At 44.9% G+C, this 64,705-nt stretch overlaps 1 protein-coding gene and 2 long non-coding RNA genes across 3 annotated transcripts; 1 reads left to right on the forward strand and 2 right to left on the reverse strand.

The window, feature by feature from the left end:
* Positions 1-1,070: 1,070 nt before the first annotated feature.
* Positions 1,071-14,740, reverse strand: ANKRD34C (ankyrin repeat domain 34C). Its single transcript, XM_067698762.1, has 2 exons — positions 14,334-14,740; positions 1,071-6,109 (listed from the first exon to the last, which is right to left on the reverse strand). Exon 2 carries the CDS (start codon positions 6,063-6,065, stop codon positions 4,458-4,460), a length of 1,608 nt encoding a protein of 535 aa, XP_067554863.1. The 5' UTR covers positions 6,066-6,109; positions 14,334-14,740; the 3' UTR covers positions 1,071-4,457.
* Positions 14,741-22,364: 7,624 nt separating this feature from the next.
* Positions 22,365-54,555, forward strand: LOC137203141 (uncharacterized). Its single transcript, XR_010932953.1, has 3 exons — positions 22,365-28,352; positions 49,826-49,961; positions 50,437-54,555. It is a non-coding gene; the product is annotated as an uncharacterized lncRNA (long non-coding RNA).
* Positions 39,284-42,056, reverse strand: LOC137203162 (uncharacterized). The gene is made up of 3 exons (XR_010932958.1): positions 42,028-42,056; positions 41,866-41,940; positions 39,284-41,244 (listed from the first exon to the last, which is right to left on the reverse strand). It is a non-coding gene; the product is annotated as an uncharacterized lncRNA (long non-coding RNA).
* Positions 54,556-64,705: the final 10,150 nt, after the last annotated feature.

Below are 64,705 nucleotides of genomic sequence, written 5' to 3' on the forward strand. Positions count from 1 at the left end.
AAGTGCCTGACTTAATTTTGATGTCTGAGGCATCCACTTCAAAGGGGGCCTCCACCTCAGAGATGCCTATCTCGATAAATACACATTGCCAGCCACAAAGGACTAAATAAAGAGCCAGGTCATGCCCCCACCCACTCCCCAGCTTTGTTTTAGAGATCTTGGTTGATTTCAGTGACTGAGCATTTGGGCCCCTTGTTTTTTCTCTTCTCACACTTTAAATTCCTTCTCTTATGTTTTAAATTCACTCATAAAGAGTGAGCCCATGAAACCCTAGGTCCTCAGCTTGGACCCCAATAAAAGCAGAACCCCAGGCCTGGGCCCTCTGTCTACCCACAGCCTCACTGTGTGACCCCAGGTGTGCCACGTAATTTTCAGGACCTGTAAGCAACAAACCTTTTTTTTTCAAAGTTTCCTGATGATTATTGCTGAGGGCTTCTTGCAACCACAATAAGAAGCACAAGGGCTGGTCCAGCCATAACATTGGTTATCAACAGGCTGAGACGGGCACAAAACAATATAATTTATTTCAACCGTCTAGGAAGGAACCTAGGGGTAAGGTTTGGAACTTTCCAGGGAATCAGGAAGTCTGGATGAAGTCTGAATCACAGAATTCTAGAGTTTAAGAGAGAAGAGAGACCATCCACCTGGTTTATTTGATACTTACCAGCCTGCCCTGGAGTAAGAGCTAAGAGAAATCAGCTTATATTAACATTCATCGACATTAGAAATAGGGCCCAAGGAGGGATATCCAGGGACCTTACCAGTAGCAGATGGCAGGTGCAGCCCTGGGGGGAACTGAGCAGAAGGGCCAGAGGAAAAGAATTCACCCCCATTGCGGCAATGCACCTTCTCATTCTTAGCTTTTTTTTTTAAACCAGAAAAGAAACTGTAATACCTGTGTAGTTAAAAATTCATTTTCTAAATCACGTGTACATAAAACAGTAGGTGTTTGCTCAGGTCGATGTTACCAGGCAGGCATATGCCAAACCCATCTTAAGGAAAAGGTAATATGTATAATTGAGATTTCACTAAGAAAAATGGGAAATACTTACTATTGAAGGATTGTAATATATCTTTTATTGACATATTAGAAATATCTAAATAGTTCCATTACATGGATTTTGGTACATCCTTGAGCACATCGTCAGCTCGAGACTAGGATAGAACACGGTAGAGAACCAGTTCAAGCAACACACGATACATCTGAAGTACCAACACACACAAAGGAGGAAGGTCAGACAAAACCTGCGTTTACTTGATGAAATTCTAAGAGGCTCGACGATGGACTTAAGCAAGCAGACAAAGGCTTTAGAATGTCTAGAAATTGAACCCAAATTCCAGATTTGAAACTTTAGACTCACATTCTATAATATATTTTGATAAACATTCCAGAGAGTCTTAAGTAGATGGGTTATTGAAACTAGTTTGTGGCTATCTTCTGTAGTGACCCTAGGCTCCCCCAAATCTCTGATCTAGGAAGCGTGATTCAATCCAAATATGCTTTTAAAAAGCATTTCTCTGAGGTTTGTTAACACGAAGAAAATTGCCCATGTATGCATTAACCGTAATTAAGCATTGCAGTGGTTGTCCTAGTTTGGAACAGTCTAGTTCAACTAATGCATCGTCAGATAGTGATGAAACAAGGTACTATCCTGATGACCGTCTACAGAAAGGCCAATGGAAAGGTCACAACTGATGGATGCAGGCAGTAAGTGGCATGAGCGTACCTGCTGTTACGCATCTGTGTGACGGATGGACAGGCTATTCCAAACGGGCAACTCATCATGTTTAGTGTTTCACCTAAGCTAATTGCTATGAATATACCACATTCACTACTTAGGATAAATTAGGCTTTCAAATCTTAGCTAAAGGTTTAGAAAAATTCCCTTATGCAGTGTCTTGCTCTCGCCCCAGTTAGATACTATCAATACTGGCAGACATTAGTTTTAACTGACACTGACGACCATCGGAAAAGTACTTAAAATAGTGTGTGTGCGTTCCTTTAATGAGCTGCTGAGAACAGTGGTTGTCTGTCTGGTTCTCTCTTTAATACATCAGAGTTGTTGCTTTGCCTGTAATCATGGCCAGTTGGTGAGAACTATTACCATCTAAATGGTCCTGAAGAGCGTATGGGTTGGGACACTCAACCGAGGTCATGAGCCCTAGAGTTTCACTAGCTTATGTGCTATTCTTCTCATTTTCTTCCCTTCCTGCCAAGTACAAGAGGCCATTAGCACTGAGGTCGAGAATCCTGAAGACGCACGTTGTATATGAGTCATCTTACTAAGTTACAGTTTGAATTGCCCTGAAGTTAGTGGAACAGCCTAGCCAGCCAGCCAGACCTACACCTTCATGCAGTTTGGTTGCTCTTGGCATATTTCTACCGTGTACACAATCGTTCTCCTAGAGCAGTGGTGATCAGCTAAGGTGATATCACCTCCAGGAGATGTCTGGCCACGTCTGAAAGCGTTTTTGGTTGTCACAGTTTAGGATGAGGATGCTACTGATATCTAATGGGTAGAGACCAGGAATGCTGCTAAACAACTTACAACGTACAGGACAGTCTCCCACAGGAAAGAATTATCCAGCCCGAAAGACCCATAGTGCCGAGGCTGAGCACGTGCCTTCCCTAAAGGAATTACTAAAGAACAAACACTCGGTGTATTTATAACCATCATTAGCACTTTTGATTGGGATATACAGATACCTTTCTAGCAAATGTCATTATAGAAATGGTCTGATGTGCAGAGCTTCTGTGGCAGAATTTCTTTTACTCTACAAGTGAGTTTAAGGCTCAGTATTGACAGAACCCCTGAGAATCTCAAGGGGCCCTTTGAATATTGCAGCTAGACTTTGCTTCACTTTGTGTAGGGTATTAGGTATTATTTGAGATTTTGAGGCTCCGGCGGTCTAAAGGAGTATGAAAATCAGCTGCCTCGTTTCCAATTACTTCTACCTGTGCCAGGCACAGTTACAGGCACTTTCATACATTATCTCATTTAATTCTCACCACACACTTGTAAGGTGAAGCATTACTAACCCCATTTTACAGAGGAGGGAGTGGAGGCTTGGAGAAGTTAAGCCACTTCCTCAAGGTCACGCAGCTGGTAAATGATGAAATAGAGATACAAACCCAAATCTCAAAGTCTCTCCTCTTTCCTCTATGTGATGCTATCCCCAAGGACTACTGAATTTTTTTAACCATAGAGCAAACATATCTAAGCAGCATGAAAGAAAACAGTAAATGGGAAAATAACCAGAAATATCTTCATCTAGAACGTGGCTACATTACACCAAACGTGCTAAATATCTGCTTCCGTTCTTGGGTTCGTGCAAAGTGGCTCGAAAAGGTTGTACAGGTTATTTCTACAAATCTCTCATCACATAGATGATTCAGGCAAAGAAGAAACCAGATGTTCTTGAATTTCCCAGAAAAGTGAAGGGGAAGTGACAGTTTGCATCCCTTAAAATTTTCAGCCTACAAGTGGTCCCCACTGCCTCTGGCCTGAGAACCATCTACTCTACCTTGTAATATGTGCATCTCCCATCACCATGTATCATTCTAGTTTGGAGAGATCTTACCAAGTTTTTTTTTTTTTAAAGGATAATCAGGAAACGCTTCTTATGGGTCTATTCTATGAGTTGTATGTACAAAACTCCAAATTAGCCAATAGCCCCTGACTGTTTTTCACAAGATTTCAACACAGAACCTGTGTCAGGGCAGGAGGCCAAGGCCAGTTTCATTTCTGGGCAAGATTCGTCTCTGAGGCACCAGCTACTGTGACACAACAGAATTTGGGGGACACGTAGATCTAATATTTGGGGACTCAAAGCACACCCGAATTAGCACGTGGATAAAGCCTGTTACCGGAGTTCTGAAAGATCTCAACTGTGCTACCCCAGCCAGTGCCCCATGACATGGGAAGAGGCAGGACCCGAATACCAGAACCTCTCTGATGGGAGAATTCTACTTCTGTTCCTCCAGATGTGACACAGATACCCATATTTAACAGCCCAAAGATCGGTTTTGAACTTTTGCACATTCGAAAAAGCCTCGTTTTCTTTATAGGCACTTTATAGATTTATTACCCATGACGTCCTCCAGATACCATCTTGTGATTTAAGTTGTTTGTCTGGTAGAAAATAATGGGCGTCAGCCGCTTAGATCATTGTACCTGCGGTGTGACTTTCAAACTCCAAAGGTTTTCTTCCTTTGGAGATACTTTCATCTCCAAAACCCAATTATACTGGGCTCTTTTCGAGTAGGCCTATAAAAACCCAGATGTTCTTTCAGAAGGGAAGCGGCACCGTTTCCATCTCTCCTGAAGTAGCCGCACACCCACAGTAAGGAGTGATCAAGATGCAGAGACTCTGCATGACCGTGTTGGTCTAGATTATGGTACTTTTCATAAACTACGTAGATTTAAGAAAAAAAAAAAACCTCACTGAAAAAGCTTCTAGGTCATGATTTCTTCAAAGTCAGACAGCTGCTTCATCTGTTCAACTTGCATAGAATGCCTTCTGAGGAGCTTCCTTTTACTTCTCAAGTCAACTCTCTTTGGTGAACTTGGAGCAACAGGTACCATGGATTTTAAGCCACTAGCAAGTGGAGAGGAAGGTTTGCTGCTCGATCTAATATCCGGGATAGGTGGGTTCAGATTTACATTTAAAGGCGGAAGGAAGCCAGGCCTGGTCTGGGAAATTCGGTCTAGTAGCAGAGTTCCAGAACCCCGTCTTTCTAGAAGATGGGGTGGCCTGTGGCGCGCTGAGCTGGGAGATGTGCAGGACGCAGCATCCAGGGCCTCCCTGGAGCCCTGGAAGAGAGACAAGTGGGAGTTGTTGAGCTTCTTCCAATCTACGGGTCCTTTGCCTGATTCAAGGGAGATGGAGTTGGGCGGGTCGGCCCCTGGCTGTAAATCTAAATCATAGAGGTCATTTTCCAGCCGTTTGAGGGACACTGCGTCTTTGAGAGCAGAGGGGCCTGATGGGCCAATGCCACCCTTCTCTTGGTCAATAGGGAGAGTTCCTCTTCCGGCCAGACGTGGGTGGGGAGGCTGACTTTTCTCGTAGGCTGCCTTCCACGAGGCTGGTGCCAAAGAGGCTGGGATCTTCAGAACCTGCTCCGTGACCGTGAGGAAGAGGCTGGGGTCTTTGCCATCAGTACTGTTGGTTCTGGAAAGGGGGCCCCTTTTGGGGAAGGACATGTCACTGATGCTCTTGATGACCTCGCTGTCTGCACCTGCGCCATGGCTCCCATCCTGGCGCATAGAGGCGGCCAACACGGAGGGCGCGGTCAGGCCCCAGGGCTCAGATTGGAGCCTCTTCAGTTGAGGCAAACGGGCCCTTTTGAGGTTCCCGACCTTCCTAGGGAGTGACCCAGGATCATTAGGAGGCTTGGAGGTGTTGCAACCACCTGGATGCCCTGACTGGAGGCTAAAGAAGTCATCTTCCTTCTCACTGGGTGGAGAGCCCAGGCCTGGAGCCTTCAGTTCAATACCCGAGGGAGATGCACACCGTGGAGATGACTGTCTGTCTTCCTCTTTGGGTGAAGGAGGGACATTAAGATACTGTTTGGTGGTTTTGGTTCCTGAAGATGATTTATCCGTTGTTATAATAATCACCTCCTTGCCTTTGGCTTTGCAGGCATCCAGGAGATGTTTCAATGCATCCTGGTCATCTGCATTTATTGCGTAAACCAGAGCTGAAGCCCCTGTGCGATCCTCGAGGCTGGGGTCTGCTCCATTCTCCAGTAGCAAGGAGACCACTTCTCCCCCAGCTCTTCTGATGCAAGCATGGATGAGGGCGGTCTTGCCAGACTTATCCTGGATATTGGGGTCTGCCCTGTTGTCCAGCAGATACTTCACCATCTTGGACTTGCTGATGCTCTGCTGGTCCACATGTTTGGTGATACATGCCACCATGAGAGCCGTTTCGCCTTTGTCGTTGCTTTCGTTGATATAAGCACCCCCTTCCAGGAGGAGTCTGGTCAGCCTGAGCCTCCCCAGCCACACAGCCTTTAAAAGTGAGTTTCCATCAGTCCTTAATTCGGTGTTGTCATCCATCATACTGGCTACAGCTTAGAGTCTCTGAGCCACAGTGGCGATCAGACCTAGCAAGGGAAGAAGAGAGAAAAGGGTCATGTATTCTATAGAGCTGATCTGAGCAGCAAGGCTGTTAGAGACTCTGGATACAGCCGTGTCCCAGTTTGATCCCAAGTTATGCCACCTTGCTTGGTTATTTAACCTCTCTGGGTTTATTCCTTCATCTGTAACATGGCAGGGGTGACTGTGGTGATAGTGGCAAACTACCTGACTTTGTGAAGATTAAATGAGACAGTGTACCACACGTAAAGCGGTTGGCATGACGCCTAGGAGAGAGCAAGCAATAAAACGTGCAAAGCTCTTACTGGGTTGACTGCATGACACTTATCACAAATGCAGTTTTGTGATAACAGAAACTTTGTTTTCTGTCTGTTGGCATCACTAAAGTCTAAGTTTCCATAAGGAAAGGTCTGAGTCTATCTTGTTCACTGTTGTAGCCTCAGCATTTAGCAATGAGCCACACTTAATAGGTTACCTCGTAAATAATGGTTTAATGCAGTGTAGTTCTAGGTGTGCATCAAAAAGACCAGTAGGAAATACGCCAAAATGGTGTTAGGATTATGAAGAGTTTTCCTTTTTGCTGTACTTCCTAAACTAAACGTGTATCACCATTGTCGTAGGGGGGAAATGTAAAACAAAAGCAATCCAGCTGTCCATTTCCATGTTGTAGCCCCCACTATTCAAGCAGATGTCCGAGTTCTCATCCACCTCATTCAGGCTCTCAGAATAGCTCAAATAATGCAATGCTACATCGTCCTCTCTGGTTGAACAGATCTGAGGCAGAGGATGGACAAGGGGATTGCCGTTTTGCTCACGAATGTTAGGAAATAAAGCTCGTTCCAGAGCTCCCCCCGCTGAGGTCTGTCAAACCTGGGTTTTCTGCTTTGGTTCTCCTCATGTCAATTACCTAATTCCTGGACTCAGAGCTTCCAAAATGGGTGTTGGTCACGAGATCTCCCACGAATAAGGAGAAATGGTCTCCCAGAATTGATGCCCTACCAGCCCCGGGTCCCTCACTGGCCATGCTCTGCCAGCATGGCCCCTCCATGTGGACTTTTTGTCCCTCAGGCTCCACTGGGCAGGTGTCACAATGCCTGAGTTTTCCTTCTCTGATGCATGTCATCCTTCCTCTTACCCCACTACCCTGAGCAGTTATTGATCAATTTCTATTCCTCTATTAAACAGGAAGTCAGCAGCTTTTCTTGGCTAAAGTTGAGAGATGGGTGTATTGCCTTTTAAAACTTTTAATCCATGAATAGATACTTTGTTTAAAAAAAAAAAAGCCCAAATCACACTTAAGTATATAAAGAAGAAGAGTGCCCTTTACACGCCCCCAGCCCACCTTGAAGCCACTCATCTCTTCAGAATTAACTGCGGTTAACAGTCTAGGTTGTATCTTTCTGCTTCAGATCATTTTCTGCTTCTTCCAAATGCATCATTCTGATAATGCCATCTCAGTCTGATCTTGTTGCACTTGTGTTTGTGTGTTCCTATAAGATTTTCTGTAAAATCCCTACCATCCAAAGACACTGTATATTATTAAATGTATCCACAAGACGTTTGTTTCTGTCTCTTCAACTCTATGCTTCTTTCTTCAATCTCCTACTGAGTCCTTCTTCCTCTCTCCCTCTCTGTCTCTACCCGCCTGCGCCCCCCAAATGTGGCCATTCTCTCTCTTCTGTTTCTGTCATTTTAACTCTTCCGTGGTCATGTGATCATTTTATTACAGTTCTATGTGTCTATAAGCTTGTTAGTCCCCAAACTCTGGACATCTAAAGCGGAATTTTCAAGGGCTAAATAAAGAAAAGGCAATGTGCGGTGAAAACATGCTGTTTTCCATTCCATCCAAGGGGCCCTTCACCTCCTGGCCACACCTCTTCAGCATCTGCCCTGCTACTCCTGTTCTCTTTATACTCCATCTATCTTGAAATCTGGTCATTTCTCAAATGCCCCACTTTTTATTTCTCTTCCTTCTAACCCTGTTCATGTTTCTAACTCTAAGACCTCCCTGCTCTTCTTTAATTATTCATCATCCCTCAAATCTCAGCTCAAATGTTACTTCCTTTTTAATCAAGAGAAAAATCACTCAGGCTGGAAGGGAGAAAGAGGAATAAAATGACAACTGACTCATATCCAGACTATATAAAGAACTCCTACAAATCACTTCCTCCAAAAGAGGATACGCAAATGGCCAATAAGCCCAGAAAAAGGTGCTCAGCCTTGTTAGTAATCAAGGAAAATCAAATTACAGCACAATGAGATACCAGTACACCCTCCAGCGCAGCTAAAATTAGACCGACAGTACCAAGGATGGAGAAAGATGGGAAGATTCAGGAAACTAACACAACATTGTAAAGCAACTATACTCCAATAAAAAAAAAAAAAGAATCTACTGTATAGCACAGGGAACTCTACTCAATACTCTGTAATGACCTATATGGAAAAAGAATCTAAAAAAATAGTGGATATATGTATATGTATAACTGATTCACTTTGCTGTACACCTGAAACTAACACAACATTGTAAATCAACTATACTCCAATAAAAATTAAAAAATAAAAACCAAACAAACAAAACCCTTGGGAAGTAGGAATAAGGGGAAATGGAACACGAGGCCAGGCAAGAGGAAGAGCAAATACAAGCGCTACATTACTGAGCTACTCACGTGTTAAAGACAAGTGCACTGATTGCTCAGTCTTGCGGAAGTTGTATAATCCATTGCATCCCACCCAAATCTTTTAAACTCACCAAAACCAGGCTATTAGGAGACGAAAGGGAAAAGCGTTTTCCTGACATCTACTTCCCATCTCCCCTTGGTCAATATTGTGCTCTACAAAGGACTAATCCCCCCACACTTCTGAGCTGAGTAATTCTGTCTCTCCAGGCAGCTGTTGGAGAAACACTTTCTACAATAGTCAGTTTCTCCTGATCAGTTGGAACCAGGTGTGGGGCTCAGCCGTCTGTAGCAGTGACAGCAGCAGCAGTGTCCTGACTCTAAGACTGAGGTATAGAACCTGCTAAGGCCACTCAGGCAAGAGAGCAAGGTGAGCGGCCAACCCCCAGAGAGGGTAAGCAGACAGGGCTGTGTGAAACTGGGATGATACATAAAGCGAGTCTGGCGTCATTGGCAAGGCTCTTGTCAACTGGCTACGTGAACTGCAATCTTTTACTTTTATTTTTTTTAATTAACTTTTATTGGAGTATAGTTGCTTTACAATGTTGTGTTAGTTTCTTGTTATACAGCAAAGTGAATCAGTTATAAGTATACATATATCCCCTCTTTTTTGGACTTCCTTCCCATTAAGGTCACCGCAGAGCATTGAATAGAGTCCCCCGTGCTATGCAGCAGGTTCTCATTAGACTTCCCAAGGTTTTATAACCCAATGAAGTGTTACTGCGTATGTTTTTGCCCCAGGCTGATACCAGCTGCCTTCTTTGAAGCGTCAAATGGCCCTATCAGATGTCCTCTCTCCCCCACTTAACAAATGAAGAAACTGAAGCCAAGAGTGAAGGGTTGGCTTGCCCTGGGTCATTCAGAGATCAGTGAGTGGGTGACTCTTCTGAGATGTCCCACCAGCCCACACTGACCCTTCTCTCTGTCATCCATCTCCCCGCACAGTGTTCAGCTTTTGGTAGGTGACTTTGTACTCTCTGACCTGCCCCATGTGCTTGACTGACTTGACCTTGGGTAGAATTTGACATTGAGACTGAGAAACACCAGTTATCTTGGGCTGTTTGTAGGAACTGAAGTGTTAGGGACTCTGGAGATAAGGCTGCTTTGGTCAGGTAGCCACATGCACAGAGAAGCAGAAAGGCTGAAGTGCACAGTGAGAAGAATGAAGTTAACACACTGAGAAGCTGATATGAGAGGTGGAGAGAATCCCCTCTCTCTTCAGCAGTTCAGCTCCCTCTGGGGTCTGTGAACACTCGAGGAGCCATGTTTCTGTTTAGCAGAGCTTGAGTTAATTTTTATTATTTATAACATGGTAAACCTTCACTAAAACACTGGCATTACTTGCTGGCTCATTCATTCATATATTCATCATCAAACACTCAATGTGTCCACTCCACATTAGGTGTTAAAGAAATCTGTAGAATTCTAAAGAAATCTATAGAATTCAGGATTGGAAGGGTGAGACGGGAGGCTGCAGGAGCCTCTGAGAGATGACGAGGCTCAGAAGCACCAAAATGAGGAAGTTATGGAAGAATCAAGCTGCAGAGATGTTCGAAAGCTAGAATTGCATAGTGACCCATCGAATGTGGGAGTCAGCCAAGACCAAATTTACTTTTTAAAAATTTTTTTTGGCTGCATTAGGTCTTCGTTGTTGTGCACAGGCTTTCTCTAGTTGTGGCGAGCAGGGGCTACTCTTCGTTGCAGTGCGTAGGCTTCTCATTGCGGTGGCTTCGCTTGTTGCAGAGCACGGGCTCTAGGCGCGTAGGCTTCAGTAGTTGTGGCACGCGGGCTCAGTAGTTGTGGCACACAGGCTTAGTTGCTCCGTGACATGTGGGATCTTCCCAGACCAGGGCTCGAACCCGTGTCCCCTTCATTGGCAGGCAGATTCTTAACCACTGTGCCACCAGGGAAGTCCCCGAATTTACTTTAATTTGGGAATTTATCTCCTACTGTGCATCACACAGAATGAATGTTAAAAACACCTAATGCTGGAAACAGCAGATGCCTTTCAGGCTTTCTAAGCTTCTTGGAAGAAAAGGAAGCAGTCCTGAGTGAAAAGAGCTGGTACATGCCCAGAATTTTGAAATCCCATCCCCTTTGGCTGCTCTAGGCACCACGTTTTTATCTTTAAAAATTAGCAACCCCAAAGTGGTGAGGTGTTTCTTCAAGTGTTTCAGAAAGGGAGTAAACTGAGAAGTGAGCAAAGTTTGGCGGGTTCCTCCCTGTCGTGCTCCCTTCCCACCCCCACCTCCCACCCCCGCCATCCTTTTCACTTTTCAGGGCTGTTTTCTGTTTAATTCATCTCCACTATAATGGTGACTAACATAATTTCTGAAGGCACAGGGACTGGAAAAGAAATGCTGAAAACTAAAACATCACTAACACCCAAAAAAAAAAAATTGTTTTGATGGAGGGGATGAATGGGTGGAATTATTTGCCTTTTTTGTCCAGAAATCTTTGAATTATTTCATTATCCACAAAATTATGGAAGTCTTAGACTTTTGAAGCTGAGAGGAGCCATCTTGTTCAATCTTTCCCAGTTTATAAGTGGAAAGTTTAAAGACAGAGATTGAGTCTTTAATCTCACTGAATCTAGGCTCCTTCACTCCCATGTCTTCCCAGACCTTTAGCCTGATTAGTGTAGAACAAGGCTGCATAATACTGGGCTGAGGGCTAAATGTGGTGCCCAGTTATGTATTGCTCCACTGGAACAGTGCTTTAACTTTTTTTTTTTTTTTTTTCGGTACACGGGGCCCTCACTGTCGTGGCCTCCCCCGTTGCGGAGCACAGGCTCCGGACGCGCAGGCTCAGCGGCCATGGCTCACGGGCCCAGCCGCTCCGCGGCATGTGGCATCTTCCCGGACCAGGGCACGCACCCATGTCCCCTGCATCGGCAGGCGGACTCTCAACCGCTGCGCCACCAGGGAAGCCCTGCTTTAACTTTTTTTTTTTAATTTGAATGTTTTAAGATGGATTATTCATTGTCCAGTTTGACAAAGGCCCTGCCATTCTCTGTAGTCTTACATTTGGCCCAGTTCACACATTCAAGTTACTTACCTAGCCTCTGTAGGTATGTGGGTTTATGACATGAAGCATAAAGAGTAAAATACATGGGCTACAAGTCATGATGTTGTGTTTTTGTTCTTCCCCTCGCTTCCTAGTCTCTCACCTCTACAGGTTTGTTAGGAGGCTCCAACAAGCTGATGGATACAGAAGCCCTTTTTATAAACTTTAAAGTCTGATGTGCTCGTGTGAACCATTATAAATAGCTAACACTTCATTACTTCAGTGCAGATAAAATACCATTCGCTTTACCTCCCCTTTCTTGAGTCTCATTGGCATCAGATTTCCAGTTAAACTTCCCTTGTTTGGCACAGTGGTAAATCTTTCAGAGGGTTGAGGCATTGCATTGGTTTCAAGACTACTTATATTAGTGCTAGCAGAAAAATTATGCAAAAGTGGAGGAGCAACAGACTCCTACAAACGTCTGCAAAGTTTCTCATATCCCTATGCAAGGGACTGTATATACACTTTATTGTACTTTGTGACCCAAAGCAAGTGTCTAGGACTTTATAATATGCATAGTTTATATTCATCTTATTTCTGGCTACAGCCTTCATCTTGTTTCTCCTCTATTTTCTTGACTGCTTCTAATATATATAAACCTGGCATCTTGTGGACCTTTATAAGTTGTTTTAAATTCTGTGTGGAACAAAATAGAATATAATCAATGAACATTTATTAGATTGGTCCATATGACGTTACTGTGTCTGTAGGTAAAAAATGGTCAAACCATCATCAGTTTCACACGGTCCAACCTGATGTTTACAGTGCTTATCTCCGTATATTTTGGTGCTGTAATTGCTCCGTAATCCAAGCTCTGGAGGATGCACCAGTCATGGTGGAAGGATTACAGGATAGAGAAGCAGGAGATCTGGATTCTAACCTCAGCTGTGCTACTAGGTAGCTGAGTAATTAAGGGCAAGCGTCGTCTTTCCAAATGAATAGAACTCCGATGCTGCCTTACAAGATTGTTATAAGGATCAAAGGGTAGGCTATATGTGAACACTATCTACAAAGTCCTCTAAGAGCCACGGGGTTATTATGTTGAATTAAGCTCATCCAGAATCCTACCTCTAAGCCCTCCCAGCACCCTGTAGAGTGCCACTAATGCCATTACCAGTCCTCTTTCTCTTCCAATCACCTGCTGCCTCCTTTCTTGCCTCCACCACCCAACCACAATTCAAAGTTTGCTGAGTCTTTCCACATTCATGATCTCTTTGACCACCCTCCCCTCACACTTCTGCAAGGGAAGCTTTATTATCCTAATTTTACAGATACAGAGTCTGAAGTTCAGACGTGTTAAGTAATTTTGCCCAAGAGCACACGTTTGTAAGTGGTATAGCTTGGATTCAAACTCTGTTCCTCTGAGCCCAAGTTCAGAGCTCTTTCACAGTGAGAATTCTGCTCGGACACATCTCCTGACTACTGCAGCCAGGAGTGGAGTTTAAGAACACAGCTCTACCGTTCGGTGGTTGTAGAAACTGGGCCAAGTTACTCAGCCTCTCTTGCCTCAGTTTTCTCATCTGTAAAATGGGGATAATCACAGACACATTTGTGGTGTGCTATAACAATAAAATAACTCAGGTAGAGCTCCTAGCACAGGGCCTTGGCACATGGAAAACGCTCAATAAATGTTAAAATTTGAAGAAGTTTGGGTACACCTTTCCAAATCCAGGAGGCCACCCCGTTCAGCTGTAGTATTTGCAGAAGCTTGGGGGCTATCTTTATACTCCGCCTCTTCCTTCTACAGTCACGGGAAGCAGTTAGAAGCGGATCAGAAACTGAGTTCCACGTTTGCTCTTGCGATTCGAAAATCCTTTCTCCCAGCTCTAGGGGCGGGGTTAGGTAGTCGCCCTCAGAGGCGAGCCGCGGTGGCCTGGGGCGAAGGAGACAGGACGCCCTGGGCTCACAGGGCGCCGCGCGCAGCCCTTTAGGGCTCTGTCCGAGGTGCTGAACGCCGCGGACTCCGGGCGCGCGGGCAGTGCGTGAGGGCGTCCACTGTTGTCAGTGTCTGTGAGCATCTTCGTGGAGAAGGCAGAGCACGGGGGTCAGGTGAAACCAGGACGGTAAGTGCTTCTCCCATCATTTCTCTAAAATGCTTAGATTCATACTCTTTACCATTTCTTGCACATTTTCAGGCTCATAACCTCTCACCTCCCGTTCATCATAGGTTTCTGCAATAATGTGGACTTTGCTCCCCCTTCAGTCCCTGCAGAAATTCAGACGCCTGTCTCCAGCCCCGATCCACAACCATTTCCTACAAAACTTCATCCCCCTATGCATCTCATCCCCGCGCGTCAATGCAAAAATTTTAAAAAAAGGAATTTTTTTTTTAACCATCTTTCACTCCTATCTCCCACAATTTCCTGTGATAAAAGCAGACTCTCTCCTACCAACCTCCCACTCATGCATGTGGCTAAACTGTGCAGACTTACTTCTTAGGAGCTGAAGGTCCCACCCAGGTGACCAGTGGAGACCCCGGGAGTGCGCTTACCTGGTGGGGACGCTCACCAAGCGAGGCCACCTGGGTCCACGTCACGGGTCGTGTCATTACTCCAAAAGCAAAGTCAGAGGGCGCCCCGCACCCCTGCCTGAGGCTGTGGGTTGGCTTGCCAGGCTGAGCCAGCGCCGGGAGCTGGGGTTACCTGGGGCCTCGCGGGTTCTGTTGAGTGACTTGCCCAGAACTTCTTTAAGGTTTATAAATAAAACTTCTGCGTCAGTTCCTTCAAACCACTCCTTGTTCCTCCAAGTTACAGTGGGAACAAGGGAGGGGTTTTTTTAAGAGAAAGAAAGAAGCATGAAAGAAAGGTAAGAATTGTCCCCCGTTGTGGTTTGCAGATCTCCTGCGCAACCCCAGCCCTCCAGCTCTTTATTCGGCTCTACTGGCTGCCGAGGCTCTGCTGCCCGCTGGCGCCTGAGAGCATCTCTCCAGCCGCGACGCGAGCGGTTTGTGTGGGTGTGTGTGCTGGGGAGGAAGGAGGAAGGAGGGGGCAGCGGGGGTGGGGATGTGCCTACCTGCAGCTGCGGGCAGAGGCGCCGGCCACCCCGCCCCCTCATCTCCAGCTCTTGAGGGATTAGACTCGCTTAACAACTTAACTTGAGCCTCTAGGAGCCCCAGAGGGTGGGTGCAGTTGGGACACGGCGACCCTTGGATCAGGCGAAGTGAGGGGACGCTCCCAAAGTCTGACACTGCAGATCCCAGACTAGGGTAGGGATTTGAACTCCTGTCTCCTTTGCTCTTTCCGCGGCTCTGCCTTCCTTCATAAAACGCCCTCGGATCTCAGGATGTCTGTCCACAGTGTGGGAAGGAGAGGGAGAGAAGAGGGGGCGAGTGAGACTGTAAGACCTGAGAGGAATCTGATTATCACAGACAAACTATTGGATTCCATTCCAACTCCATCCTTTAGCCCACCTCCTGCTTGTTCCTAGGACTTCCCGGGGAGCCATTCACCAACAATATTTGCTCCCTTTCTAACAGAAGTAATTCGTGGCTTGTATAGAATTCAAAGCACGCGGCATTATATTTAGAAAGCAGCTGTCCCCCCTCAGCCTAGCTGGTCACCTTCCATTATTAGTCCCATTCCCCGAGGCAACCTGCATTTTCAAACCACAAACCCACTGATATATATTATCTATCTATATCTGTATCTGTCTATCTATACACACACACACAAAGTTCTATTTTTCCTTTACAAAAAAAGTCCTACTTCTTGAGTCAGTTTCATACATTTACATTTTCCTAGAAAATTGTCCATCTCACAATTTCAAGTTCACAGGCACAAAGTTACAACTAGTATTACCTTATAGTGTTTGCTTTTCTCTGAAATTATACCCCCTTTTCATTCTTAATATTGTTGATTTGTATTTTCTCCCTCCCCATGCCAATTTTTTTTTACCAAATTTGCCAGAGCGTTATCGATTTTATCAATCTTAAAAATATAAATATTGTTCTGTAGTTCGCCTTTGTCACTTAATGTTTCCATAGTGTTACCTATGGAAATGTTTTCATGTGGCATCCATTATTTGTTAAGTACCGAATAATATTGAGGGGGGTCTTTCTCTGTAAAGCAGTTACAAGGTTTTGTGTACTCAAATCTGTAAGTCTTATCTTTCATGGCTTCTAGATTTCCCACCTTGCTTAAGGAGACCCAGAATCGCAAGAATAATTGCTTAAATGTTCTAGTAACTTAGAACTTTTTTGTTATTGTTGTTGTTGATGATGATATTGTTGGTTAGGTTATCAATTCATCTGGAAATTAGATTTATGCATAAGGTAGGGCAAGGATTTGATGAAGGCGAGAAGCCAGCTGTCCCAGCACCAAATCTGAATAGTCCTTCCTCCTCTTACTGATTCAAGATGCCACCCTTAATTATACCACATATATATTCCCCCAACAAGCTTTATGTGGTCAATGTATGTTCTTTTATTAAAATACACTGTTGGATTGGAATTATTTATTTACCTTAGGGCTTTTAGGGGGCATCCATATTAATAAATAAAATTATTTTTTTCCTTTTTAGGGGACGGTGAGGTTCTCATTCAAATTTGATACAAGGTTATGCTAACTTTCTAGGATGATTTTGAAAGCATCCTGGTTTTTTCCTACACACTGGTTGTTTTTTTTTTGTTTGTTTGTTTTGTTTTTTTTTGCGGTACGCGGGCCTCTCACTGTTGTGGCCTCTCCCGTTGCAGAGCACAGGCTCCGGACGCGCAGGCTCAGCGGCCATGGCTCACGGGCCCAGCCGCTCCGCGGCATATGGGATCCTCCCGGACCGGGGCACAAACTGTCAACCACTGCGCCACCAGGTAAGCCCCACACTGGTATTTTTAAATTATCAAGATATCTATCTGCTCATTGATGATTTAAAGAATGCATCTACAAAACAATCTGGACTTGATGGATTTTAGAAGGCTAGATCTTTAATTATTCTTTCCAAAGTTATTGGTAAGTAATGGAGTATTCATTTTCTGATTCTTCTTGAGTCAATTTTGGATCATTTATCTTTGCTTAGAAAATAAGTCTGTCTCATTTACGTTTTCAAATTTATTGGCATAAAGTTACAAATAGAACACCTTTATAATTTTTCATCTCCTCTGAATCTGTTCTTATATCCCCTTTTTCATTCCTGATATTTCATTCCTGCTTTCCCCCTGTTATTTTTGGTGTTTATAGCTAATGTTATTTTGCTGTGGTCAAATTATATGATCTACGTAATTTCCACTCTGTGGCCCATGAAATGACCAATTAAAAATACGCAAAGAGCATTTTTCCCTCATACTCAAGGAAGAAAAAAATGTACTTTCTGTGTTTTTAGATACAAACAACACAAATCTGCCTGCAAAGTTAATTGCACATTATTACTCTCTATATCTTTATTTTATACTGCAAGGCAGTAAAGCATGTTGGTTATGAGCGCAGGCTCTGAAGTCAGACTACCTGGATTTAAATCCTCACTCAGCCACCTACCTGCCATGGGATCCCTGGTGAACCACTAAACCGCCCTATGCCTCAGTTTTCACCTCCGTAAAACTGAGTTCATAATAGTATCTACTTCATAGGATGGGGACCAGAGACAGCTGAGTTAATACATGTTCAGTGTTTAGTGCAGTTCCTGGTAGGGAGTAAGCACTATATATGTCTTAGCTATGTTTGTCTACCTGATCCATTAATGTTTAAATTAAACTGTTAAAGTCTCCCAGGATGCTTGAATTCATTCATTCAGGAAAAATTTACCGAGTTGAGGCTATATGATGTGACCTGCTTTCCTTTGCATGCTGGAGACTCAGCGGTGAACAGGAAAGACAAGTTTTCTCCCTTTGTGGAGGAACCTTCTAAAGATTGAGATTTGTCAGTATCTGTGTGTGTGTGTGTGTGTGTGTGTGTGTGTGTGGTGTGTATCAGGGCTCTGCCATCCATTTCATACAAGACAATGTGAAACAAAGGCCTTTTGCAACCTATTCCAAGTCTGCCTTCTGGTGGTATCTCAGCCACATCCCCAGAGATGCACCTTATATGCTAGACTCACATGATTAATAACAATACAAGTCCCCTACATACAAACGAGCTCCATTCCGAGAGCGCGTTCGTAAGTCCAGTTTTTTCGTAAGTACAACAAAGTTAGCCTAGGTACCCAACTAACACAATCAGCTATATACCGCTGCTTTTATTTTTGCTTCTGGACATCCACTGTACTCTGTACAGCACTGTACAGTGAAGTACACAAAAGCACAACCACTTGTAGAGGATGCACGCACATGACAATGTACTCCAGACTCGTGAATTAACTTACGTGATTGGACACGAGAACACACGTTCACATCTTTTAAAGTTCGCAACTTGAAGGTTCGTATGTAGGGGACTTACTGTAATAATTATTTTTTAAAATAATAATTGCTGGGACTTCCCTCGTGGTGCAGTGGTTAAGAATCCGCCTGCCAGTGCAGGGGACACGGGTTCAAGCCCTGGTCCGGGAAGATTCCACATGCCACGGAGCAACTAAGCCTGTGCGCCACAACTACTGAGGCTGCACTCTAGAGCCCGCGAGCCACAACTGCTGAGCCTGCAAGCCTAGAGCCCATGCTCCGCAACAAGAGAAGCCCTGCTCACCGCAACTAGAGAAAGCCTGTGTGCAACAACGAAGACCCAACGCAGCCAAATAAATAAATTTATAAAATAGCAATTGCTAATAATAGCAATAAATGGTTTTGAATGCTTAATATTGTCAGTGCCCTCTAATCAAAGACCTCCAGGAACACACCTGTAGTTGAACAAGTTGGATTTATTACCTGTTGCAGCAAGGGGGAAAGCACACCATGGAAAAGCATGGAGCATCTCAGTAAGAAGGTGTTAGAAAGAACGTGTTATAGAATTTGGGCTTTGGTTGGGAGATTTGGGGAGAGTTCCCTCCACACTTAACAGAAGAGAATCACATTAGATGGTATTCTGACACCACAAAGAAAATTATAAAGTGATCTTTGGTGGCTTAGTTCCCTGTGCACTCTGGGTTTGTTGTTGTTGTTTGTTTTTTATTGATATAATTATATCATTATGTTATAGCATTATGTTAGTTTCAAGTGTATAACATAATGATTCGATACTTGTATATATTGTGAAATAAATGTCTGGTTAACATCGTCACCATAAATAGTTACAAGATTTTCTGTGTATGTGGTGAAAACTTTTGAGATTGACTGTCTCAGCAACTTTCAAATATACATACAGTACAGTGTTATTAACTATAGTCCCCATGCTGTACATTACATCTCCATGACTTATTTTATAGCTGGGAGTTTGTATTGTTTAACCCCCTTCTCCCATTTCACCCACACCCCCCATGCCCTCTCCACTTCTGGTAACCACCAATCTGGTCTCTGTATCCATGAGTATGCCCTCTCTTTTTGTTTTTTTAAATTTATTTATATCTTATTTATTTATTTTTGGCTGTGTTGGTGAGTGCGGGCTTTTCTCTAGTTGCAGCGAGCAGGAGCTACTCTTCGTTGCGGTGCTCAAGCTTCTCATTGCGGTGGCTTCTCTTGTTGCAGAGCACGGGCTCTAGGCGCGCAGGCTTCAGTAGTTGTGGCTCACGGGCTCTAGAGCACAGGCTCAGTAGTTGTGGCGCACGAGCTTAGTTGCTCCGCGGCATGTGGGATCTTCCCGGACCAGGGCTCGAACCCGTGTCCCCTGCATTGGCAGCTGGATTCTTAACCACTGCGCCACTAGGGAAGTCCCTGCCCCCTGTTTTTAAGCCAAGGAAGTATAGTGTTTATTTCCCATTCTTGAGCAGTTTCCCTGCATAGAGTATCTGTTCAATCAGTCATTGTCCATAGGGAAGAGAATGACAGACTCAGAGACGAGCACTGAGCTCTTTCGCTGGAGCTGCTAACAAGGAGCCTTAAGAATCATTTGATTCCTTGTCACTACACAGTTTGGGAAGCTGAGTTCTAGAATGATGAGGTGCTTTCCCAAGATCACACAGCAAATCAATACCAGGACTGCCAGGTCTTGGGAGACCAGCATTGCCGGGATTGGATGTGCTCCAGACTATTAGAAAATTTGAAATAACTTTTACTGGATTATTATTACAAATGCGTTACAGGTATATTCTAGAAAATACAGATAAGATACAGACTTATTCTTCCAGTCCTTTTTTTCCACTTTTTTTAAAATCATTGTTTTTATCAGAAAGTTATTTTTTTTAAATTTTTTATTAATTAATTAATTTAGTTTTGGCTGTGTTGGGTCTTCATTTCTGTGCGAGGGCTTTCTCTAGTTGCAGCGAGCGGGGGCCACTCTTCATCGCGGTGCGCGGACCTCTCACTATCGCGACCTCTCTTGTTGCGGAGCACAGGCTCCAGACGCGCAGGCTCAGCAGTTGTGGCTCACGGGCTTAGTTGCTCCGCGGCATGTGGGATCCTCCCAGACCAGGGCTCGAACCCGTGTCCCCTGCATTGGCAGGCGGATTCTCAACCACTGTGCCACCAGGGAAGCCCTCCACCTCTTAATTTTTAAAAAAAAATAGTTTCTTTCAAGCGTTTTTAGGGCACATTTAAATCAGTTAGAAATGCTTTCTGCTGCAAGTAACAGAAAACTCCATCTAAACAGAGGGACTTGTTTTCTTACATAACAAAATGTCTGAAGGTGGGCAGTTGTTACTGATGGTTCAGAGGCTCAGAACTTTCAGGACCAGCAGTGATGCTGGTAGCCTTTCCCTTAAGTGTGCTAGAAGGCCGTGACTATGGCTCCAGCCACGACATCCACTTTCCAGACAGGAAAACTGCCAAGAGTAGAGCCAGACACATCTGTCCCTTCTATCAGATGAGCACACCTTCCCCGGTACATCTCACAGCCGACTCCTCCTTGAATCTTTGTTAGAAATCAGTCAGATGCAAGACATGTTGGGGAAACAGAAAGCAAGATTGCTATGGTTGGCTTAGACCAAGAAATGACGCCTTTCTTTGGTAGGGTCTAATGCCACCCCAATGAAAATAGAATTCTGTTAGCAAGAAAAAAATAGGAAATGGATAAGGTGACCATAGCAGGGTTTGTTATTGAAAACTTGGAAAATGCAGATGAGCAATAAAAAGAGACTATATACAATATTTATAATATGTAATATAAGTATAATTTTACAAAGCTAGAATTAAACAGAGTATACTCTATACTGCATCCTTTCCTTCCTCAAAACATCAGCTATAAAGCTATCAATTTAAATTATATATTTTTTCACTCTGAGAACTTATTTCCACATGATTTCATGCTGTTCTTCTACTTCATTGTTAATGGCTACATTATATTTTGATGTATGCATGAAGCATAATTTCTTTACTCAATTCTGCTAAAGATGTGAAGGTTTCACATAGTTTCTCTTTTTTGTAAATAACGTTGCACTGAAGATCTTTTAGTTAATCTTTTTCAGATTTCAGAATTATTTCCTTAGAGCAAAATATTTGAGATTTTAGACAAAAAGGTATGCAAAATTTTAATATTTTTCATACAGATTGCAAATGTGTCCTCCAGAAAGATTGTACCAATTTTCATTACCCCTTGCTCATTTTTAAATGCATCATCAACCACACTGGATCTCATTTTTGTTTTTATAAGTTTGAATACAAGTCACAGTTAATTTTATTTGACCTGCATAGCATTTTGGAATTTTTCAATTAGTTGCCAACATTTAAAAATGGGACGATTTCTTATTAAACTTCAGATTTTACTTTTTCTAAAAAAAATTGGAAAATCTGACACTGGGTTTGCTTCCTCGCTTGGCAAAAACGTCTTGGAGGTGAGTAGTGGATGCCTCTTTAGAAAGGATGTGTCCTCTCTGTTCACCGTAGTCCCTGGTCATCCCACTTCACTCACTCTGAGACTTCCTACTCCCGCAGACGCCTGAGTCTTCATGTCCTGGACTAGGTAATCTTCCTGGTCCCTGATGGTTCAAGTTCACTTATTCTCTTAACTCTGTCCAGTGGAGGTTGTCACATCTATTGGGCTTTTCCCCACAGCTATATTTTCTCTTTCCAATATTTTGAATCAGTCTTTCTAGTATGCATCTGTTCTTTTTTGTATCATTTTTTTAAATTAAATTTTTAATTTTGAGGTACTTGTAGATTCCCATGCAGTCGTGAGAAAGAACACACAGAGATCCTGGGTGCCTTTCTGGAGCTCATTATTAAAGAAATGTGCCAGTAGGATCATTTTAAAATGTATCACGTCATTGTTTTAATTTGTATTTTTTTATTACTAGTCAAGTTGATTTTTTTTAATGCTTATTGTCTATCTTTCTGTAAAATTACTCATTATATCTTCTAATCCTTTTTCTGTTGGTGTTTCACAGTTGACTAGAAAATAGACATAAAGTAAATAAAATTGTTCATAATTTCCCTAACCACAGATAATCACTATTATTCATCTATTATTCATACGGGTTATATATTTGTTTCTCTCTCTCCCTCTCGCATCTCCCATCTATCCAACCATTTATCATTCAATCTATCTATCCACCTACCTAGCTTGTGATTATTTCATTCAAGTTTGAACAGCATTGAATTTCAGCAGTGGTTCTCACGCAGACTGTCCATTAGAATTTACCTGGAGTATTAAAAAAAAAAAAGTATCCATACCTGTGTCCCACCCTCAGAAGTTGTTTCTTAGACGGAGGAGAGCACAAGCATGAATGGTTTTTTTGTTCGTTTTTGTTTTTGTTTTTGTTTTGCGGTACGCGGGCCTCTCACCATTGTGGCCTCTCCCGTTGCGGAGCACAGGCTCTGGACACGCAAGCTCAGCGGCCATGGCTCACGGGCCCAGCCACTCTGCGGCATGTGGGATCTTTCCGGACTGGGGCACGAACCCGTGTCCCCTGCATCGGCAGGCGGACTCTCAACCACTGTGCCACCAGGGAAGCCCTCGTGAATGGCTTTAAAAGATCTCCAGATAATGTTAGTGTGGAAGCAGGACTAAGGCTCTCAGGTATACCATTCCTCCAAGACTCCCTAACTCTTTCTGAGAAGCAGGGGTGCAAGTGCTCCTGGAGGAGGCACAATGACAATGGTCTGGGTGGCTGGAACCCATCCCTGGCAAGTTGCCTGAAAACCAAATCCCAAAACCTGAATGCATCCACAATTCCCAACCGCCCATTTCCACCCAATGGAAGGAGTCATTGCCTCCTTGGAACTTTAGTTATTATCCTATCCCTTTGGGAAGATGAAAGCTGTGGGAAAACCAACAGAGGCACCAAGCTCACAACATTTGTTTCATGCCAAGTTTATGCTGTCATCTCTGCTCTGGTTCCTTAGCTTCACTCTAAAGAAATGGCATTGAATGTATCAGAAAGTGTCACAACATAAATGCTACAGTGTTATGATCACCATCTTCCTTCCCACCCTCTTCTAAAGGCTCCTACAGAAATTGTTTTTATCTTTTCAGATTTGAAGTGCTTTATAAAAATACTCAGCAAATATTTCAGCAAAAATAAATGTCCCTAAATAGTCACTCTATCCAGTGTAAGTCATGATCACCAGTGTTCCCCTGAAATGCCTAAAATAGAGTCTGTGCTAGCAGTTCCCTCCAAGGAGTGTCCTTGTTTAGCTAACCTAGTTAGAAGCTGTGAGTTTGTGCTTTTGGGTCCTGTGAGAGCCTTGTGTTTTTAAAATAATTTTGTCTAAAAACCCTTCTCATCTCTCAAAGGAGATTCATGATATGCAAATTTCCAGGAACTGGGAGCACTGAGCTGACCTGTTTGTAGAGGTACAGCTCTTGTCTGCACAACCCCGGGGAAGAGCCGTATTGTTTGTACCGGGAACAGTATCTGAGTAGAAGACCCTTTGGAGCCCCTCAGCCATGTTTCCTTTGGGCTGTGTTTCTCCACTGGTGGCGTGGGCCGGTGTGGAGCCCCTTCTCCTGCTCTGACACTTTTGTCAGTCCCTCTAGAGCAACAGATGTGGAGGAAAATTCCTGCATTTTAATCTGATTCCTGCCATGATTGGGGAGAGAAGCGGGCATGGTCTTCACCTGTTGTGGAGAGAACATACTTGTATCAGAGTGAGGAGAGTGTCCTCACCGCTAACCTCAGAAGTCAACTAAGACAGTGGCGATAAAGCCTACTGGTGCCTGTGATGACAGCAGTGACCAGCTCATCCTGATTTGCCCGAGACTTTCAGTTTCAGCACTGAAAAGGCCATTGTCCCAAGAACCCTCTCAGTCCTGGGCAAACCAGAACAACTGGTGACCCTAGGTGGCAGCCCAAAGCCACCACTCTTATGATGTGGAAGGGTAGCCCCTGCTGAGTATCATGATGAAATGTTATAAAATTTAAAATTAAAAAACCAAAGATTTCATGTACAGGAGTCAGATGGGTACGGCTATTAACCAAACCCCCATTTTCGGGAGAGATGAAGGTAGATTGGCTTCAGTTTCCGGTCCAAAGGGCCAGAGCTAAGACAAAGGACCCCACCCAAAGCAGCCAGCTGCGGAGGGTACTGGGGAGCTGAGGCCAGCACAGAACAGAGCCAGCCAGGGTGCGAGTCATGTGAGAGTCAGAGGGAAGAGGGCCAGAGCCACGGTCAGGAGAAGACTCCGTCTGCAGCACAGCAGGCCCCCTTTCCTGGTCCAGGAGCCTGCCTAAAATAGGCAGGCAAAGGACAGATGCCTCAGGCAGCTACTGACTGCTACAGAGACTCTTTGAAGGATGAAGGGTAAAGAAAAATGTTAAATCATGTCCTTCTATACTATAAAAGGAATACATTTATAATGGAGGAAAATGTGAAAAGTACAGACAAATATAAAGAAGAAAATTAAAATAATACAGAAAGCCACCACCCTGAACAAACCATTTGTAATGTTGCCATATATATATATTATTATATATTATAATATTATAATTATAATATTATATATTATTATATATATATATTTTATTGGAGTATAGTTGCTTTGCACTGCTGTGTCAGTTTCTGCTGTACAGCAAAGTGAATCAGCTATATGTATACATATATCCGCTCTTTTTTGGATTTCCGTCCCATTTAGGTCACCACAGGGCACCGAGTAGTTCCCTGTGCTATACAGTAGCTATTAAACATAGTAGTGTATATATGTCAATCCCAATCTCCCAGGTCATCCCACCCTACTCCCTTCCCCCTTGGTGTGCATACGTTTGTTCTCTACATCTGTGTCTCTAGTTCTGCTTTGCAAGTAAGTTCATCTGTACCATTTTTCTAGATTCCACATGTATTCATTAACATGCGATATTTGTTTTTCTCTTTTTGACTTACTTCACTCTGTATGATAGCCTCTAGGTCCATCCACATCTCTGCAAATGACACAATTTCGTTCCTTTTTACGATATTGCCATATATTTCTTTCTCCCTAAAAAAGCCAAGAATTTATGTGGTCCAGTGCCAGCAAGTAATCAAAAGCCATTGAGATCTTCACCGGAGATTCTTAAAGAAAATCAAAGGGAATCTCATTTATAATCAATAGAAACACTTCTTAAAATTTTCTTTCCCATTTCCATCCTCTTGTCACCTCCCACACCCTGCAGCTTCCCCAAAACTCCTTAGCCCTCACTCTCACCTACCAGCAAAAATCTCTCATAAAGCCCATCACCAAGGGGTTTCTCTTCCCTTTTTCCCTTCCTCACCTTTTTCAAGTTTCTTTTTCCTCTCAGAGACTCTGCTTCCATTCCCAATATTAAATTAATTAAACTTGTTTCACTTCTTGCCGTTCATCTTTTCTTTCTGCCCATTTCCCCAATTCTACCTGGAAGAATCTGAGCTAAGCAGATACATTCCTTCCCCCAGAAATTGGAGGAGAAGAAGCCAAGCCATCAATGAGAGAATACTCTTTCACGAGCAACAGGAGGAAAAAATATTGCAAAATACGCAAAGGCCCATAATGTAACATCTTTTTTAAAAAATCTTTAAATATTTTAAATATATTTTTCTACAAAACTCATTATACTGTAGGTGCAATTTTATATTGTGCTCTGTAAACTTTACATTAATGAATTCGTTCACTCAGCGAGTAGTTTTGTGGGCTTACTGAATAGTTTTGTGGGCTTACGCAGGAAACATCAATGAACAAAATAGGCAAAAATTAATGCACTCATGAAGCTTAGTCAACTAGTAAGAGATAGACAACAAATATAAAAGGAAGTTGTACATTATGCTAAAATGTCATGGATACCCTGTAATTTTTTTAAGCGAAGTGGGTCAGGAGTGCTGGCTAGAGGGCTGGTTCCTTCTCAGTTCAGTGAGGTGATTTATGGACACAGCCTTGAGCGAAGAGAGGGCGTGAAGCATGCAGGTTGCGAGGAGGAGCCCTGCAGCGGGGACAGCACAGCCAGTACAACCGCCCAAAGACTGGATGGTAACAAGAAACCGAGTGTGGCCAGAGTTTGGACGTAGGACGTGAGAGAGCGAAGCGGTTGATAGTTCCGTGATTTTCAGCCTGAACGACTACCAGAATAGAATTGCCATTAACTGATGTGAGGCGAATGGCGGATGGAGCAGAGTCTGGGCAGAATCTGGGGTGCAGCTTTGGACATGCTGCGTTTTAGTTGGTTCTTAGCCATCCAAGTGGAAAAATAGGGGATGCTGTTGAGAAAAATATTTCCCTGAGTCTTTAAATATTATTAGAAAATTTAAATTTTAAATAGGTAATGCTTTATTATAAATTTAAAGAACTTAAAAAAGGGTATACAATGAAAACTAAGTTTATTTCCCTTTCCTCCACCTAGCCACCCATCTCTTCTCCCCAGATACATCCTCTTTTACAAGTTTTTCATATATCCTTCCAGAAACCATCTACACTTTTATAAGTATACGTTTTCCTTTTCTCTCCAATAAAATTTTAGCATGATATGAACACAATTTCCCCCATGCCTTTTTCACTTAACCAGATGTCTTGCAATATTTCCATATCAGTAAGGAAAGAGCATTGTCATTCTTCATAATGACATAGTTTTCACAGTTTTCACTTGTATAAATACATGTAACGTATACAGTATTATTTTTAACTCCCTTGTTGATAGACATTTAAGCTTTTGTTTCCAATCTTTTGCTGTTACAAGCAATATTGAAAGACATAATGACCTTTATATATATTTCATTTAAATGTGCAATTATATTTATAAAGTAAATGTTTAGGGGTGAAATTATTGCTGAGTCAGAGGGTATGTGCGTTTTTATTTAGCTAGATATCACTGCATTTCAATACAGCAGAGCATAAGAGGACATGTTTTCCCACACCCTCCCCAACACAGTGTGTTATCAAATTTTTTATAATTTTCTGATACAGTAAGTCTGAAATTTTTTTTTTTTTTGCGGTACGTGGGCCTCTCACTGTTGTGGCCTCTCCCGTTGCGGAGCACAGGCTCCGGACGCGCAGGCTCAGCGGCCATGGCTCACCGGCCCAGCCGCTCCGCGTCATGTGGGATCTTCCCGGAACAGGGCACGAACCCATGTCCCCTGCATCGGCAAGCGGACTCTCAACCACTGCGCCACCAGGGAAGCCCTAAGTCTGAAAAAAAGTTTTAAGAAAAATATTATCCCACAGTCATATTGTTTATGGTTTCTGCAGCATACTTTAAAAGGCCTTCCTCTCTCTGAGTTTGCTCTTTTAAAAAAACTGCCCAATTTTTAAAGGTACATTTATAGTTTTTTTTTCTTCAAATCTTTCATATAGAATTAATTGGGGGGAAGGTGTGAGGTAGGGATCCAGTTTTTCTTTCCAAATGGCTGTCCAGTTGTCCTAACATTTTTGCTCTCTGATCAGAAATGCCACCTATAAGATATAATAAATTCCCACATACTTTGGTGTTTATTTCTGAACCTTTTCTCCTTTTCCATTGCTCTGTCTCTCTCCTATGTTCCACATTAATTTCATTACTCAAACTTTACGTTTTGTTTTCACAGTTGGTTGGATGAATTGCCCCTCATTACTTATATTTTCTGAAGTTTTGGCTTTGAACAGTGGCAGACTCTTGGCATATTAACACCTTTCTGACTAGAGGAGGGTTGCCATTTGACTTTCCAACTGGTACTGTAATAGCATGACTACCTCACTACACTTCTGTGAGCACTAAGTATTTTGGGGTTCTTAAAAGTTCCATTTCATATTTCAGAAGTGGTGAATACTTCATTTTTCCTGTGTTTATGGTATTGTGGTATTCCTTCTGTGAATCATCAGGTCAGGACTTTTGCCCATTTTTATATTATATGTCCACCTTTTTCTTAAACTTTTAAAAGATGGTCATATAGTAAGGTTATAAAAGGAAACTTAGAAAAATATTCTCATATATTCACAAACACAGTTCTTTTCCCTTTATTTTTTTTTAAAGAGTTTTTTCAATGTGAACCTTTTTTTTTAAAGTCTTTATTGAATTGGTTATAATACTGCTTCTGTTTTATGTTTTTGGTTTTTTGGCCACGAAGCATGTGGGATCTTAGCTCCTTGACCAGGGATAGAACATGCACTCCCTTCACTGGAAGATGAAGTCTTAACCACTGTACCGCCAGGTAAGTCCCTCTATTCCCTTTAACACAGGGGTTTGCAAACTGACCCGTGGGCCAAATCCAGCCTGCAACCTGTTTTTGTAAATAAAGTTTTATTAGAACGCAGCCATGCTCATTCATTCACATACTGCATGTCTATGGCTGCTTTCACACTACAGGGGCAGTACTGAGTACTGGGCAGTGCCTGTAAAGCCTAAAATATTTCCTGTCTGGCCCTTTACAGAAAAAGTTTGCCAACCTTCATTTTAAAGTATTATCTAAAGTTGTATTCGAATGTGTGTGTATTAAAACATTGTAACAATTGTTGAGAATCTATTGAGAATCTATTTCAAGCTTTCTCTTTTCATTTTGTCAGGTAGAGTTTTAAATTTTACTATTTAGTATTTGTCTTTATTATTCAACAGCTGATCAATAATCTATCAAGAAGTAGTATCATTCACAAGTGGTTTAACCATTAATTGCTTATTTGACTACATGCTGCCTTATTCCTAACAGGATTAAGTCAGTTATTATCCTTCTGTTGTATAATCATGTTCTTATAAATAATGCCGAAATGAACACCTTCATACATAAGTTTTTCATCTCTTTGAGAGACGTCCGTTGGAAAAAAATATCCAGAAATAGTATTTGAAAAGCAATCGACAGTAATCTGAAAGGTCATCAAAATGGTCATATCCTTTAACTCACTTATCATGTTTCTGGAAATGTTTTCCAGTTCAATAAGGCATGATGAGGCTTTTATTCTAGGAAATAGACATATATGAATGAGTCCAAAGTAGCTGGAGGAACAGAAACAGGCTCACAGACATAGAGAACAGACTTGTGGTTGCCAAAGCAGTGGGGTATAGGGAGGGATGGACTGGAAGTTTGGGGTTAGTAGATGCAAACTATTACATATAGCATGGATAAACAACAAGGTCCTACTGTATAGCACAGGGAACTATATCCACTATCCTGGATAAATCATAATGGAAAAGAATATTTTTAAATGTATATATGTGTATAACTGAGTCACTTTGCTGTACAGCAGAAATTAACACAACATTGTAAATCAACTATACTTCAATAAAAAACAAAAAATACCTGGAGGAGATGGAGGGTAAGAGAAAGGATCTAGTACTCTTAAGGGCTTACCCTGTGCTAGGCGCTTTGTAAGAAATGTATACATATCATGCAATTTAATCTTTACAAAGCCATTTGGAGTAGGTATTGTCATCCCCACTTTTTACCTAAGAAATCCAAGGATCAGAGAGTTTGACACAACATTGTAAATCAAATATACTTCAATAAAAAAAAATTTAGGGCTTCCCTGGTGGCGCACTGGTTAAGAATCCACCTGCCAATGCAGGGGACACAGGTTCGATCCCTGGTCCAGGAAGATCCCACGTGCGGCAGAGCAACTAAGCCCGTGTGCCACAACTACTGAGCCCACGTGCCTAGAGCCTATGCTCCACAACAAGAGAAGCCCCCGCAATAAGAAGCCCACGCACCGCAACGAAGAGTAGCCCCCGCTCTCCGCAACTAGAGAAAGTCCGCAACGAAGACCCAACACAGCCAAAAATAAAAAATTAATTAAAAAAAAAAGGATTAGAGAGTTTGGGAAACTTATCCATGCAAGTGGCAGGCCTGAGATTCAGATCTGCTTTACCTGTCTTCAAAGACCCATGTGCTTTCCACTACCATCCTTTAAGGTATGCATGAGTGTCTAAAGAAATATTGAGTGAACCCTTAGCAAATATTTCTGCCTGAATCTGAGTAGGCGCTGAGGAGACAGCAGAAGCAGACAGCGATGGCAGTGTGCTCCATCGGGCACCTTGGCTCAGGTTCACCCTCCCCCTCATCCTCCCTTCCTCCCTTTCTCCCCCTGGAGTTCCCTGAGCATCAGTCTGACTCCTTTCCCCTCCCTGCCCTCATCTCTCTCAGGTTCCTGGAGCGCCTGGGACCCCAAGTCCCTTCTCACTGTCCCCTCGTGCTGCACCCAAGCACCATGCCCGCTACAGGCTCTCCTTCCACCCCGCCTGATTATCTGCCACCCCAAGGACATGCAACCATGACCTTGGCATGTGGAGTCTCCACCATGTCAATACCTAGGCCATTCAGGCAAAGCAGAGCAAGAATGGGGATGGGGAGGGCTTCCCTGGTGGCTCAGTGGTTAAAGAATCCACCTGCCAATGCAGGGGAAACGGGTTCGACCCCTGGTCTGGGAAGATCCCACATGCCGCGGAGCAACTAGGCCCGTGAGCCACAACTACTGAGCCTGCGCGTCTGGAGCCTGTGCTCCGCAACGGGAGAGGCCGCGACAGTGAGAGGCCCGCGCATCGCGATGAAGAGTGGCCCCCGCTCGCCGCCACTGGAGAAAGCCCTTGCACAGAAACGAAGACCCAACACAGCCAAAAATAAATATAAATTAATTAATTAATTTTAAAAAAAAGAATGGGGATGGGGAGAACATGAGAACTCTGGGTGACACTAGGGCCCTTGCACTTAACAAATGGGGTTGTCAGTGTGTGAGTGTGTATATGTGTGTGTGCACTTTAATGACTGTGAGTTACCGTAGGGGGTATGGCTCCATGTGTGTGGTTCAGTAAATATGAGTGCGGGCATCTGTGCAGACAAACACTTACATGTATCTTTCTGCATGCATCTACATGCGTATCGGGGATACCTTTTTATGAATGTTAGTGTGTATAAGCATATCTGTATTAGTTGTCATGTAGGTGAGAATTAAGCTCTATGGAATGTCTTGTTTCTGAGAATAAAAAAATACTCTGCAAATATATATCTTATTGCGAGGAGGGGTGGGGCTAAGTCTAGAAGCTAAGATTCTTGGGTATGACTGTTTCCCTAGAACAGGATGCCTCAACTTTGGCCTTACTGACCTTTTAGCCCGGGTGTTGCGGGAGCTATCCTGTGCATTGCAAGATGTTTAGCAGCATCCCTGATCTCTCACCACTAGATGCCCGTGGCATGCCCATGCTGTGACAACAAATAATGTCTCCAGATTTCGCCAAGCGTCCCGTGATACGCAAAATTGCGCCCAGAGAACCACTGTCCTGGACCAGTAGTTCTCGTCGCTGGCTGCACGTTCAGCTCGCCTGGGGAGCTCACAGATGCTCAGACTCCACCTCAGGTCACCCAAACCAGGATCCCTGGGAGCTGGGGCCTGAGCAGCAGGAATTTTAGAAGCTCCTTGGGACTTCTCTAATGTGATTCTAACATGCAGTCTTGGTGGAGGACCCTGGCCTTAATCCAGTGGTTCTCACACTTGAGCGTGCATCAGAATCACCCCGAGGCTTGTCAGAACACAGCCTGCCCAGCCCACCCTCAGAGTTCCCGATGCAGGTGGCATGGACAAGGCCAGAGAACTTGCATTTCTAACAAGTACCCCGGATGAGAACCACTACCCTAGAAAAGTGACGTTCAGACTTTGGTGTACACAGGGAGAACCTGGAGAGCTGATTGAAAATGTCCATCTCTGAGCCCAGATATTCTGACTCTATATATCCTGTGCAGGGCTCAGGAATTAACTTTTTAACCAGCAGTATCCAAGGTTATTCTGATGCAGGGGTTCTGGAAAACCACTTTGGGAAACTCTGCCACATGTCAGACAGAAGTTCAGTGGCAGTGGGAGGTACTGGAGTTGGTCAGTGAGGCCCGTTTTCTGGAAGCAGGCTCAGTAAGGATGGGGGTAGGGTGGCTGAAGCTGGGCTAGGAGAACTATCTCAGCAGCAGGAGTACAGGGACCAGGGATCATCTCTCACTGATTTCTAAACGGGAGGGAAGGGCAACGGCCCAGGTCAAGAATGCAGCACCCGGCCCAAACCCCTCCTACTGAACTACCATATAACCCAGGAATCCCACTCCTGGGCATATACCCTGAGAAAACCATAATTCAAAAATATACATACACCCCAGTGTTCATTGCAGCACTGTTTACAATAGCCAGGTCATGGAAGTAACCTAAATGTCCATCGACAGATGAATGGATAAAGAAGATGTGGCACATATATACAATGGAATATTACTCAGCCATAAAAAGGAATGAAACTGAGTTATTTGTAGTGAGGTGGATGGACCTAGAGACTGTCATACAGAGTGAAGTAAGTCAGAAAGAGAAAAACAAATATCGTATATTAACGCATATATGTGGAATCTAGAAAAATGGTACAGATGAACATATTTGCAAAGTAGAAATAGAGACATAGATGTAGAGAACAAACATGTGGACACCAAGGGGGGGAAGTTGGGGTGGGATGAATTGGGAGATTGGGATTAATGTATATATGCCACTGGGTATGAAATAGATAACAAGTGAGGACCTACTGTATAGCACGGGGAACTCTACTCAGTGCTCTGTGGTGACCTGGATGGAGGGAAATCCAAAAGGGAGGGGATATGTGTACATATATGGCTGGTTTACTTCACGGTGCAGCAGGAGCTAGACAACATTGTAAAGCAACTATACCCCAATTAAAAACAAACAAACAAAGAAGTGCTAAGAACTCTAAGAGAAGAACACCTATGGCTGCTGTCCTGCCCCTCAGACGCTGCCTAATCGATTGAGACCCTCATGACCTCACAGTTCCACCACGGGGGCCGTGCTCCGTGCCCAGGGCAGCCGACATGCCCTCTCCCTGCAAGGCTGCTGGGCCCCCTCACTCATCTTCAGAGGCCCTGCATGGCCTTCCCTGAGCCTCAACCACCCTGAGGAATTTTCTGGAATCTCCTCATATGCTCCCACTGCACTATTAGGGCATTTTTCTTCCGGAATGGCTTGGTTTCATTGTCTTTCTCCTCCACTAGACTGTGAACAGAGACCACCTCTGCTCCTCTCTGTGTCCCCAGGGCCCAGTAGAAGAGGGTCAGCTTGTGCCGACTGCTCTATATGACCTAAGGCAGCGTACACACTCACCCCCATCACCTTCACAAAAGACTGGCTGCACCTTGACCAGGAAAGCTCTAGCACTTCACCTGGAGCCCCGCACACTGTAGGTGTGACTCAGCAATTGAACGAATGGATGTCGTCCACTGATCTGTCACCCTCTTTCAGTTCTCATCAGAGTACTTACCACTGTGTGAACATGTTCATATTAATTAGCTGTATTATTTTCCTTTCCTTATCGGAATGTAAGCTCCATGGTAGCAGGAATATTTCCTGCCTTGTTCTGAGCTCTGCTTGGCACCTGTGACAATAAGAATAGCAATTAGAGCAACCTATGGGGCATTGCCTCTTTGTGGTATGGCATGGATGAATGAATAAATGAATGAATGAAATGACACATTAGAAAAGAGAGCATTCCTAATTAAAAACTATGCTGAGATAACATCTTTTACACATACTGATGAAAATACAAGAGTTGAATAATACAGGCTGCCAGCAGGGCTATGGAAAACAACTCTCACCGACTGTTGTTAGGGATGAAAAATGACACAGTATCTATGAGGGGAACTTGGCAATATCTAGCCAAACTGCATATGTGGTTGCCATTTGACCCAGCAAACGCATGTCTAAGAATCGATCAAAAAGATACACTGGCAAATGGAATAAATTACACATGCACGGGCTATTTATTGTAGCACTGTTTTTGCAATAGCAAAAAGGAAAGCTGAAACAACACAAATGTCCATCAATAGAGGACTGCTTGAATAAGTTACTGGTTGAATAAGTTACGCCATGGGGTTCGATGCCATTGTAGAAATGAATGAGGACAACCGGTGATTCCATTTCTAGGAATCTAGCCAATAGAAATCAAAGTATATGTTCATACAAAGATACATATGTGAATGTTCACAGCAGTGTTATCCGTAATAGCCCCAAACTGGAAGCAATCCGAATGCCCATTGACGGGTGAATGGATAAACAAAATGTGGTACAGTCGTACAGTGGAACACAATTAGACATTTAAAATGAACAAAGTGCTGACACATTCTGCAGCATGAATGAAACTCAGAAACATTATGCTAAGTGAAAGAAGTTAGACATAAAAGACCATATGACCACATAAAATATTTAGAAAAAGCTGTTTTAAAGAAAAAAATAAAAAAGCAGACCAGTGGTTTCCTAGGGCTGGAGTTGTTAGGATTGACTACTGATAGGAACTTTTTGGGGTGATGGAAATGTTCTAAGATGCACCGGGCTACGCTTGCACAACTCTATAAATTTACTAAAATTATTGAATAATATACTTATAATGAGTAGATTTTATGCTATGTAAATGATACCTCAGTAAAACTGTTCAACCAAAATGGTTAAGGAAAGACTTCTGTGTTCTACCATGGAGGGATCTCCAGGCTACGGTGACAAATTTAAATTTAAGGAAAAAAAAAAAAGCACAGGGCTTCCCTGGTGGCACAGTGGTTGAGAGTCCGCCTGCCGATGCAGGGGACACGGGTTCGTGCCCCGGTCCGGGAAGATCCCACATGCCGCGGAGCGGCTGGGCCCGTGAGCCATGGCCGCTGAGCCTGCGCGTCCGGAGCCTGTGCTCCGCAACGGGAGAGGCCACAACGGTGATAGGCCCGCGTACTGCAAAAAGAATTCAGCTCTCTTCTATTAAGAATCCAGTTGTCTTCTATTAACCAGACACTGGAGAGACTTGTAAAAAGTGTAAAACAATGCCACTCTTCTTACTAGTTAACGTATAGTTATTTTTCCTTAAAAAGCATGTCATTTATGTTAACATGTAATAAGTGTTATAATTTTTACATGAATTAATAAGTAAATATTTTAAAGTTTCTCAGTTTTAATATCTAATAGAAGTATCAAAAATTTAACTCACATAAACGAAAGCTTTTGGGGGTCCTTCATATCTTTTGAAAGTGCAAGGGAGTCCTGAGACCAAAAAGTTTGAGAAACCCTGCTTTAAAATGATCTTGATACAGCACAGGGAACTATACTCAATATTTTGTAATAACCTATAAGGGAAAAGAATCTTAAAAGTTTTATATATAAAACTGGATCACTATGCTGTACACCTGAAACTAACACGATATTGTAAATCAGCTCTATTTTGGGACTTCCCTGGCAGTCTAGTGGTTGAGACTCTAAGCTTCCAGTGCAGTGGGTGCAGGTTCCATCCCTGGTCCGGGAAACTAAGATCCCACATGCCGTGTGGAGCAGCCAAAAGAAAAAATCAACTGTACTCCAATAAATAAATAGTTTTTTAAAAAAAGAATGACAATAAAATAAAATGATATTGAACAAAACCAAACAAAAAGATGTTGAGGGGAAGGAGACTTACATGTATGACAGGAGTGAGTTGAAGTTGGGGACTGGATGCATGCAGATTCTTTTGTACTCTTCTCTCTCTTCTTAGTACGCTTCAAATTTCTGTAATTAATTAGGTTTTTAAAGAGAGCATTTCCCTCCCTGGGTTGTTGATAACTACACCTGCCCATGCTTTCCTGTGATTTCAGGGCCTGGGAGCCCAGCCAGAGGTAAGAAAATCCTCTGTAAGCAACACGGAGTTCCCACCCCTTTCCAAGGGCGCCTAAGGACAGGGACCTGGAGGGTGAAGGAAAACAACGTCAGATCAAATGCTCTTACCTGGGGCCAAGACTCCCAGCTCATCGCAGGGGTATCTTTGATGGCCATGCCTAGTGGCCCCCGGGAAATCACAGTGGGAATTGGGAAGGGTCTGAGGTCACTTCTCTGCACCACTAGACATGTGCTGAGGACCACAGACTCCTCTCGGGGCTACAGTTGGACCAGATGATCTTTGAGAGCCCTTCCAGCTAAAGCACTCTGTGAAAAGCTATTCCTCTTGGTCCCATGAGTTTCCATGCATTTAGTAATTATAAGTGTTGATTGTCTCTCAGGCATCAGGGTCTGCCTCGTACAGGACAAGAATACAAAGCACAGTAGCATCTGTGATTTCAGTGACATCAGAAGACCCAGATGCCCCGGCCACCCTTCCATCGTTCTATTCCCAAAATTCAACTATTAATGGAACACTGCTTTGATTTCTTTCAAAATGACTCACTGACACTTTAACAGGGAAATGAGTCTGACCCTTCCCAAAGATAGAAACCAAAGGGGAGGGCTGTATTAGCAGAGAAGATATTTAATTTTATTTGAGACACATCGATTTGATGGCTCTAGGGGATGTCTTAATGGAAGTGTCCAGTTGGGTATATTGATCGGGAGCTCAGAAGAGCCGTCTGAGCTAAGAGGTAGAGATTTGAGAATGGACCGCATTTACAAAGTAGTGAAGATATGTTTGGGTTCAGTCAGAGTCTCAGAGAGGAGAAGAAGCAAGGAGGAAGGCTGAGGAAAAGCACATTCAAGGAGGGACGCTTACAAAGGGGACCAGCAAAGAATGAGCAGAGGGGAGGAGATGGGAGGGAGCCCAGGAAGCAGGAGAGTTTGTGGTCCAGGAAGACAAGGGAAAGAGGGAGGAGGAGGTAGTGCCAAAGGCAAGAGGCCCGGGAAGAATAAAGACAGAGGTGCCTAGTGGATCTGGTAGCAAGGAGGCCACTGGGAGCCCATTCCCAAGCAATCTGGGTGGGACTGTGGGACAGCAACCAGACTGAGATCGAGAAAGGGGGATGGGGAAGAGAGATGATGGGTATAGACAACCCATAGGAAGTTTGGCTGGCAAAGGAAGTTTGGCTGACATAGCATTCAGCAAGAGTTTTTGCTTATTTATTTAAAAAGGGAGAGACTTGAGCATGTTTTAAAAATCAACCCTTTAAAATTTTATTTTATTGATGTATAGTTGGTTTACAATGTTGTGTTAGTTTCTGGTGTACAGCAAAGTGATTCATGTATACATATAGATTCTTTTTCAGATTCTTTTCCATTATAGGTTATTACAAGATGTTGAATATAGTTCCCTGTGCTATACAGTTAGTCCTTGTTGTTTATCTATTTTATGTACAGTAGTTTGTACCTGCTAATCCCAAACTTCCAGTTTATCCCTACCCTCCTTCCCGTGTGGTAACCGTAAGTCTGTTCTCTATGCCTGTGAGTCTGTTTCTGTTTTGTAAATAAGTTCATCTGTATCATATTTTAGATTCCACATATAAGTAATATCATATGATATTTGTCTTTCTGTGTCTGGCTTACTTCACTTGGTGTGATAATCTTTAGGTCCATCCATGTTGCTGCAAATGGCATTATTTCATTCTTTTTTATGGCTGAATTGTATTTCATTGTATATATGTACCAAATCTTCTTTATCCACTCATCTGTCCATGGACGTTTAGGTTGCTTCCATGTCCTGGCTATTGTGAATAGTGCTGCTGTGAACACGGGGGTGCATGTATCTTTTTGGATTATGATTTTCTCCAGATATATGCCCAGGAGTGGGATTGCTGGGTCATACGGTAGTTCTATTTTTAGTTTTTTAAGGAACATCCGTACTGTTCTTGGTAGTGGCTCCACAAATTTACATTCCCACCAACAGTGTAGGAGGCTTCCCTTTTCTCCGCACCTTCTCCAGAATTTATTATTGAAATCAACATTTTAATTGATTGTATTGATTGGTGGAAAGGCGGCAACACAGAGGGAGAAGTTGAAGAGACAGCAAAGATGGTGGATAATCAGAGGCTAAGGGTGGGGTCCAGAGCCCCAAACTTGGAAGTGGCAGGAACACACAGCACCTTCACACACCATGAAAGCATGAGGCATACCCTCCTGTGGACAGAGGGTACGACCGAGCAGTTCCAAGAAACATGAATGACCAACAGAAAACTTCAACTTCAGGCAACAGTGAGATACTATTTTTCATCAACCAATTTGGCTGTTTACAGATAAGGAAACTGAGGCACAGAAAGGTTCCAATCAAGACGACACAGGCAGCACACAACAGAGCCAGGATTAGAACCCAAACCTGGCTCCAGTGTCTAAGCTCTCAAACACGATTTGACATCTTTTTTCTAAAAAGAATTACACGTTGCATAAATACGCATTTCTATAAATAAGTGTGCATACACGTATGTGCATGTATAATACATACTCATGCAGAAAAGACTAGATACCATAATATGAAGAGTGATTATCTCTGAGCAACTGGATTACAGCTGGTTCTTTTTCTTTGTTCTTTTCTGCATTTCTGAATCTACAGAGTGTCAATTACTTGTGTTCTAAGAAAAAATAAAAGTTATTTTTAAAAACCAGCCTGGGGAGGAGACTAGGATGACGACATAGATCAGACCCCTGTTGTTCAAGTCCAGCCTTCATGGATAACCTTGGCGGGAGGGAGGGAGGGCAAAGGGTGAATAGGTGAGTCAGTCTCTCAGCTACGCAGACAGAACCCACAGGTTGTCTCCTTCGTTTTCCTGAAAGTTCCAACTACTGCTTAAATGCTCTTGAATGCTCTGCAAAAGCCTGGACCATTTTTCCTGGGGATGGCTATCTCCTGTCTCAAGCAAAACTACTGTGACCTGAAGGGACCCTGACATAGGGTCTTCACCTCTTCAATCAGAAGTTCCCTCCAGTTTTCCCCACGACTCCCCAGAGGAGGAATCAAGATGCATTCCCTCTGGATATGCTCCTTCCCTCCATCAAGGGCATGTTTCTCAGGCTCTTTGCAGAACCAAGACCAGATCAAACGCCTCCCCAGGGCTCAGGGCCCTGAGGTCAGGCTTCCAGGCCATGTGGCTCTCCATGACACCATGCAGGTGAGCAGTCTGTCCCAGCCTTGTGCTCCCAGGAACCACTCCTTCCCCTCCATGGCAGCTCTTCTCCAGAAAGACATCACTTCCTGCCAGCTGACCTCTCCCTGGCTGCAGGCGTCATAGAGCTTAACCATTTTATTTACTAGATTGTCGGTTTATTATAAAAGGATATAACTCGGAAACAGCCAGATGGAAGAGATGCAGAGGGCAAGGTACAGGGAAAGGGCGCAGAGCTCCCAGCACCTCCACACGCTCGCCAACCCAGAAGCTCTCCAAATCCCATCCTTTTGTGTTTTCACGGAGGAGGCGTTGTTACATAGCCATGATGCATTACATCATCGGCAATTGGTGACTGAACTCAATCTCCAGCCCCTGTCCTGTCCCCAGAGTTCAGAGGGGTGGAACTGTTCCACCCTTCTCATCCCATGGTCAGTTCCTCTGATGACCAGCATGCAACCATAGGTGACTTAGGGGCATTTCAAAAGTCAGCTAAGTTTACATAACAAAAGACACTTTGATCGTGCTCAGCCCTTAGGAAATTCCAGAGATTTTAGGAGCTCTGCCAGAAATGGGAAGACCAAATATATATTTCGTTTTTTTTTTAATTTTATTTATTTTGGGCTGCATTGGGTCTTTGTTGCTGCGCGCGGGCTTTCCCTAGTTGCCGCGAGCTGGGGCTACTCTCTGTTGCGGTGCACCGACTTCTCATCGCGGAGGCTTCTCTTGTCGCGGAGCACGGGCTCTAGGCGCGCAGGCTTCAGTAGTTGCAGCATACAGGCTCGGTAGTTGCAGCAGGCAGGCTCAGTAGTTGTGATTCGCGGGCTCTAGAGCACAGGCTCAGTAGTTGTGGCACACGGGCTTCAGTAGTTGTAGCACGGGGGCTCAGTAGTTGTGGCTCACAGGCTCTAGGTGCGCAGGCTTCAGTAGTTGTGGTGCATGCACTCAGTAGTTGTGGCACACAGGCTTAGTTGCTCCACGGAATGTGGGATCTTGCCAGACCAGGAATCAAACCCATGTCCCCTGCATTGGCAGGCGGATTCTTAACCACTGTACCACCAGGGAAGTCCCAAATATATATTTCTTATTATAAATCACAATGTCACACTTGCACTCTCCATTGGCCCTTGTATTCCTTCCTTCCTTTCTTCATTCAATAAATACTAATCAAGTGTCTACCTGTCCTCAGGGCCTGGTGCTGGGTGCTGGGGTACAAGGTGAAAAGACACACAGTCCCGGCCCTCAAGGAGTAAAGACAAGGCAGGGATCCAGGTATGTAACTGCAAAAAGCCCAGTGACAGAGAGAGCTCCCTGTCTGCATCAGCTCCCACCTCTGCCAGGGAGAGGCAGGCCCTTGACCTGGTCCTGCAGGGGGTCTGGAAAGTCTGGAAACGTGGGCAAATGTGCAGAATGTCAAGGACATCACCAGTCTGTCAAGAAAGAAATGATACTGCCTATGTTTCCAGACTTCGTGGAAACCTGTAGAAGGCTCACGGGCATCAGCCCATAAAGCAGAGATGAAGGGCAGAAGGGGGTGGGGATTGGTGTTGCCATTAAGACCTGGGCCAGGACTTCCCTGGTGGTCCAGTGGTTAAGACTTCGCCTTCCGGTGCAGGGGGTACAGGCTCCATCCCTGGTCGGTGAACTAAGATCCCACGTGCCTCGGGACCAAAAAACCAAAACATAAAACAGAAGGAATATTGTAACAAATTCAATAAAGACTTTGAAAATGGTCCACATCAAAACATCTTTAAAAAAAATAAAAAGAAAGCAAGAAAGAAACTAACATGGGCCATGCAGAGTGCATTCATGCATTAATGACTTGATTTGATTCCCACAACAGACCCACAAAGGGAGATGTTTTGTTGGTTTTGGGTTTTGTTTTATTAAGATCCCTACTTTGCAGATGAGGAAGCACAGAGTGGTGTCTGGGCTCCAGCTCTGCCAATAGAAGGCGGGAATTTAATGTAGATTATCTCGGCTCTGGCGCGCAGGGGATTAAGTGAGATGAGAGGGCAGCCAGCATCTTGACTGCTGTCAGAAAGGCCACATCTTTCCCAGCGGTTCTCACGCTGCCATGGCGACAGGCAGTTAAAAATAGTTCAGGCACAAGTTGAGGCGTCAGTGCGCACTGACACTGGGAAAGCTCCCGTCGGCGGTCTGGAAGGATGAGTGCTTTCCCTCCCAGCACGGGGTGCTCCTTGCAAAGTGTGGGGTGCACCACATCCTCTGGGCGCTTCCGAGATTTTTCCTATGGAGATAGAGGTGGGCCAGGAACATCCTGTGGGAACGTTGTCAGAGAGTGGAGGGAAGGAGCAGAACTATTGGAACAGCCTCCTCTCCGGCCTCCCTGCCGCCTTCCCCCCAACACGCACCCCTCACACTGTGCAGCTACTGCCCCAGTCGCGTGCCCTCCACTAGACTCTTATGGGGGCCCCTGGAGCACCTTTGCTCCCCTTTATCTCACCTGCAGCTACCACGGTGCCTGACTTTCAGTGGGTGCTCCATACATACTTATTGAATAAATACATAAGACCTTGAAAATTACCATTTTTAACTCCTTGTTTTGAGCCATATTTTAATATTTCTGACTCACGCGCTAGCAAGCGCTGACTTGTATAGGTTGGCTAGAATCATACTCAGCACGTCTGGGCCGGGTCTTGACGGCTCACGCAGCTCTACACCCGCATTTCACAGAAATTCAGAGACAGACGTGTGCTTAGTTGGACAGCATCCATCTCCTGAGTCCACCCCCAGCCCACCCGCCCCGTGCAATGCTTTCTCTTTCCTCATTTTTCTTATTGAGAAAGAGAAACTGACTTTATCTGAGCATTCTCATAGCCAGAATTGTTTTAAAACAATTCTGGCAAATGAAGATTGTTGTTTTTCAAGAGATGCTTACATCCAGGAGGCCTTCAGGTACCCGGAGGAAGAAGGCAAGGGCTGTGTGTGGGCAGCAGCAGACCATTCCAGAATCCTGGGAGAGGAGAGGAAGGAGTGAAGGACCAGCCAGCCCTGTCTGTGCCGCAGGACAGGTTATTTGCATAACGAGCCCCGCGCATACCTTAGCTCCCGATTCCTCACAGCTCCGAGGAGTGAATGGGTATTATTAGTGTCATCTAGAACTGGGTCACACCAGAAAAGACTGACTTTCCAGATGGCTCCCAGGGATCCGACTGTGCTCAGGCACGTTGAAGACACCAGCAAAAGCTGCTGCCCTGTTCAAGCCTGTCAACCATCACAGCCCTTCCTCTAGGAAATAGAGAATCAACCATCCTCTCCCCTGCGGGGCTGGGGCCTCTTGCCTTCTCACTCACATCCTCCATTGTTTCTGAACCAAATGGGGTCTGCTTGCCCGGCGCGGTGGGCAGCAAAGGCAGTGGTGAAGGAAAAGACAGTGTTTATTGCAGGGTGCCAAGCAAGGGAGTGGAAGACAAGCCTCAGACCACTCCCACTCGGTCTTTGAGTTTGGGTTTTTTTTTAAGGGGAAGAACAAAGAAGCCGGGGTTACTCATATCTTGGAACATTGCTTAATCATAGTTTTGGGAGTCAAGGTATCTCTGGTTTGTGATTCTCTGACCAAGTTCACAGCTGGGGGTCCGTTAGCTCATCTTGCCCTGGAGAAACAACCTGAGTTTGTACGTTAATGATGTGATCTGTAACAGTAATTTTAGTACATTTACAATGTTACTGACAACAGCAGTGGTAGTCATCTGACTGTTCAGTTAGCACAGGATTGAGGTCAGAGGGGACAAGAAAAGGAATAAAGTTTTGGATAGAGAGATTAATCATAAACTCGGTAAGGGAACTCAGTTTTAGGGGGACTCAGTTTCACCATCAGTAACTCACCCATTTCAATCACCTTGGACTTAGAAGGTGAATGAAAGCCAAATCTTTATCTCCAGGCTACCTTTCTCTCCAAAGTTTCAGACATTTATATCCCTCTGCCCAGGAGATGTCTCCACTTGGCGGTCCCAGGGCCCAAACGACACATCCAAAGCCAAACGCAGCATCTACCCCTGAAGCTATTTTCCTCCTTAAGTCCCTGTCTTGGTGGTTGTCATTGTAGCCAGAGCACAAGTGAGTCACCTCCCCCTGCCACACATTCACCCTCAGATCACTGTCCTGTCCGTTTCTCTCCACCTCTGTGAAACTCACCTGCATAATGACGGCAGCACCCAGAGTGGTCTTCCGTCTCTCATCATGGCCTCTACAGCACCCACCCAAATCAATTCTCCAGAACTCCACCTGGGTAAACTTTCTGATCCAACTGTGACACTCCTCTGTGTGACAGCATTCTGGGCTCCCCAAGGCTGTGAGATTGAGACCTTGGCCCGGCCCCGGGAGCTCTGTGACCTCTGCCCCGCTCCAGTCTCACCTCCACAACCCTGCCTGCACAAAGTCATATCCCCTGTGCCCCGGACATTCTCCCTCCTCGCAGGCCCCCAAATCCACCATGCTGTCTCTCACAGCACGTCCTCCGCTGCTGCCACAGCCCTTTGAAGCCTGGGGAGAGGAGAGCTCGGTATGTTTAAAATATAAAGAAATCCCCATCCAGGGTTTCCAAAAAGGCAGCATATTTTCAACGTTTACAACTAATTCGCTAATGCCTTTGTCACAAAGACCTTGTAATGCAATGTAATTGTGCCAGTCAGAGGATAATGAGAATCTGAAAAAAAGATAAATAATACAAATGAACTTATTTACAAAACAGAAACAGACTCACAGACTTAGAGAACAAACTTATGGTTACCTACCAGTGGGGAGGATAGTTAGGGAGTATGGGATTGACATGTACACACCTCTATATTTAAAACAGATAACCAAAAAGGACCTCCTGTATAGCACAGGGCACTCTGCTCAATATTCTGTAACAACTAATTGGGAAAAGAATTTGAAAAAAGAATAGATACATGTATATGTATAATTGAATCACTTCCTGGTACACCTAAAGCTAACACAACATTGTTAATCAACTGTACTCCAATATAAAATAAAGAGTTAGGGCTTCCCTGGTGGCGCAGTGGTTGAGAGTCCGCCTGCCGATGCAGGGGACACGGGTTCGTGCCCCGGTCCGGGAGGATCCCACATGCCGCGGAGCGGCTGGGCCCGTGAGCCATGGCCACTGAGCCTGCGCGTCCGGAGCCTGTGCTCTGCAACGGGAGAGGCCACAGCAGTGAGAGGCCCACGTACCGGAAAAAAAGTAAAATAAAATTAAAAAAGAGTTAAAAATGAAACAAAAAGAAGTTAATGAAAGGGTTTATGGAATATAATCATTCAGGCTGCCCTTCCAGCCCATCTCTCCAGGTCTGCCAGGGCTAAGGGGTTTCCCAGGAAGCAGGACTGTCAGTGGTAAAATCAGGAAAGGCCTGGGCAAAGCAGGACACGCTGGTCACCGTAAGTATAAAACAGCGGTTGACAGGCGTATGATGGCCTTCTTCCTTCAGAACCGTCAGTGTATCTCTGTGGCTGTCTGCCTGATGTTAGCTTAAAGGCCACGTTGGAGGCCGTGGAGAGTGGGAAGCCGAACCTCTCCGGCCCGGTGCTCCCTGCTGCTTGCCCTTCCTGCCGCTACCAACCGACGAGTTCCTGCTCATCCTTCTGGGCTCAGCTCGCCCCAGTGCTGGCCTGATGGCTGCTCCCTCCCACGTTCCCTCAGCATCCCCAACACGCCTCCTAGCAGGCGGCACGCTGTGTTGTGGTTTTCTGTGAGTGTGTCAGTTTCCACCTTTAGGCGGTGAGCAAGTTCAGGGCTGGGCTGACCCACAGAAGACCCTCGGTGGACGATGAACAAACAGGACTGTGCATGGCCCACCGAGCAATCCCATCTGACATGTCTGCTGGGCCCGGACAACTCACAGGTTTCCTGGGCACCTCCTGTGTGCCAGGCTCGAGCGCAGCCTCAGCCTCAAGGAGCTTAGAACCCCGTGTTCTAAAGGCACCCAGGAGAGCAGACAAAGGAAGCTAGCAGTGCTTGTTTCATGCCTGCATGATGATAAAACACCACCTAATTCCTATGGTAAGGTTGAAGTGCCCAGGGAGGGCTGCCTGGAATGTGTGTAGGTGGCAAAGAAGACACCTGTACCAGACATGAGTAGCAAGAAGGCAGATGCCTTGTTGTCTAAAAAAAAAATAAAAATGTAAAAGAAACAGAAATGCCAAGTTACAGGAGAGGTTGCTCCCAGCAGCAAGACATGGAAGCAAGTTCCGATGGCCCCTTCTCCAGAAGGAGGGCTGAGCAACGTGACCTCCACAGCTCCTTCCAGATTCTATTATTTAACCTTGGCATTGCCAGCAGGGAGCAAGCCACAGATGCAGGAATTGAGCAGGGGTATTCTGGGTACAGTGCTAGTACCGACCAAGTGGGTCAGAGCACATGGGAGAGGAGTCTGGACGCGTGGACGGAGCTTGAATTGGGACCCCAGACTCCCCTGGACGTGTTTGGTGAAAGAGTGAGGAGTTTGGGAGCCAGGGAGCAGCAACTATCTCAGGGGCAGGAACTACTGCAGGACGTGAATGTTTGCCTGTGTGCCACCTCTGCTTCCTTCTCTCCTCCTCACACATTTCTCACGATGGAATTTCAGGGCTTATCACTAACCACAAAGATGGAAATCAATCCAGCCCTTTCCCCCATGGGTCCCCAGCAGTATGACAAAGGAGGCTTCAGAGAGCCAGATCGATAGCTGGGAAAGCTCCCCTGGAAAAGCATCTTGACTCTGCAGCCAGAGTCTGTTTTCCCAATACTTTCCTCTGAATTGGGCTTACCCACTTCAAACTACGGGCACATCCCAACCAGGGCAGAGCCCGCCATGCTCAGCAGCATGGAGGGGTGGACCGGGGGGGAAACAGGTGCTCGTGTGCAGGAGGGTCAAAGGGGAGGACGCTTGGGAGGGGCTGGTGGGCGCAATCTCAGGCTCTTTCTCCAATCTCATCAGGTGTATCAGACTCTCCCCTTTGCCCCAGGGAGGAAGAGTAAGAGACAGGCTGGGAAAGCCTTCAGGGAGCGAGGAGATCACAGCTCCCTGTCTCTGGAGGTAGCAGGTGCTGGGTCCCATGTGAGGTCCCCACAGACATCTTTATGGCTACTTGTGCTCCAGACTCCAGTCTGGTTCTGCCTGTTGGTCTTACCCTCCTACGTATGTGCAGAGTACAGGAGGGAGGCTTTGTTCCATCTGCACAGGCTCTACAGGAACCCAACAGCTGAGTAGGTACCAGTTATGGATCTAAACAGAGCATTACATTTAACTCCCACCTTCCCAATGGCAGTCGTAATCAAAGGCTGTGACCCATTTCTCTCCAGAAAGCATAGAGGATGTCAGAGTCCAACTTGTGACAGGGGCCTTGCTGAGAAGGGCATGGGGTCATAGTAAACAGAGCTGGGTTTGAATCTTCGACAACTACCCACTTCGAGATGCTGCATAAGATGTCACTCTCCAAGGTACTGTTCCATCATCAGTACGACGATGATAGTATCACAAGATGCTGTGGGAATTATTGATAATGTGTGAGCCTGTCACGTAGAGGTGATTACTAAACAGCAGGCTCTTCCTCACCTGTGTAACAGCCTGTCACTCCAGGCAAACATCACCACCCCTAGCCCTGGACAGGACTTGACCCAAGTTCTCTGGCCAGATCTCTGCAGCTCCAGCATGGGTTCCAGCATCCAGGCTGCGCTGCCAGATGATGGGCTGCAAAGTTCCTGTGGCCTCGTACGTCTGCAGGATGGAGGCTGCTGCACTCCTTCTGTCTCCTTCCAAATTGGCTCTGGAATGGGGATGGGGTAAGATGTACAGATGGGATCCTCAGAGCCTCAGATCCACATGAGGGCCTCAGGGGAGACAGAAGCAGATGCAAGCAAGCAGGACACTGTATAGCATCACCCTTTAAGCCTGTAACAAGGTAACGAAGCCTATGCCGTAGTGATGATCAGTTCATGCACATCCGGGGATTCCAGCTCCGGCTCTGCCGCCAACCACTGAGAAGGTCCCTGCACCTCCTAGAACCTTAGTCTCCTCATCCACAAAATGGGATGACATGACCTTCCTTGAAGGCGGGTTTCTGTCACCCTGGGTGTGAGCACTTCTTTGTAAGGTGCCAAGATGTATGCAATTGGAAGGGGTGGCGATTATGGAAGTGTCATCGGAGGCACATTTGTTGCTGTGGGAAATGCAGGCGCTGGACCATTTTCTCATCTTTCCACAGGTTGCTAGAATCACAACTTATAATTAACGCACAGTGATATGGCTTGACCCAGTTTCCCAAATTAGAATGTTTCAACTACAACTGATGAAAGATGTGAAATTCTTGTCTACCTAGCAGAACTAGCCGGATAAACCTCCTTTCCCTGGACTTCAAGTTTTCTTCAGAGCTAATGAATAAATACACACGTTAAGCAAATGTATAAATTCGCTTATTCAATAAATATCAATTGATCACCTACTCTGCACCATTTATTAAGCTTAACGCTTTACCTGACTTGTCCATTTAATCCCCACATGAATTCTGTGAGGTGGGCACCCTGATGTGAAAATTAGGAAACTAAGCCTCAGAGGGGTTAGGTTACTGGATCAAGGCCATGCACCTAGAAAGCGACAAAGCACAATTAAACCCAAGTTTTCTTGACCTCTCATGCACCTGCTCTTTCATGATACCACGTGGCTTCTCCAGGCCCCTAGGAAGGGGAGTTAAGGTTATGTCTGGTAGAAGGAAGGAGTAGGGATGGACCACAAATTACAGCTGTTGTGTGCCCCAGTGTCACCACATTAAACATCCCAACCTTTCCTGGGACCCAGCCATTCATCCTGCTTCCCAACTCCAGGCAGGTGGCCCCTGGAACGCACTTACTGCCCCTGTTCTCCTGGCCGAACTCATCAGCTCTGTACCACTGTGCAGCTGCCTTGTCCTCAACCTCGGTTCTGACTTGTTTCACTTTCTACCACCCCAGGTCCATCTAGGAATAGGCTGGCACTGAACTAGGCACCCCATCTCCCTTGGACCCGTTGGGCTGGTGGGCAGTGACTGGGCAGTACAGGGCATGGAGTCAGACAGAGTGAGGCGCTTCTGATTGCTCTCCATTTGAGAAAGTAACTGGTTTCTCTGTGCCTCAGTTTCCTTATCTGAAAGTTGAGGGTAATCCCTGTCTCACAGGGTTGCTGAGAGTCCTAATGGGATAAGGTAATACATGTGTGGCATACAGTAGGCACTCAGCAAGTGCTATTTCCTTCACCTCCCCGCCCCATACTTGCAAAGTACAGCAAATGGTACATTCTGATCATGCTACGTTTTCCTCTGTGATTTCTTAGTTTTAAATATTTGACTCTCATGTTGGTGAGTAGGGTAAGGTACAAATCTAATTCCTTTTTCAAACTCAATCTTCGGTCTTCCAACATGATTTATTAAGTGAGCTTTCCCTTCCATATTGCTTACTCATCATATATGACAGTCTCTCATATAATTTGGTCTAATTCTTGGCCCTCTTCTGCATAACTTAGATATAGTTTTCTCTTTGTAGCTGCACTCCAGCTGTTTTTATTACCATTTGCTCTAAAATAGGTTCTTATAACCAGGCAGATAAATCTCCCCACTCCTGCTCTCCCACCCCCACCCGAATTATTTATTTTTCTTGGCCACTTATTCTTCCAGCCGTACTCTTTTGTCAGGTTCCATGAGAAGTTCTGGAGCTTTAAACGAGGATTTGCTGGGTACACAGAGGATGTGAGGGCTAGCACTTTGGGGAATTCCACAAGTCTTGAAATCTCAAGTGGTCACACACATACACACACACATGCACATATGCACACACACATATATACACACACATATATGCACGTACACAGTACACATACATGCGCACACACATACATGCGCACACACACATACATGGACATACACACGTACACATATATACACAGCCAACCCTGTTCCCTGCTTGCCCCTCCAACCCTTCCCCACCGATAGGAAGAAGACAGTAAATGACAACCATCTGGTACCCAATTATGACCCCTTGCCAGGCCTGCCTCGCGTTAAAAGGCATAGGGATGAGGCTGGAAATTAGTCCAGTGATGGGCAAGTTCAAGGGAAATCCTGAGAACCTCGGAGTCTAGACCTGCTTTACTAGTTTCCCATTACATCCCAGTGGAAATCCCGGTGGATTTCCAGGTGGAGGGCTCCCTACCAGCAGCCCCTGGGAACTTGATAGAAATGTAAATTCTTGGGCCTCACCCCAAGAATTGAATCTGGGTGTGGAGCCCAGCAATCTGTTTTTTTAACAAGCCTCCCCATGACTGAATGCTTGAAATTGAGAGCCACTGGATTAAACAAGCTTAGATTTACTCAAAGTCTACCTCAGCTTATTTCTGAGATCTCAGGCATGCTGGTAGCCTGGTCAGCTGCGCAGAAGAAACTTTGAAGGATGCCTGCGAATGTAGAAGAGCTGCAACAAAGCCAGATTCGTTGTATCAATAATTGGACCACACGTGACCTATACATGAGGAGGGTCGATATCTTCACAATATTACTCCTGCTTGCCAGGAAAACGCAATTCTCCTTCTGCTCTCCTGCAGGAATCACAAGTATTATGGTTTTCTCTACCCGGTCACAAACATCCTGCATTGAGTTTATTCCAAAGTACTTACTATATTTTGTTACTGTGAATGGGCTCTCCTTAGCTGTGGATTTTCTAACTGACGATGCCTGGTATTCATATAGCATCCTGTGCATTCATCGGTAATCACTCATTTTTCTGACCTCTTTACTTCTAGTCCTTTTTGACAGCTGGTTTGTTTGTCTTTCTCAAGGTGTCTTTTGAATAATAATACTGCCGACTTTGGGCCTAATGTTTATTATTTGCATTTCTGCTTCAGGGGCCCACCTGGATGAGTGGACAGATTTGACAAAAGACGGTGGAAGGAAGGGCATTTAGGGGGCCAGACTTGTCCTGGAACACACTTCCCACCTGGCCACCTACCTGAGCTTAACATAGCCTTTGGGACTCACCTGGTAAATTCACCTTTGGGTTTTTGGAGTTTTTTTACCTTTGTTTTAATCCAAGTTTTAAAATTTGTTTGCATAGAGTTATACAGACAATTCTGTAATCATTCTCTTACTTTAGCTTTTATAGATCCATTTTTGTATATAACTCTTGGATCCATATGGAATTTCTTTGCATGTGAAGAATAAGGTGATGTTACAGGGGAGAACAAAATCTGGCTACGTGTTAGATCTGTTTCTTTTACTCCCGTTGCTTTTTTTTTTTTTTTTTAACATCTTTATTGGGGTATAATTGCTTTACAATGGTGTGTTAGTTTCTGCTGTATAACAAAGTGAATCAGTTATACATATACATATGTTCCCACATCTCTTCCCTCTTGCGTCGTGCTTTTGTTCACTAAAAGGATACTGTTTATACATAATGGCCTGCCTTGGGGAGCCCTGCCCCTCTGCCTGAATGTTAAACCAAAGGGCCTTTGTTCAGGGGAACATCCGGACCCTGTCCACCTATGGATGGCTGCAAGAAAGAAGAAATTAACACATCCTCTCCCGGAGGCTGGCCATTCCAGGGGATACTTGCAAGACTTATGGTCTTTTTACTCTACTTCCTCACCTTCTCCCCGTCTCTGTTTTATAAAAGAAACTGACATCCAGGCCCTGATAAGACGGTTATTTAGAGACATTAGTCTGCCGTCTTCTCGGTCTTCCGGCTTTCCGAATAAAGTCGTATTCCTTTGCCTCAACACCTTGTCTCCGATTCATTGGCCTGTCACACGGTGAGCAGAGCGAGCTTGGACTCGGTAACAGTAATAAATCATTTCTTTCCTTCAGATAACTAACCAGTTTTCCCAATGCAGTTTATTGAATGCCCCATCCGTGCTGATAAATTTAATGATGCCATTTTAATCAAATACTCATTTCCCATACGTGCTTGAATTTGTTTTTTGACGCTCTTACATTGATTTCTTGGTCTATTCCTACTCTGAAATGTCTGTGGCCTTAAACAATGGTTTAATATACCTGATAGTATCATAGTCATACTTGTTATTCTTTTTCAGATCTTCCTCTGCTTCCAATCATGTGTTTATTTTACGAGATGAAATTTAACTTTAATTCAAATTCCAAACAAAAATCTATTGATAATTGGGCTGGGAACACACTTAATTTAGAGATTAAATTCAGGAATTAAAACTACCCTACTGAATAGTCTTCCAAAGAAAAACAAGGGAGGTTTTTCACTTACTAAAATAATTTGTGCAGCTTTTAATAGGAATTTTAAGTTTTTGGCATAGGGTTAGGACTACACTGTACTGTACTATATAAGGTTAGGACTGTACTAACATTGATTAACACATTTGTTCTTAAGTATTTTTATGTTTCTATTGTAAATGGCATCTTTTCTTCCCTTAGATTTTCTAACTGGTTATTATTTGTAATATAGTAAAGGTTTGATTTTTGGCATAAACTTTACAACCAGATGCCTCTTCCTTTCTGAGTTTTGTACCTTTTATATCTTTCTCATATATGATAGTGGGAGTTCTTGTTTCTGACCTTAACGGGAATGTGTCTGGCTTTTCACATTAAGCTGTGCTAGCTTTTTGGATGGAAGATTATAATATTTTATAATGTTAAGGAAATATCCATTAGTATTTATTTTGTTAATTTAAAAAAAACTGAGGGACTTCCATGGTGGTCCAGTGTCTAAGACTCCATGCTCCCAATGCAGGGGACCCAGGTTCGAACCCTGGTTGGGGAACTAGATCCCACATGCCACAACTAAGAGTTCACATGTCGCAACGAAAGATCCCACATGCTGCGACTAAGACCTGGCACAGTCAAATAAACAAAGTTTTTTAAAGTGGTCCTAATAACTTCTGCATGAAAATCAAAAAAGGTTAAGATTTTAAATAAGTAAATAAATAAATAAAATACAAACTGAAATGAAGTTTGCACGATAGCAAATGCATTCTTTAGCATAAAATTTTCTAATATTAAACCATCCTTACATTCTTCAGATTGATCTCTCTTCATGTATCTTTCTTTTAGTGTCTTCTGCTTCTCTTTGCTGATACTATATTAAGGATTTTTGCGTTGGTTGTCATAACTGAGTTTGATCTGTAGATGTCTTTCTTTTCTCTTTTGCCTTTTTCTTTCAGGCTTTGGTAAAGTTTTGGTGAGATTCTCCTGTCTCTGGGAACAGTTTAAGTAGCACTGTGGTTATCTGTTTCTCAAAGGTTTGGAAGAAGTTACCTGTGAAATCTAGGGACTAAGTACTTTTAAAGAGAGTAGATTTATTATGATTTTATCAATTGAGTTCTGTACCTTAGAACCTTTATTATTTTTTAACGTCTTTATTGGAGTATAATTGCTTTACAATGGTGTGTTAGTTTCTGCTGTATAACAAAGTGAATCAGCTATACATATACATACATCCCCACCTTCGAACCTTTAAACAGTCATCATAACTCCTTATATTTTCCGTACAGATGGAATTCACCTACGAAACCAGCCTCATCCTTGTGGAGATGGGATGGTTGAAAGGGGTAGGTCTTAGGTCCCTTTCCCAATTTCTTCCATGGTCTGACTCCTCTTTATTAAATTTTGATGACATAATATTTTTTAGAAAATTATGCATTTTATCTAGATTTTCTAATGTTTAACCACAGAGGTTGTGCAAATCACTCTATAATCATTTTTTAAATTTAATTTCTTTTTTTTCTTAATTCAAATTTTGTTTGAGTTTTCTCCACTTAAAAAAAATAGGTAAGGCAGTGGTTATTATATTTTATAATTTTTTCAGCAAATCTTCAATTTATGTTCTTGAATCTCTGTATCATTTTTGTTCTGTCTTCTAAATTGCTTGCTACTTTTCTCTTCATTAGTGTCTTCCCTCTACTTTCCTTAGGTTAGTTTAATTATGTTTTCTAAATTCTTATATTAATTGCTTAATTTTATTTCATTTCATTCTTTCTTACTTAGTAGCATAGATATGTAAGCTAGTAATTTTTTCCAAACACTGCTCTAGCCACATTCTATAGTGTTTAATATGTAGTGTTTATTGTGTCATCACATTTTATTTTTGTGGATATTCTAGAGCAGAACTACCAATAGAAATATAATGTGACATCATCTGTCATTTTACAGTGTACAGTATCCCCATTTAAAAAGTAGAAAGAAGAAACAGGTGAAATTATTTTAATAATATTTATTATTTAACCCAGTATACCCCAAATATTATCATCTAAACATGTAATCAATAAAAATATCAATACATTAATGAGATAGTTTACATTCTTTTTTCATGTTAAGTCTTGGAAATCCAGTGTGTTCACGCCCACAGCAATTCAGACTAGCCACGTGTCAGGCGCCACGTTTCAATAGCTACGTGGGGCTAGTAGCTACCATATGGAGCTGCACTGCTTCAGAATTTCAGCTTTGGTCTCCTCTACGACAGAGGTGTTTAAGGAAGAGATTAAGACGTAAGCAGAGTTAGGCTTTTTGTTTATGTTTTGTCTTTATAGTTTGATTACACTGGGACCAGGGAATATGATCTATTCGATTGTTGATGGGAAAATATGATATTTTCCATTTTTTGAAACTGGCTGATGTATGTCATATTAATATTAATCATATTTTTAAATAAATGTTCCATGGGTCCTTGCAAAAGAGATGAATTGTCTGTTTTTTGGGTGTAGTGTTCGTTTCATTGTTTATGTCTATTATGTGGGGGGGAGGTCTACCATGAACCAAGTGATATACATCTATCTACCATAAAACCACCATAAACTAATGTAACATCTCCTATTATTATTATTATTATTATTATTTGGCTGTGTTGGGTCTTCGTTTCTGCACATGGGCTTTCTCTAGTTGTGGCGAGAGGGCTTCTCATTGCAGTGGCTTCTCTTGTTGCGGAGCGTGGGCTCTAGGCGCGCGGCCTTCAGTAGTTGTGTCTTAAGGGCTCTATAGCGCAGGCTCAGTAGTTGTGGCGCACGGGCTTAGTTGCTCCGCAGCATGTGGGATCTTCCCAGACCAGGGATTGAACCCATGTCGCCTGCATTGGCAGGCAGATTCTTATCCACTCTGCCACCAGGGAAGCCCTCTTATTATTTTGTATCTATTCATTTCCCTCTTTTTTTTTTTGCAACTTCTAAAAAGTTTACATTGATGTTATTTTACTTAGAATTTAAGGATTTCATTGGAAACCGTCAATTTTATCTGTATGAAATTCCCCCATTTGTGTTTCTCCTGTTATCTTACATTTTTATTGATGTTAATATACTTCTGCTTTTGTTTGCCTTTTCCTGATACGCATTTGTATGCATTTTCCTTTTGTTTGCATTTTCCTGATCCGAATTGCTCTTTTAGATGAGTTTTTTTGTAGACAGCATACAGCTGGGTTTTCACTGAGCTGATACATACCGTCCAAGTAACCAGTAAACACAGAGAATATGGTCAGAGAAAAACAAAATATTTCCTCCACTCCCAGTGAATACAATTTATCCCTAGAAGGAAGATAAGAGCTCTTACATCTATAGCAGGATCTCAACCTCGGCACTATTGACTTTTGGGGCTGGAATATTTCTTGCAGTGGGGCTGTCCTGTGCACTATAGGATATGTCACAGCATCCCTGGCTTACCCACTAAGTACCAGTAGCACTCCCCCATCCCCACCCCTGGTTGTGACAACCAAGAATGTCTCCAAACTTCGCCAAGCGTTTGTTGGAGGACAAAAATCTCCCCTGTTTAAGAAGGGCCCATCCACACCTAGAAGGGCCGTTCCACACCTTTCTGTCAGGCTTCTCACCCACCTATGCGCACCTGTTCCCTCCAAATACAGATTTCAGAGTGAGATGTATGGCAGACATGCTGCTTCTCAGCTGTGGAGAAAGCCACTGCTCGGAGTTCTAGAAACTTCCATCTCTGATGACGCCTTTCACATTTGTGGTCAGAGGTTTCAGTACTTGCCTTACTTGAACATGACCCCTTGATCCTCAGCCGGTGTGCCTCCTCTGTCTGTTTCTTATTAAGTGTACGGAGAAGGAGGTTACATGTTCGTCTGTACTCCATCGTCATGCACAGCCATCTCCCTTCTAGTCCCCAATCTGAGCTCTTTTCCCTGCATGTCTGACAGAGAGATGTCAGGTTTCAGTAAAACAATAATTAAATCTATAGTCAACTCTGATCAGATGGCATTAAACAGAGGAACACGGAACAAGGAACAATGTTCTCTGAAGGGAGAAATATTTTTACATGAATATTTTGGTATTTGTTAATGTACTGGAATTAATAGAGAGGTGTAGGAGGTGCTGAATAAAAATCCAATTTGTACTGATTATTCCCAAATTAAGATTAGCACAGAAACCTGTCTGGAGTGGGAGGCGAAGTCTGCTGTTCCAAAGAAGAGGTTTTAAAGATGTAGGTGGGGTGAGTGAGAGAAACTGAACGTAAACGTTCTTGCAAAAAGAATGAGGAACGAGCCTGCAGATCTCCTGACAGCCAGGGGCGTCCCTTTGAGAAGGCCCAGCCCTCAGCCCAGAGAAGACCAGCAGGGGCTATTCCCTAATCCTGACCCTTCCAGCATCCCTTAAATTCAGTGGGTAGCTTACGGCTTACAAAGAGCTTTTGTATATTTAGCATTTCAAATAAAATGGATAAATACACATGATAGCCTAATAAAGGGATTTATTATGGGATTCCTAAATAGATGGAGAGATTTGAATGAGCTATATTAGTTGCATAGAACTATTACTTCATCCCATAGGTGTTTGTAGAGTGCCTGTTGGGTTTCACATACCAGCTATGGTGTGGAGATGATTCTTCCACACCCTGCCATCAAAAGGTTGACAGTCTACTGTGGAGACAGAAGTGAAGTACCAATTACAAAGCAGCGTCATCAGCCCCATGATAGAGACCTGATGTCTGTCCAAAGGAAGGGTGCTTAATACTGTTTGGGAGGGAGAGAAGGGAGAGAAGTCAGGGAAGGCTTCCGGGAGGAATTAAGACAGAGCTGAGTGTGACTGGATGAGTAGAAGTTAGCCTAGTGAAGGTGGCAAAGGCATTCCTGGTAGAGCAGTCCACATGAGCAAAGGCACTGAGATCAGAAACAGCATAGTGTGTGCTGGAGGCAAAAGCAGGTTCATATTATGGGCGCATCAAGTCCAGGGCAGGCAGTGGCCATGAAGCACCTTGGGTCCTCTCTTCCAAGTCTTGGTATTTCATCAAGTTAGTGATGGGGACCCGCTGACCAAACCGTCTTTGCTGAATCACTTTCTGCCCTTGGCTTCTGCACTGGACACTCCTGATTCTCCTCCTCAGTAGCTTCTCTGAGTGGTCTCCTTGTCATGATCCTCCCCCTTTTCCACCCTCTAAGTACGAGCATGCCCCAAGGCTCAGTTTTTGGCCTGTTTCTCTTCTCCATACATACACACTCCCGTAGCTTTCAGTACCATCTCTCTGCTGATGAATCCCAAATTTACATCACTAGCTTCAATCCTTACTTCCCAGATCCAGATGCATATATTCAATCGCCTACACCCCATCTCTACTTGGGTCTCAATTAATGTTCAGTTGCATGTAGCAAAGACCCAAAATGTCGGTGAATTTAAAAGGATAAAAGCTCAGCTATAGGCCATTTGTGGCCAGCATGGCGGCTCCACAGACATCTAGGACCCAAACATTACTAGATTTCTACTCCAACACACTTAGAGTGTGGCCTTCAACCTCGTGGCACAAGATGGAGCCCCATCCATCGTAACAGAGTTCCAAGCAGCATGATGAAGGAAGGGGTGATGAAGGAGCTGTTGCAGGTCAAATTCCACGGGCGGCACACTCGGAGACGGTTGCTTGCATACAAGAATTTCATTGGGATGTACACCTAAGGTCAACCGCTGGGGGTGAGTAACAGAAGTTGGACTGGGCAGAAGGAGAAGCTGGACTATAAGACCTCAGCCAATCCTACAGGAAATTCTGCAGATGGTCCTCAAGAGTTTTCCCAAATGGGGCAAGGGGACCAGATCATTTTATCCCCACTTCACCCAGTCACCAGATGCAGGCTGCACTAGGAAGGGGCATCACTTGGGGAGGGGTGGCTCTCATAGTTAAGGACAATCACTGGAGAAAGGGACTCAGCTGAAAACTGTCAGCAGATGCAGGCTGCACTAGGAAGGGGCATCACTTGGGGTGGGGTGGCTCTCATAGCTAAGTCACCAGATGCAGGCTGCACTAGGAAGGGGCATCACTTGGGGTGGGGTGGCTCTCATAGCTAAGGACAATCACTGGAGAAAGGGACTCAGCTGAAAACTGTCAGCACTCACCATTCTTTGTAGCTGGGAGAACAAGTGCTGCAGTACTGAACATGGGAGAAGTCTGGGTGGGAAATGACAGAATCCACTACAGTCCATCCCTTGAGCTACTCAGATCCACTTGCTTTGTATACGTTTTGAGAGGAGCACCGTCAGGATTCCGGTGGGCCTCTTTTCCTGGGGGAAACTTACAAAGAGAAGGCTTTGCCGTTGCAGCTTGTCTCAAGGTCATAACTGCATCAGCTCCTTCCTCTACTACCCCTGTGAGATCCCCCCACTCTGAGGAAGCACCTCTTCTGATCTAGGTGGTTTCCTTTTGTGGGTTACCCTGTGGTCTGAGCTCCTGGTCATTACGCCCTTCTCAGGCTGTGGCTATAACACTTGACCATTTACCATCAAATTTGGACAGGGGAGACCTAAGAGACGCCCTTGTGGATCACTTTGGTGCCAGATGTATTCTTCTTTGCCCCCTTTGCATGACAGGAGCCCTATTTTCACCTGGTGATGAATCAGTTACCACTGCCAAGATGGTGACTCCCTTTTTGTCCCTGTCAGCACAAAGAGCCCAAAGGGAGCAGGCAGTAGCCATAATTTGAAATTTAGTGGAACTCATGTTATCTCCTTTGATGGAATCATTCCCCACCCCGCCTCGAGGGTCAAGACCTCCAAACCCACTGAGTCCAAAGTTGTGGGAACAGGATGCAGACATTCTGAAAGTGGGTCCTGGGAGCAGGCCCACTCTTCCTTCATCTCTTAGTTCCTAGACCTATATCTTAGGGAATCATTGAAGTGTTTTGAGTAGAGAAATAGCAATTCCAAATCAGCAGTGTTGAGGATAGACCATAAAGGAAAGTATTTAAAGCAGGAAGACCAGTGATGAGGCTGTTAGAATAGTCCAGGCAGGAAATTATGTGGGCCTAATAATGGAACATTATTAGAACCTGACATTTCCCTCAGCAGGAAAGCAAGCACTTAGTATCCAATTAGTGTCTCTGGGTACATCAGGAGGCATACTGTAGGTTAGGAGAGACATTTGTTAAGCTTGCCCTGCACTCATAGAAGCAAAACGATTACAGAATCATTCCAAAAATAACCCAGCCAAACTGGTGAACCGTAGCTTGGCTATATGTCAGCTCGATCAGCAGAGACACAGAAATAAGACAGCCAGGCAGGTAGACTGTTTCTCTCAGCCCCACCCAGAGTGGGGCCGGGGATTCTTCCCCTAGACCTTGATCTCTGCTTATTTCTCTGTTCCAGAACATTTACCATCATCTACCTGGAAGTCAAGATGTTTACCTATCTGCTTGCCCTGCTCTAGACTGCGATCTCATAGAACAGGAAGTTTTTCCTGCCTTCTTTTGTGCCTATCACAGTCACAAAGAGGCAAAGCTCAGTCACTTTGGAATGGAATTGAAGAAGAAAACAAGCTCAGAACGAGCTCAGTCACTTTTGAACGGAACTGAAGAAAAACCTTTGCAAGTGAGATCGCTGAACTGCTATCAGGGATCAACAATGTTAACAATAATAACAATGGCAGGTAACATTGTGGAGGCCCCTCCTATGGGCCAGGCACACTTCAAAAGGATTTACTTGCATTATCTTATTTAATCCTTCCCAGAATACGATCAAGTAGGTATTATTATCATCCCATTTTCCATAGAAAGAAACTTTGTCAAGAGAGGTGGCAAAGAGAACTCCAGAGAGTCTTGCACCGGCAACTTCCAGCTCCTGCCCGAAAATGGCACATGGCCCTCATTCATGATTTGTTGGCCAAAACAGATCACATGGTCCCACTGATTCGCAAGGGAACCCGGAAGTGCAGTCTCACAAACGGGGGTCCCAGAAACTTCTGAAGACCAGCACTAGTGACAACGACACTATGGAAATGAGATTTCCAGGGGCCCTAAGGGAAAGTTCTGTGAGGTAGGAGAGCAGTAGTTATTAATGCGATTCCCCAATACAAGTTAATCTGATTCCAGAGCCCGTGCACCTAACTGAAATCTAGAAGGCTACACCAAAATGTCCACAACAGTTATGCCTGGGATAGAACAAATAGGTTATTTTTATTTTCTTCTTTACACTGTCCTGTCTCTTCCAATATTTCTACAATGAATCTGTATTTACTTTGATAATCAGATAATATGTATCATAGGGAAAATAATATCTGCATAATAATTATCTTCCCTGGACAAGGTATTCCACTCCCCATCAGCCCTCTTTATTTTTTATTTTTTTAAATAAATTTATTTATTTAATTTATTTACTTTTGGCTGCGTTGGGTCTTCGTTGCTGTTGCTGTGCGCGGGCTTTCTCTAGTTGTGGCGAGTGAGGGCTACTCTTCATTGCGGTGCATGGGCTTCTCATTGCGGTGGCTTCCCTTGTTGCGGAGCACAGGCTGTAGTGCGCGGGCTCAGTAGTTGTGGCTCGCGGGCTCTAGAGCACAGGCTCAGTAGTTGTGGCGCACGGGCTCAGTTGCTCTGAGGCATGTGGGATCTTCCCGGACCAGGGACTGAACCCGTGTCCCCTGCATTGGCAGTCGGATTCTTAACCACTGCACCACCAGGGAAGCCCCCCATCAGCCCTCTTTAGATGCTGTCTCTTCCTTGCTCCTTTTCCTAAAACCCATCCTCAGAAAACATTCTGATTAAGTCCATGATACAAAAGAGGTCCTTATTGGTATTCAGGTTTTACCCATTCTGAGATGTTAGCCTTATGCCAAAAGACTTCCTAGATGGTAGCATTTCAGGTGCACAGTACCACCAGCCTGGATGGAGGGCTGCCTTTTCTAGTATGGAGAATGGAACCATCACAGCATCCCTGAAAACACCCTGCACCAACGGCCATGGATACCAGTTCCAGCCTCATGCCCCCAACCCTGCTACCCAACCTCCAGTCATATGCTCCTCTGAGAATTTCACAAGTCCCTCTTATGCAGGCATTTATTTTCAAGGAATCGAAGGTGTCATCCGTTTCTCTGTCATCCCTCCTCCACAGCTGCTGCCCTCTTCCCGCAAAGCTTCCAGCGTCTCAGCACGGGGTGAATGCACCTGCCCCTAGAAATACAAAACCCACTGCCTGAGCACAGGCACAGCGATTTCAACGGGAACCCAGGACCAGAACAGCGTCACCCCACCTGCTTCACCTTGTGACCACCCTCTGTGTTTCTCAGCTTGCCCACTACACAGATGGGTTGCTCACGCTGTCCTGGACTTTGACAAGAAGGAGCTAGGGCCCCACCCCTTGCTGCTGGTCATGTGACACAGCCATCACCTCCTTCTCTCACTTCCTTCAGAGGCTGAAAGGATGCTTCAGGGAAGCAGCAGTAAAGTACAAGCATAAACGTAAGAAACTCCTACAACTCAACAGCAAAATAAATAAATAAATACACAATTAAAAAATGGGCAATGACTCAGATCGATAAGCATCTGGTGTTCAAGGCCAGCCCACTCAAGTCAACCAGCATCAATAGAGCACCTGCTGTATGCAGAGTCATGAAATGGAGCCAAGAGTAGCTGCTAGGAGAACTGAAGTGTTCCAGATTTCCCTCCCTCAAAGGAAAAAAATCCAGGCCCTCTGTCTAGACAGCTATCCTCAGAGGCTCTGAAGATACTTTTCCATTTGGAATCTCACCCAGAGAGGCTCTGTGATATTATAGGGCTCGCCTGAAGGTGCAGCTGGCAGACTCCAGCTCAAGTGGTTTCCCAGAGGAGCTTAACGAAGACACCACTTTACAGATTAAAATCATCTCTCATTGCCATGGCAATCCTGCGGGTCATTAAAGAGAAGCACTTAGGGCTGGCGGGGCTCCTGCAGGTCCTGGGACTGGCAGGAACCACAGGCCATGGAGGATGGTAAAGGGGGGCAGACAGAAGACCAGTCAGAAAGGCAGAGGCCGCCCAAATGCCTGTCCTTCTACCAGGAAACAGACTGGAAGTGACTGACATGCAGGACACTCACTGGAATCAATGAACTCTCCAGGATTGAGAATGTTGCAGGAGTCAAGAAAATACTCCTTATGAGGGGCTGACTCAAGGGCTCCTGTAGCTGACCCCTACATCTGGACACAGCAGAGCATCTAGAACTGCAACCGCAGAACAGGCAACGGGAAACCAGGAGGTGCGCCCTCTCGGGTAAGTGTATCATCCCAGAGGGGACTGAGGGCGGGGGGCTGGGGAGCGGTGTGGAGAAGAGGAGTGATAGAGACGAGGAAGGGGTGAGGGAGGACAGCCATCTCTGCCACGTAAATGCAGGGAATTCAGAGGCCGTCTGGCTCCCAGATCCATAAGACCTTCTCTACCTCCAATAGTCCCCAGCAACATGAGTAGAGACAGAGTGAGATTTTGAACTTAGCTCAGAGGCGGAGCTTTGCCGAGGTCTTTCTTTCAGCCTCACTCACCACCCCTTCCCAACTGAGGGCCTTTCCCATCACCATAACAGCTCACATCCCATAATAATCAGTGGAACACCTGATCGAGAAGGATAAGCAAAGTGATCTGCCCCAGTTCAGAAATCTTTGTCTTCTGGGATCTCCTAGATGATCAGGAGAGTTGCTGAGACTCCTAGTCCTGGGTAATCAGAACTAACAGCTCCTGAACTTGACACAAGGGCCTCTGCTAGGGTATAGATGCTCATCCAGCAGACATACCAATAGGTAAGGTGAACCCCAACATTCTGTCTCCCCTACATAGCACCAAATGCATAGGCTGCAGAATTCCAAGTGTAACTGTGGCTAATCCTGAAAAGGGTCTACAGAACATTCTGTGATAAGGGGTGCTGCACAGGAGGTCATGGAGAATGTGAGCTCAGACAGAATGGTGAGAGTACAATCCCGTGACATAGAAGGGCAGAGGGATACAGGCCGAGCTGGTAGACAGGTTCCAAATAGCGTTGAGTGGAAAACCCAAGAGAGCTCAGTCCAACTCTGTGCACGCCCCTGCCCCTAGGACGAGCTTCTGAAGCAACATAGACCTGCTACAGGGCTGGAGGCTGGGACCGTGGATGGTGGCCTGGAGGTTGGAAGGACAGGATTCTCCAGAGGACACCAGCTCTTGCTGTCACAATGAGTCAGGCTTGGACACAGAGCATATGGAGAGATGAAGGGATGGGTCCTGTAAGCTTGGTCCCAGAGGACATCTGAGCAGCCCTAGCGGGGCTAAGGTATACTAGGGTATAGGCACGAGGGAAGCCTGGCCACAGACACAGCTGGTTCTGTAAGTGAATGGCAAGCGTGAGCAGACCCCAGGGGAGGGCTCCCGGGGAGGGCACCAAGGTCTGAGGCAGGGTCCGTGGCCCAGCCAACAGACCAAGACAGAAGGCCAGGGCTTGGGAGCTTCACTGCAAGTGTTTAGGAATCCCCCACCTCCACAAAGTGCTCTCTAGATGGGAAAGGGGCCCTGAGCCCACACTGAGATCCCCTCCCAGCACTCAAACAGCTTAAAAGGCCAAGATTTTAGATGGACAGGAGCCTTCAGAAGGTACATGCAGTCCTTGTGCTGGTTGGGATGGGGTACCTTGCCATCTTGTAGGGAGCAGTAGAATTGTACCCCAGCCCCTTCAAAGCCCTGGTAGTGTCCTGTAGCAATAGATGGCGCGCTCCGAGGACAGGGGTCCTTAGCTGCAAGGCTGTATTTTGCTCGTGGGGCATATACAGGTTTGAAGCCAGGGGAAAAAAGAGAGATGAGGCTGCACCCCCTGCCCATCCTCCTTCTCTGCCCCTCCCCCATTTGAACGCAGCCTCTCCCCAAATTACTTTTGAACCAGTTGTCTTAAGACCCGTGTTTTGTTTTTGTTTTTTGGGGTTTTTTTGTGGTACGCGGGCCTCTCACTGTTGTGGCCTCTCCCGTCACGGAGCACAGGCTCCGGACGCGCAGGCTCAGCGGCCATGGCTCACGGGCCCAGCCGCTCCGCGGAATGTGGGATTTTCCCGGACCGGGGCACGAACCCGTGTGCCCTGCATCGGCAGACGGACTCCCAACCACTGTGCCACCAGGGAAGCCCGAGACCCGTGTTTTAAAGGGGCCAAATTACTAGCATGCGGTGACAGCCGCATGCACAGTCCACCCTGTTCACCCACCCTGTTCCAGCTGCCCTTGCGCCACTGCGGTGGGTGAGCTGCGGAGCTGAGGCCCAGAGAGATGGGGGGGTGGAGACACAGCAGCACGTCTGGACTCAGAAGGCCGGGATGGCTTCCCCACTCCTTTATAAATGGCCCCTGAGGACCCAGGCCAGTGTCCCAATGGTATACAGTGCCTAACCAGGATTTTCTTATTGCTCTGAAAGGACCACTAAAGCCCACAGCCGAGAACAAGAGGTGGCAACTACCGCACATGTGAAGTCCAGGAACTCTCAGCGCTGGGTCGGTCACCTGGCGGCAGAGCCAACTTGGAGGTACCAGTTTGGCGACCCAGACTATTACCACCCCCAGCCCCTGGGACAGACGGGAGGACAGGAAACAAGGAAAGCAGCTGTTGAGGACATGCTGCATTTGTGAGGAGAAAGCATTCTGTCTCCCTCTTTCCTGTGAGAGTGGGAAACGGGGTGTGTTTCCTCCCCAAGGAAAAGGAGGGCAGTCCCAAGAAAACATGTAAATTGGGGAGCTGTTTTCAGAGTGAAAAGACTAGATTTGGGTCCCTGGTTAGATACCTGCTTGGTCCCCAGACTTCCTCCTCCCCGTGTGACCAGGGCCGGGAGGGACTCTCCGGAGGGACAGGGTGTAACGGGGCCACAGGCAGGAAGACAGGCCAGGGTCATCCCTTCTGACCGCCAAGAGGATGGAGAATGGATCCTGCCTAGTTGTTGCTGGTGGCCTGGCGGTGCTAGCCAGGCAAAGGGACAGCTGCTGTGGGTATGTGAAGCAAACCTCTGTCCTTCCCCATCCAGTCTGAGGGGATGTGCCAGGATGGTGGGGGCAGGGGCCCGAGGGAGCAGATCTCAGCCCGCCCCTCCCCCAAGCCAGCCTCCAGCCCTGATCCTAAACCCTTAGCGCTCTCAGTCTCACCAGCTCTGGGGGAAAAGAGAAAGAGCTTTAAATAGATGTGAGATCCACATTTTCAAGGGAACAGAGCTGAGTTCTTCCTAACTGCAAGTGACTGAACTTTCTGGAAGAAGGCTGAGCCTTCCCTGGTGGAGCCGCTACCCAGAGGGAAAGACCTTCACCATGACATAGCCAGGGCAGCTCCCAGAAAAAAATAGAGCAATGCATGTCACGTTCATACCCTGAGGAGTCGCAACTGCTCAATAAACCAGTTATGCTAATACAAACCGGTTGGCTCAGAAGCTCTCTAACACCTGGAGGCGGGAGAGTGAGGCACCAGGGACCACAGATGTGACCGGGCAGCCAAGCCAGGAGAGGTCTTGCTACCAAGGCCAGCTGGAGTCACACTGACAAGGGACAGGAACGCCAGGCTGGGGCTGGATTGGAGTCGGTTCCCACTGAGGAGGGAGGCATAG

Source organism: Pseudorca crassidens, chromosome 1 (genome assembly GCF_039906515.1).
Source record: "Pseudorca crassidens isolate mPseCra1 chromosome 1, mPseCra1.hap1, whole genome shotgun sequence".
NCBI classification, from domain to species: Eukaryota; Metazoa; Chordata; class Mammalia; order Artiodactyla; family Delphinidae; genus Pseudorca; species Pseudorca crassidens.

Bases quoted from the DNA above. Each gene is read 5' to 3' on its own strand.
- ANKRD34C (XM_067698762.1), bottom strand. From the start codon at position 6,065: ATGATGGATGACAACACCGAATTAAGGACTGATGGAAACTCACTTTTA.